This window comes from Amyelois transitella, chromosome 16 (genome assembly GCF_032362555.1).
Source record: "Amyelois transitella isolate CPQ chromosome 16, ilAmyTran1.1, whole genome shotgun sequence".
NCBI classification, from domain to species: Eukaryota; Metazoa; Arthropoda; class Insecta; order Lepidoptera; family Pyralidae; genus Amyelois; species Amyelois transitella.
Genome location: NC_083519.1, coordinates 2,268,116 through 2,340,204, shown reverse-complemented (window position 1 = coordinate 2,340,204; position 72,089 = coordinate 2,268,116). Strand labels below are relative to the sequence as shown.

At 35.2% G+C, this 72,089-nt stretch overlaps 1 protein-coding gene across 4 annotated transcripts; it reads right to left on the bottom strand.

The window, feature by feature from the left end:
* Positions 1–20,434: 20,434 nt before the first annotated feature.
* Positions 20,435–45,654, bottom strand: LOC106143310 (acetylcholine receptor subunit alpha-like 2). Of its 4 annotated transcripts, none has more exons than XM_060948496.1 (8): positions 45,472–45,654; positions 36,686–36,730; positions 34,967–35,076; positions 31,817–31,997; positions 31,124–31,277; positions 22,163–22,736; positions 21,535–21,742; positions 20,435–20,651 (listed from the first exon to the last, which is right to left on the bottom strand). In XM_060948496.1, the coding sequence occupies exons 1-8, from the start codon at positions 45,652–45,654 to the stop codon at positions 20,454–20,456; spliced, it is 1,653 nt and encodes a 550-aa protein (XP_060804479.1). In that variant the 3' UTR covers positions 20,435–20,453. The 4 variants fall into 4 exon arrangements, with proteins under 4 accessions (XP_060804479.1, XP_060804478.1, XP_060804480.1 ...); XM_060948495.1 differs by having other exon boundaries at positions 21,535–21,727; XM_060948497.1 differs by having other exon boundaries at positions 21,535–21,697.
* Between the last annotated feature and the right edge of the window lie 26,435 nt (positions 45,655–72,089).

Sequence of the window (72,089 nt, the reverse complement as noted above, 5' to 3'; positions counted from 1 at the left end):
GTACAAGTAGTTCGGTCTCTTGAGCCCAGTAATCGCTAAGTTTTCTTGTTAGCGTGTCTAAGTGCGGACTTTTAACAGGACCTGATTATGATAGCGGGGCAAAGTTTCCATGAATTTAGTGCGTGTTGCCAAGTACACTCGCCTGAATGTGTAGTAGAGGAAACAAACAAAAACTTTAACGAATAAGATATTTTTTTTATATTGTCAACTAGCTATTGACCTCTTTGAAGAGAGAAATTCTCCTGTATATACTTTTGTGTATGTAAATAAATAGATGATAATATTATACCATGCGGTTCCCGGCACCAATAGAAAAAAGAATATGGTCACTCCATGTCATTCCCAAGGGTGTCGTAAAAGGTGACTAAAGGATAGGCTCATAAACTTGGGATAGTCCTTTAAGCGATGGGCTAGCGACCTGTCACTATTTGAATCTCGATTCTATCATCAAGCCAAACGGCTGAACGTGGTCTATCAATCTTTTTAAGACTATTGGCTCTGTCTACCCCGCAAGGGATATAGACCTGATTATATATATGTATATAGGTATGTAATAAATCGATTAAGATAGAAACTTTCGGTAAGATTAAGCCTCTGCCTACCTCTATGTGTGTATATATGAATACAACTTTCGTAACTTATACAGATTGTATTGTTTCTTAAGATAACAGACCCGCAGGCTTTGCACGGGTAGCATTAATATACATATATAAATCCGCCTATTGAATCTTTTTATCCATTAAAAAGAACTGCATTAAAATCCGTTGTGTAGATCTAAGCATACGTACAGACATGCATGGGTTTGGTATCGATCCAGTAACTCCCCCTGCTATTTATTTTTTCAATATTTTCAATGTACAGAATTGACCCTTCTACAGATTTTTTATATGTATATATAGATAAAGATTAATTAATTAATTAAAATTAAATAAGTACATACAATCTCGAAGAGAGTTAAGAAAATTTGTAAATAGAAGTCAAATGGCTTTAACCTTTTCATTGTTACAAATGTTTCAAACAATTCGACTTCAGTGCTGTTTGTTCTAGAAGTCTCTAGCATTCAAACAAATGCGAGAACAAACTAAACCACTAGTATTTCGCGTAAAGTAAAGGTTCTTCCACACAGTGAGTACCGGTTTTCTCATTTAATATGAAATTGTTCCTTGAACATGTATCAGTATTATATGTATGCTTGCTCAAATTGGTTTTCAATCAAAATCACTTTAAAACCTTGTCCGCTCGATGATTTTTCAAAATTAAAAGATAAAACGGAATTTTCAGTCCATGGCCCTGTAACTAAGTAAGTTGAGCTAGAATCTTTTAATTTCTGCTTGGGCGACAAACTAAACATAGATGTGCCTAAGCAGAAAATATGGAAAAATGGTTCCGCTGTCATAATATAGTGCCGTGTGGTTCCCGGCACCAGTACAAAAAAGAATAGGACTACTCCATCTCTTTCCTATGGATATCGTAATAGGCGACTAAGGGATAGGTGTACAAACTTGGGATTCTTTTTTTAGGCGATGGGCTAGCAACCTGTCACTATTTGAATCTCAATTCTATCATTAAGCCAAATAACTCAGCGTGGCTTATCAGTTTTTTCAAGACTGTTGGCTCAATCTACCCCAAAAGGGATATAGACGTGACTATATGTATGTATGTCATAATATAGCCTTTATATAAAAATCATATTTGTGATTTTATGTATGTATGTATGTATATCAAAATAGCGCCGCGTGTTAACCGTTAATTTAGAATCGGACCACTACATATCTTTTGTCATGGATGTCGTTAAAGGTGACTAAGTGTGATGCTTATAAACTTGAGATTTTTTTGCGATGGGCTAGCGACCGCTCTCTATTTGAATTTCGATTCCATTGTTGAGTATGTCTACGATTATGTACTACGATAGACGTGATTATAGTATGTAAGTGTTTGTATGTATGTTATTTTAAAATAGGAAATGGTGGTTTTAAAAGCAAAATTTCACAACAAAATCGGAGACAGCCTAAAAGACTTTTGCTGTGAGCGAGTGAGTGTTTTAGGAATTTCAATATTTATATGATATTTTTTAACAAAGCTTGTGATTCACCAATAGAAAAAAGAATAGGACCTGCATCTCTTTCTCTGTTGTTTCAAGACTGTTGGCTCTCTGTCTGCCCTGCACGGGATATAGACGTGACTATATGTATATATATGTGTATATATATATATATATATATATATGTATGCTTTGGCTATCAACCCATTCATGGGAAGCTGAAAAGCTATAATGTGGAATCTACGCAAATTAAACGTTGCAAAGTCCGTTGTCACGTATCCGTGTGAATCGACCCTTACTGGACACCCAAAATTGATGACCGGATTTGTCGAAAGGCGCCCGTGACACATTGCAGCTATGTCCGAACCAATGATAGACCGTTACTCATAATAATAGAACTATCTGTTTTTCGGTGTTTAGGATGTATGGATCTGTCATCTTTTGGGATTATGACGGCGAATCGTCTTTATCGGTTATAATGATGTGGTCATAAAAAAAAGCTTTGTAGTTATTTAAATTTTTGGTATAATATACTGAAATAACTGGGCGTAGGCAGCTGATATTTTTTTAATTATTATTATTCTAATGAATTTAATGATGCAATAACATTATTATGTAGTCTACTCACATACCGAATATTACATAAAAGAGGAATTATTGTTTCTTGAGAAGTGATGGAGCATGTACAGAAAGCATTATGAGGGGAATATATCAAAATTCGGAAATGCAAAAGAGTTTATTTAATTATTTATTTACTAATTTATGTACACCGAAAACATCGAGAATGATAAACACAACAAACAGAATTACATTGGTGCTGCTTATTTCAATAGAAATCTCTTTCAGCAGACCCGAGATAGGAGACATGATGGAAAGGGTGACAGGCGTGTACTCTACTCACAGAACTATTTATATTATTTATTTATTATAATGAATAATAATATTTTATAGTAACTTTATCTATAAGAGTAAAATAGTTAAAGAAGGACCACTCCATCTCGCTCCCATGGATGTCGTAAAAGGTGACTGAGGGGTAGGCATAATAAACTTGGGATTCTTCTTTTAGGCTCTCAATTCTATCTTAAACCCAAATACGAGTAGCTGAACGTAGCCTATCAGTCTTTTCGAGTCTGTTGGCTCTGTCTACCCCGCAAGGGATATAGATGTGATTATATGTATGTATGTATGTAGTAAACTGTACAAATAATAAGTTAAAAGTAACCATCGCTCGCTGGTTAGTCCTGGTTGAGTCCTCTCTAGTGAGAACGTCGTTATGCGCCTATAAACATGATTGTGGATTGGTTTTGTCAGGGTTATACACGAAGCATCTGAATTCTGCAACCTTTGCAGGGAAACCTGAGCTGTGGAGACACATTTAGTTATCTAAAAATGCAGGTGTTCTCATATTTTTTTGTATTCCCCCACCGTTAAAGCATCGGTTAGTAGGTACTTCAATTGTATGTACAGTATATAAATCAGTGCCGTGTGGTTCCCGGCACTAATACAAGAAAGAATAGGACCACTCCATCTCTTTCCCATGGATGTCGTAAAAGACGACTAAGAGATAGGCTTTCAAACTTGGGATTCTTTTTAAGGCGATATCATTAAGCCAAATAGCTGAACGTGGCCATTCAGTCTTTTCAAGACTGTTGGCTCTGTCTACCCTGCAAGGGATATAGACGTGACCATATGTATGTATGTATGTATGTATATAAATCAAATTAAGGGACCGAACCCTGTGGCTGACGTAGAATTGAACCTATGACTCCATGCGTATCACTAATTTTAATCTGTCCCTTTAACCGTTCGACCACCTCCGCGATATTGAAAATATCATAAACTAACTGTGCCCGCGACTTAGTCCGCGTGGAATAGTTATTTTGGGCATCATTGAAGCCCTCAAGGACGAATAATTTTCCCCGTTTTTTTTTTCACATATTCCATTATTTATTTGCTCCTTATAGTTGCAACGTGATGTTATATAGCCTAAATAAAGCCTTTCTCGATAAATGGTCTATTCAACGCACAAAGAATTTTTCAATTCGAACCAATAGTTCCTGAGATTAGCGCGTTCAAACAAACAAACAAACTCTTCAGCTTTATAATATTAGTATGGATTATAAAAAGTTGACATAGCTAATTGCTTAATAGGCGCTAGTCCATTTTCACTTCCCACCTAATGATACGGAGTCCAGAACTCAACTAACGCCGCGTAACAAATCTTGATCCTTCTACCAAGATTAATTTCTTAACTTGACAAACCTTGTGTAATAGTAAACTCAATTAAGACGCCCTAATTTTGGGAGTGGTCCTTCAAATAACTGTTAATGACTCGAGTGAGGTTAAGGATGTTTTAATGGTTGGAACACCATTGTTTAAGTTTCTCTATGAAGTAATAAGGATAAGGTATAGAACTGAAGTGAAAATGTTTTGTATTTACATAAGTTTAATTAGTGAATAAATATAATTTTGTTTGTTTAAAAATGATGCATGTTAAAGAGCAGAAGCTTTAAAAATTGTGTACGTATAAAAATAGTGATCATTATGTGTTGTTGTAACCTAAAATGTACTATATACATACGTAACTCTATAAATATACTCCGTAAGTCTGTCATGTATATCGTAAAAGGCGACTAGACTAATGCACAGTAACACTGAAGCTGTTTGGCTCTATAATAGAATTAAGATACAAATAGTGACACAGCCCATCACCTAAAATAAGAATCCCAAAATTATAAGCCTAGCTATCCTTTAGCTGCCTTTAACGACATCCATGGGAACGAAATGGCCACTCCATTTCGTTCCTATGGTTCCTATTCTTTTGTATTGGTACGGGAAACCACACGGATGTGATTTGTGAAAACATGTGATGTAAATTGCATTGAACAAAAAATCTGCCGATAAAAACTCACAGTCAGAGTTAACGCTAGCAAATTTCGTCTAACAAAACATGTGTTTAGTTCCCTTGGGACGCTTGAATGCATCATTTGTCTTCTTATATTGAGTTCATTAGTATCCCCGATAAGGGGTCGCTATTGCGTTAACCCCCACTAGCCTCGAGCGATCTTGCGTTTTTGCTAACTTCATTCATTGAACTAATTTTGGTATAGAGTCGACTGAGAAATGTTTTTTTTCTTATACACTGTGTCATACCAGTAAGAAGGTTATTGGAAGGTGTTTATTGTAGGGAAAGGATTATTGATATCCAAGATAATAGGTCGCTTTTGCGTTAACCCCCACTAGCCTTGAACGTTTTTGCAGTTAGCAAAAGCTAACTGCACCCATTGGACTCATTTTGGAACAGAATCGACCGAAAGATAATTTACTATATTATTATTTACGTAATATTCTTGTTCAACATATTTTACTGTCTTTACAGTGTGCAAATGCACTAGCTTGAATGTCTTGCGCTAGCTGTTAACATTATTTGATACTAGAGGCTGCCCGCGACTGCGTCCGCTTGGAAACCCTATCAATCCCGTGGGAACTCCGGGATAAAAAATAGCCCATATGATATTCTAGGTCTTAATTTCATCGTGATCGGTTCAGTAGTAGTTGCGTGCAAGAGTAACAAATATCCATACTGACATACTCACAAACTTTCGCATTTATAATATTAGTAGGATGGGTTCAGTTAAGGTTGCGGAGTCGGATGGAAGTTGCTTTGTAGTTGTAAAAAACTATAAAAATATGGTCTAAAGGGGTTGCCCCTTCCTGAAGAAAGTAAGCAGAGAAAGCAGTTCATTTCAAAGAAACTCAGATATCAATGAGAGATCGTGTTCATTCTAGAATAGTTTAATTACCCCATCTAACATGTTTTCTCAATCTTATTGTCAGTTTCTTATTTATTCTACAAAAAATTCAATCTGAATGATATATTAACCGGACATAATGTTTAAAAATATCCATATCTTTGCTTAAAATATTACTTGATATCCTACATTTGGGTTTAGCAGGTTATTCATATGTCAGTTCTTGTCGTAATACTTCAAATACTCCAATGGAGGTTTACCTCTATAGTTCATTTTCTCGCTAAGGCAGGAAATAAAATAAGCTGAGAGGAAATAGTTTTCTTTGACGCCCGTTGTTCCAGACTTCAAAAGGATTTTGCGAAATTTGGTGACTGTAAAGTTTAAGCTTTGTTTTGGAGTAATAGCTGGAAACACTTGCTACATAACATTGTTGAGTCGTAAAAAAATAAAATACTTTCAGTCTTTGGATTTTGTTGCAAAGTTTTTGTTGTTGTGTTTGCAGCAATTTAGACAAGGACCACTCTAAATCTAACCCATGGATATCGTAAAAGGCGATTAAAGGAAAGGCTAATAGATTTTTTACATACATACATATTGTCACGTCTATATCCCTTGCGGAGTAGACAGAGCCAACAGTCTTGAAAAGACTGAATGGCCACGTTCAGCTATTTGGCTTTATGATAGAATTGAGATTCAAATAGTAACAGGTTGCTAGTCCATCACCTAAAAAAAGAATCCCAATTTTGTAAGCCTATCCCTTAGTCGCCTTTTACGACATCCATGGGAAAGAGATGGAGTGGTCCTATTCTTTTTTCATTGGTGCCGGGAACCACACGGCACTATAGATTTTTTCTTATTGGATATGGGCTAGCGATGGCAAACTGCTACTATTTAAACCTCAACTCGATATTAAGAAAACAGCTGAACGTGGCCTTTCAGTTTTTTGAAGACTGTTGGCTCTGTCTACCCTCCGAAGCCCAAGGGATATAGACGTGACTATATGTATGTATATATACTTAACTATTATATTTTTGTTCAGAATGATGCAAAATTCACGCCGATTTTCTTCTCGAACAGAAGGGTACATTATATTAAAAAGTATCTCTAGATTACCATTAGTAACAGTCTGTGACGCAATAACACGATGCATAGACATTAATTATTCTGAAATTACTAGACACGATACATTTGATACCGTGATTAAGTTATTGAGAACGTCTGCTAACAATATCAAAAATTACATCAACTTTTAAATAAACTGTTCTTCTTTCTCCTGGCGCTAATTGCAGTTATTATTTACCTCTCTAGAGAGGAGTTCGGGGTGCGCACTTTTGAATTGGATCCTGAATTGGGTAAGTCAAGTTTTGATGACTCCCATCTGACCTTCGCGAAATCTCCAAACAAGTTCTGTCTCACACAGTTTATTCATAATAATTAAATTATTTAACCACCACCTAATTTTGCAAACATATGACTTGAATAATTATTATTATTTTTTAATTAATTCAATTTATAATTTTACATGAACATTTAACGAAACGCTCAAGATAAGACAGGTTTGTTTATCTTAAATTATAAACTTGTTTCAATGAAAGAAATCTTTATTTGCCTTTGAAAAAGATACACATGTAGTCAAAGGTACTTGTGCTAAAATAATCTAATGTAACAAAACTAGCCCCCAATATCGCGCGAAGAACTATCGCTGTCTCGTTTCACAGCATTATAAAAAGCGAAACAGCAATAGTTTTTCGCGCGATATAGTTGTGGTAGGACTAAATATAATTCAATACAATAAGGTTATTTTGCACAAAAAGCCTGTAACAGAGATATTATTATCGCCGTGTCTGTTACAAAATAAAGGTCTTCGTTACGCGAAAAAAACAGTAAACGAACCGAATAATTGTGGGAAAAGGCCGAACATGTAACTGTATGAAGGAAACGCCAAGAGCGTAATTCTCTTTATGAAATCAACAAAGAATTGTGTAATAATAGAAAGAGAAAATAAAGTACAAAGGTACAGTTCCGACGCTACTTATTTTTCCCAGGAGTCAGAAATGTACTTAGTTATATGATTTTTATTGGTTATAATGAATTTGAATTATTTTAATCTACAAATGAAGGACATCATTATTCTCATAGCGCTAATCTCGGTTGAGTCATCACTTATCGGAAGGGGAAGCTCGGGTGTGTCTATGACCATAATTCTGGATTGGGTTGATCAGTAACATGAAATGTCTTCTACCTTTCTAAATGTGAGTACTCACAACTGTAAACAAAATAAAAGTCTTCATTTCAAAATTATTCTCATTCTTCTTTTATTTATATTAAATATACAAATCTAAAAATTAAACAATGCTTCACTCTTGTGTCTGCAAAATAGATCTCATGGATTTAGAAAATGGCCTATTTAATTAAGAAGTGCGACTTGATAAAAGTGTGTATTGTATTTTTTGAGACAATTTAAATATTTCTTCAATACAAATAAGTTTAAAAATATATTTTTTTAATAAAACAAATACATAACCTCGAATAACAAACTGAGTTTTGCACAAATGTTCTTTAATACGCAGTAAAGTAACCGTACCTTAACGAGGAAGAAAATAGAATATAAAAGTTGTTAAATGTTGGTATGAATCGAGAGATAAGGGTATCGTAATTTGATATTGAATGGAATAAAACAGGCTTTAGGCGTGAAAATGGTGGGTGTTAAGTTATCAACATTCGAACAGGCTTTCAATGTTTTACAGCAGTCACATTAAATTATTATCAAATTTCGTGCTGATATACCCTTTATACAAACAGTACTTTGTACAGCTATTATAACTTGCTATGTCCGTGACTTCGTCCGCGTTGAATAGTTTTTTTTGGGGCATCATTGAAGCCCTCAAGGATGAATAATTTTCCCCGTTTTTTTCACATATTCTATTATTTCTTTGCTGCTTATAGTTGCAGCGTGATGTAACATAACCTAATGCCTTCCTCGATAAATGGTCTATTTAACGCAAAAATAATTTTCTTTTCAATTAGAACCAGTAGTGCCTGAGATTAGCGCGTTCAAACAAACAAACTCTTCATCTTTATAATATTAGTACAGATTACAGTAAAACAACCTCCCTTGCTCCCACAGCACATTCAACGTCTGTAATCAATGATCACTATCGCATTTTTGCCGTGTGGTTTAGAATAGAACCAATCCATTTCTTTCCCGTGGATGTCATGATATGCAACTAAGGCTTACAAACTTGGAATTCCTCTTGTAGGTGATGGGCTAGCAACCTGTTACTATCAGAATCACAATTCTATCATAAAGCCATACAGCACAACGTGTATTATCAAGACTGTTGTTGCTCTGTCTGCCCCGCAAGTGATATAGACGTGATTATATGTGTATAAGTAGCACTATCGCACGAATGGCTTTAAGTAAGACAGTTGTATGCAATATTTTTATAGTTATAGAGTGAAGCTGATGGAAATGGAGTTTTTATTGCATTGCTTGTTATAGATACTATATCTTCAAAGAAATAGCTACGCGCTTAAGCCACGCTTATTGCGCTTCGTAACCGCACGGATGATAATAGTCGCTTAAGGAAACTATTCCAAGATAATTTGTTCCAAAATTCAAGGCATGTTGAAAATTCAGTATGCGTTCACATCAAAGACCGGGCTCGGTACAAAGTGCGCAAGTACAGAAAGGACACGTTGTGAATGTGTTTGTAAAATCATTATTTGTTTTGAAAATTAACCTAAATCATCAAACATGGGATTATATTTATTCATATAATCACCTCTATTTCCCTTGCGGGGTAGACAGAGTCAGCAGACTTGGAAGACTGATAGGCCACGTGCAGCTGATAGGCTTAATGGTGGAATTCAGATTCAAATAGCGACAGGTTGCTAGCCCATCGCCAAAGAAAAGAATCCCCTATACGATAGTTTAAACGCCTATACGAAACTTAGTCGTATTTTACGGCATCCATGGGAAAGAGATGGAGTGTCCTAATTTATATGTTTCTTTATATGTTGCATTTTTTTGTATTTTCCAAACTTAAGTTTGAATAGTAAAAATAATGGAGAGACATTTTTTCTTGAACATAAAAATAAATAAGGGTATATTAAAATTTAAATAATTTTATTTAATCCTTGGTGATCTTAGTAAAATGGCTTGTCTTAAAATTATGTCTACCTTAAGTACTTCTTGCTAACCTAAAGTCATGAAATATTGCAAGAGGCAAGATCTTACGCCATATCTTTATGTGTATAAAATCTTAAAACAAGGACATTTCTATTCCAAAAAAAACATGATATTACTCAAAGAATACGCGTACGCGACTTGCATTCTCGGCATTTGACTGTTTTTAAATTTATGTTACAATTTTTGTTATATTACGTTAATATTATATAAAAACTATTTTATCTTGTGTACCGGGGCTGATTTATCGAAAACACATCGAACCTTTGGATTGTATTGTACTTACCCCACGTAAAATAAGTTTCACATCTGTTCCTATCTATATTTTGTGGCCAAGCTGAGCTGCGTCTCCAAATTTATTGTTCCACGGTTCCACCACCGACGCCATTTTTGGTCGGGGTTTTACAAAATGTATTTTCTTTGTAGTTTGCACGTTCTCGCGTACATTCCTTGGTACGAATTCGATGTCCTTTGAAACTTTCAAAGGTTCCATTGTGGCTTTGCTTCAAATTCTCCATTATATTGATGTGTTTATTTTATATTTCGGAAATAAGAGAGCAATGGAATTTTTCACTTATTTTTTGATAAATATCAATTATTTTTTTTACCAAAGTTATAAGACACAAAACGTTTCTTCTTAGTGTAGCGGGAGCGATGATTCGGCTCGACCGCCACCAAAGGGAAGATCTTCCGCCAGGCTAGGTGTTATGCCTGGGGAACCGCGGCTCCGACGATATTGTGTCGGAGGTTGTATATATAGTTCCAATCCGTGAAATTTCTGAAATCGCGTCTTAGATACTTCGCTGCTATTGGTTGAGCGCGTCAATTTCTTCGCGATGATTGACATTAGTTGTTTGATTTGATGTTGTGACGAGTGGCGTAGAGATGTCGCCACATTAGTTTCCGTTACGAAATGGAGTGTTGGCTCTTTTATTAAGTGGGCTTAAAGTCGGTGTAATCCTAATTCGGTAATCTGAATAACTACATTTATTGCTATATGCTATTAACGTATAGCAATTATATGCTGAAAAATTGTGAGTTGCTCTTAATTACAACTAGGTTTAGTTATAAAGAAAATACCATAAATATATGTTAAAAAGAAATAGTGATATGCAAATAACTTCTTCAGTGTAATATCAAAAGTTTAGTATTTACTAATTAACATCTTTCTAATAAATATTAAGCGTATTCTGAGCCAGACTGTAGACTAACAAAAAAACACAGACGTATCAACATGACGAATCTACACTGAACCCAAAAACAAATCAATTCAAATTAAAATGTAGCAGCATCGCAAAATTTCCTTTATGTCCAACGACAACAATGAAAACCGATAACTCTTCTTCGAAAACAGAGTTGTGGCTCAGCATTCGTTTAACCGCTGCATTGTCTTCCCGAATCCAAATCAAATTCATCGCTCCAACTCCGAACGAAATTAAAGTAGGAAACGCATAAATTAAGACTCTAAACTTCCACAAGTTTCATTGAACCGCTCTCTTTTGAACGATTGTCCCTATTCAACATTAGGTATAACCCGGCTAAATTTTAAAGACATCTGAGAAAGTTTAAATGATCTTTATTGATTCGGAGTTAGAGTACGGTGTTAGGCGTAGCGTTAGATTTGGTCGAGTTATATGCTAATATACGACTCCCATTGGTAAGATTGTGGTGGCGAATTGGATGTAGAGTCATAGGAATATTTATTAGGCTAGGGATTTGCAGATTTGGTTCGAGATGACTGGCGAATTTGTAGACACGCAAGACGCATGCTTTTCGAATGAATTGACCTGTTTATTCTCGTATTACATACATACATACATATGGTCACGTCTATATCCCTTGCAAGGAAGACAGAGCCAACAGTCTTGAAAAGGCATTTGGTAATTATGTATATTTCTGATGAAGTATAAAGGAACACAGCAGGAATTTTCCAAACTTTATTTCATTATATTAATATACGGGAAATATACGTAATTTTTAGTTAAACGCGGGTGGAACTAGCGGATAAACGCTAGTTTAATTATAATATCATTAAATAGTCCAGTCACAAATTACTTTTCGAGTAACCAAGTTAGTAGTGCCACTAAACTACCACTGTAAGTTGATCCTTGACTCTCAAACGCCACCCTATTGCTAGTACTGCTTTAAATAAAAACAGGAAACGACGAAGATCTAAACAAATTGGCTTCAATTTGCAAGTCGCAAACGATCTTATTTAAGTTTTCTCTTACTTTGGATTCATAAATAAATATATAAAATTGAGAGGTTTAAAATATAGAGAGAAACATATGAATGCCGTGTGCTCGCGCGGCACGTTAGAATAGGACCACTCCATCTTTTTTCAATGGATGTCGTAAAAGGCAACTCAGGGATAGGCTTCTAAACTAAGGATTATTTTTGTAGGGTCGCTTGCTAGCTGGGATGGGCTAGGAACCTGTAACTATTTGAATATATCTCAATTGCACGATTTAGCCATGCAGCTGAACTTTTTTCTGTCTTTTCAAGATTGTTGGCTTCGTCTACCCCGCGAGGAATTTAGACGTGACTATATGTATGTAGATACATATGATTATGCCTCTATCTTGGAAGGGTAGGTAAAGACTATTTTCATCAGCCACGATACCTACATACTTCTTTTGCTTCATCCACAATCATCAATCTTTTGATCGATCGTCGGTTTAGGATCCTGATCTATCAATAAATTTAAAAATTACTAGATCGATTACGATGAATTTTTAAGATCAGATATAAACTGTGTCAGATTAAATTTATTATACATTAAGGAGTAACATATACCTAAAAATAATTACGGGAGTGAAGCTTCAAGCTATAGCCCAGTATCGGGCACAAATGGAAGTCTACCAGTTATTATCGTGACAGAAGTAGCACTTCGGGATAAAGTTGGATAACTTGGGTAAAGTTTGGTAAAAGTTGTCAACATTGACGGAATAATCTAGAAGTTCTGAGCCCAGATCATGCAGTAGTAAATATAAGCGTTGTTTATCGATAATAAGCGATTCATCTTCCTCCTGGCTTTAGTCCCGGTTGCATCCTCTGGAGAGGAGCCCGGGGCCTTTGACCATGGATCCTAGATTGGGCGAGTCAGGTTTTTACACGAAGCGGCTACCATCTGACCTCCACAACCATTGCAGGTAAACCTAACACGTATTGGATCCATGGTAACACATCCAGTTTCCTAAATATGCAGGTTTCCTCACGATGTTATCCCTCACCGTAAGAGCATCGGATTGTATTTAAACTAATGCACATAACTTGTTAATCGATTAGTGATTAACGCTGAAGAAATACCTATAGGGACAGATTATACAGATTAAGCTACCTCAGTCTTGGCTGGAGCTAAAGCGGAACTAAACCCAGAACCTATTGATTAAGACAACTTACCGCGAAGATACCTGCGACAGATAGAAAAAAAATATCAAACTAAAATATATATGTGTCTTCGCCAATTATTTATTTATTAACATATTTTTTTATAAACGCAACACTGCATACACGCACTCTTTCACGCACGCACTCAATCCTATTCCTGTCCCACTCCCACTTCTTTCCTAAATGTCAAAAATAATTTAAAAAGACCGCCCGTTCAACTCCGCCGCACAACCGCATCGCTCGCTTGTGAAAATTCTCAAAATTGAGTAAATTTACGATAAAGACGCTAAAATTCTATTACATACGCACCCCGGGGTTGGTCTGTGAAGTGCAGTGATTTGTGTTTCTTCAGGAAACTACCCTTTGGATCGTGGAAGTCACCGGCGCTGGACGAGAGCTCGAGTTACGGGCTATAAGGTACCTTGTCCATATTCCTCCGCGAGATCAATATGAAAACTAGCTATCCCGGCAAACGTTGTTTTGCCATATAAATATCTTTTAAGTAATTTCTAGTTGAAAAAACATGTAAAGGGTGGACAATCATTAAGGGGTATGAAGAATAGATGTCGGCTGATTCTCAGACCTACTCAATATGCTCACAAAATTTCATGAGAATCGGTCAAGCTGTTTCGGAGGAGTACGGGAACGAACATTGTGACACGAGAATTTTATATATAAGATACTAGAGGACACTCGGTTTGGGCTGTACGTTAATAAGTCAGTCAGTTATTCACTTTCTCATTTTATAAGCAACCCGAACCAAACCGAACTTTTACTAAAAATACCTACGTTAAGAAATATTTTTTTTTTTAAAACCTCTAACTACTCAAATAAAAAACTAAAACAGCTGAACTTGGCCTTTCAAGACTGCTCTGTCTACCCCTCAAGGGATATAGACGTGATTATATGAATGAATGAAAATATTAAAAAATTGAGGGTTCAGGCTTTAGAGATACAAAACAAATGTCGCTCAGTGTGAACATTTCACTAATCTTCATTAAGAAGACTAACCTTAGACTTCACCTTCTTTACCCTCATGGCTTCAATGGAGTCAAATTTCCAATTAAAAATCATGGTAAATTGCTGGACTGCGCTAGGACTTAGTGCAGAAAATTACCAAAACGATGATAATGATATTTTTTTTTATTAAATAGATTCTCTAGTTACAGTCGCATCACAGTCAAAATTAATCTACAGCAGACACGGAACACCGTAAACCCAGCAGATCTGCAATTCAATTCTAAGTTAAATTGCTTCTAGCATAGTGGCAACACTGAGTTATTTGCCAGCTGTTATAAACTGCCCATAAACTACATAATACGGCAGATTTATGCATAAATAAATCCTGGACTCGATATCAAAACAATTCTGAAGATTTACTGAGTCTTTGTGGATCTTAATAAAAACCTGTTTTTGTTGTTTTAGAAAAGTGTGTCTGTCTGTTCTGTTGTACTGATAAACTAATGTTTATCAAATTTAATGCGTGAATCTTATTAAATCTTAGTTAATCTAATTTTAGGCAGATTATGGGAAGCCTTCATTGGCAAAATTAGTTTTTTTACTTAGTCACAAGTATATTTTTTTTAAATATACTTATACTTGCGAACTTACTTATAAATATATATTTCTATGATCATAATTTAGGTTGGCTTTCCTAAAATTTTATTAAGGATGGGCGTAGGATAAGTTGAATCATCACTATTCACTATCACTACATAGTATAAAGCAAAGACGCTTCCCGCGTTTGCACCTATGTATTGTGTATGTATGTATGCTTGCTTAGATCTTTAAAACTACACGACGGATTTTGCTACAATCTTTGTTATAGTTAGACCGATTCAAGAGGATAGTTTAAGTATAAATGATGACGCGCGAAGACAGGGCTGGTCGTTAGTACCAGATAATTGTAAGTTAATAAAAATACAATAATGGCAGTAATAGAATTATTGAATTTCTAAAACACACACAAGAAGAGAAAAAATAATTGGTCATTAAATTACGTGAACGATCAAGGATAATTAACATATAGTAAAAGATAATAAAACGTAGGAAACGACTAAAGTTCAATAAAACACTACGGAGAAACTATTCTCCGAACAGATTTCAAAACAAACAACGATTCAATTCTTAAAGACCGCAATCCCAATTTATGATTCAGCACACGTCCCGTTCAGAGCATTAATGGACTGTTAAAAATGCGGGCTCTATCACGGAAATATCTCAAAAAGCAGCTAGATTGTGCAGTTGTGCATTTATTAAATATCAGTTACAGTTTGCTCCATAATTTCATTCATTCTATCAAGTTTATTGACTCTTATTTCAATCATAACACCGTGATATTAGAAAGTAAGTTTTTGTTTTCTCTTCAGGCGTCATCTTAGGACTGGACACAAAAACCTGTATTGTTTTTTGTAGGTGGCGCTAAACTCGCGCGTATAGATGGCGTTAAATTCTCACGGGAGAAACTGCGCGTAAAGCTAGTGGCTTAAAAATTAGGCATTGTTTTACGTGCCGTGTGGTTCCCGGCACAAATAAAAAAAGAAAAGGACCACTCCATCTCGTTCCCATGGATGTCGTAAAAGGCCACTAAAGGAAAAATTTTAATACTTGACATTCTTCTTTTAAGCGATGGCTAGCAACATGTCACTATTATAATTTCAATTCTATCATTAAGCCAAACAGCCGAACGTCGCCTATCGTAGTCTATTCAAGATTGTTAGCTGTCTACCTCGCAAGGGATATAGACGTTATTACTTATATGTATTTAAGTCAGTATATGAAAATAAAAATGATGTTTTTGATTTTTACATTTTTAATAATAGTTAATAATGTTATTAGAGATTTTCTTGCCTGTAAACATTAGTATCTCTAGCCAATTCCTCGACGTTTACTTGAACGTCCTATAAAGATAAGCCGAGTGAATGTTTTTAATTCAACTGCCTCAAAGATATTTACCCCTTGAATTATTCATTTTCCGCTGACCGATCGGCGTCCAATGAAATTTGTCGACGTACTGACTTCAAAATAGCCGACTTAGCAATTCAATCAGCTTCAGTTTTAAACAAAAAAAAAAAGACTAAATTACCTTTTTGAAAGTTTAGAGCGGAGCGCAGGAGACTGTTTCAACAAAATCAGGGGATATTTTTCTTTAGTTCAACGTTTACTTTAAAATAAAAAACTTAAGTGCCGTGTGGTTCCCGGCACCAACATAAAAAGAAGAATAGGACCGCTCCATCTCATTTCCCATGGATGTCGTACGAGGCGACTAAGGGATGGGCTTATAAACTAAGGATTCTCGTTTTAGGCGATGGGCTAGCAACTTGTCACTATTTGAATCTCAATTCTATCATAAAGCCAAACAGCTGAACGTGGCCTTCCAGTCTTTTCAAGACTTTTGGCTCTGTCTACCCCGCAAGGGGTATAGACGTGACTATATGAATGAATAAATGAAAAAAAAAACTTAATCTTGGTAGTTTATTTTGCCAATTGCCTAAACATGAGAACTTTCCACATCGATCATTTCTTTATCTTACTTTCTCATTCTCACCACTCTGGAGAGGAGCCCAGGGTATGCCTTTGACCATGGATCCTGGATTGGATGAGCCAGGTTTTTACCGTCCAACTTCCGCCACCTTTGCAGGGGAACCTTATCTGTATTGGATCGATCATGGTTACACATCGTCGTCAACCAATGTTGAGAAACCAAAAGATATGACAATTATTAAGCGCTATAAAGTATCCCATAATAATTAATAAAAATTTTGAATTTTTGAACATCCAGTTGCCTAAATCTGCAGGCGTTTTCCCTCACCGTAACTTATCCATGACAGACACATAATATATCCACTCCCATTTTCTGTACCTAATTTATTCGCGCATTCTAATCATTTTCTCAATTCGCAATCGCGAGCACAGTTATCTTCCCAGATTTAGTGAGACCTAAGGCTACCGGAAAACGGTTAAAAAATCAAAAAACATTTGAATGGCCCGTCGTCTGCAGTGATTAAAAAGCCAGATCGCGCGTTCGGCGGCGGTACACGGGGCTGGCTCGGGGCCAAATCGTCGCGGCAACTGTGCGTTTTTGTCGCCTTCCACACAGATTAAGGAAGTGACAGAAATGACGCTCTACAGCTTGGTAAAGGCCGTAAATATTTACGTGTTTATATTTAGTTATTACCCTTTTTTTTTTCATTTACATACATACATACGGTCACGTCTATATCCCTTGCGGGGTATACAGAGCCAACAGTCTTGAATAGACTGAATGGCCGCGTTCAGCTATGTGGCCTAATGATAGAATTGAGATTCAAATGGTGACAGGTTGCTAGCCCATCGCCTAAAAAAGAATCCCAAGTTTGTAAGCCTATCCCTTAGTCGCCGTTTACGACATCCATGGGAAAGGGATGGAGTGGTTCTATTATTTTTTGTATTGATGCTGGGAACCACACGGCGCTTTTTATTTTTTTAAGTTTGAGTATCTTCAAAACTCTAAAGTTTATTAAGTATCTACCGAAAAACAAAATTGTCAGCTTGATGACAAATAAAATATGTATTTTATGTCGATGTCTCTTCATATTTTTTTATGTACAATACTTTTCATTATATTGTTTTGGCTACTTGTTGATTTTGCCAATGCATGAAATAAAGGGTCAAGACCAGACCATTGTCTCCATAAACTTTAATCAAAGTACTTATTGGATTTAAAATTTTAGAGCGTAACTTTCAGAATTGGAAATTTTTTCTCAAAAAATAAATTGTGCGTTAAGTTATTATGTTATTTTTTGGTAAATTTATTGTTTATTTCGTGTTTTCACAATCTACATTTAAATCTACATTTTTATTGAAATATTAATCATTTTCTACGTTTGTTATACTACAACATAATACAATAACAAATATAGACATAATTTTCTGTAATGTACATATTCTACGCATACGATGTTTTTAAAAGGCCTGTTACATTGCCCGAATTTATTCCACTAGTAGTGGTTTTGGAAATATGTGAACCAAATCGTTTTAGAATTGTCCAATCTTTTGTTCTTTTACCTAGTATTGGTTTGTTTTGAAGTTAAGTCGGAGTGTCTATAATATTTGTTCATTTTATCGAATGCAATGAATGTACATCGACGTCTTACAGACATTTACTTGTCGTAAGCCTCTAACTAATGTTATTTCCTTACGTTTGAAATATTTAACATTGAACAGGCGTTACTTTTAGAGCCAATTAAACCAAAAATGGATTATGTGTGAACCCGCGTCTCCTTTTGAAGCTAGCTAGTTATCATTTTTAAGTACTGCAGGTCTCTTCCTCTCTTTCTTTTTATAAACATCGACCTCATATTGTAGGTTAAACCAGATATATTCTAAGTGGTTACATTTTCGACCTTATTTGATACCTTCTTTTCCCAACGGTATTGCTTTTACTTATATGGAGGTATCAGGGTCAGATATAAGTTGTTCAATTCTCAATCATTGCTTGCATCTCGTATGTTTACATATTTCCCCAAAATGCTTGATGCATATAAATACATCCTATAAAAAAAATAAGAAATAAAACTTTGTATCTGGTTCTATAAATTATAAATGTAGACGCAGGGATTGTTCCATTGTTATAAAAAATCAGACTTTCAATTGAATGTTGTTTTTTTTTATGTGGCACACGATTATGTGAACAAAAGGTTAAAGGATATTCTTCTTAAATTTAAGAGCTGACTCTTGTCGGTGGCGTTACGTGGAGCTTAGGATATTATATAAATTAAAAACAATTTATATGTTGGCAAATTTATTAAAAGTAATTGTAACATTCACAACACTAATAACTACATACTTACTTAACTATGGAACCACTATGACCTATGAATAAAATACTAGCGAAGACATGATTAATTATAATTAAATATTAATTCTAACACAGCCATATTTTATAATACTGAGACTAAGAACAAATTGGCAAAAGCTTCTTACTAGATCCATTAATTACTAATTGTATAATGATAAATTTAAACCATATTGAAAAAAGTATAGGTTAGTTAGAAAAAAAAAACGAGGCAAATGTTTAATTTGTTAAATGTAATGAAATCTTTTTACGGTAGAATCTTTAAACTGTTTATGAAATAACTACTGAATACTCTGAGAAATACGATCATGATAGAAGATATAAAAAAGCTGTTAAACAACTGTTTGTATTTTGGTCCTGAAGTATAAATGAAAAAAATAATCTCTGTTATTTTAAGGTAAAAATCGTAATTGGAAAAAATAGATATTATTATTAATAATAGATATTATACTTAAATATAATATTAAATCATAATGCTAATGTCACAGCCCAATTTGGCTTTTAATTAAGTCTAATTCTTATAGTATTATGATTAAGTATAAATTTTTTATGAAATACCGTATAATATGTTAATAAGTTAACAATTATAATTTAAAGTTGTTCTGGATTGATTTTCAATAATTCTGTGTCACGGATCTAAAATATTACATTTTTCTTAACACACAGTTAATTATTTATTTAAAGATACGTTTGAATTACAGACAGATTCACACACAAGACACTTATTAGTTCAGACAACACGAAGCAAGTAAGATATAATAAATTCATAGTTTTAGTATTTATTATTTAAATTTAAGTTTCGTAAATTGCTCAAATCGATTCTGACCATTCAATGTATAATGATAAATAAGAATACAAAATTTACTAAAACAATAAAGTAATTTATGAAAACGTGATAGGATCATTCAAATAAATATAAATAATCAGACATTGAAAGAGACGTCTAAAAAATTTTTTACTTGCAATATTTGATCACAAATCCCCATATCGTAAAGTTGATCAAAAATAAACAAACCATGTGAAAATTCCTTCAAGAATGGGTCTTTATACCTTTTCTTAGTAGATTCCGGCTGAATATAAATTCATCATAAACATAAATTTATAATAAAGTCTGAGATATAGATTCCAGACTAAAAAATGAGATGGAAGACCAATAAATTGAAGGAGTATCAAACGCTACAGAATCAGAATCTGACTGATCATCTGATGAACATCATACAACACATAACATTATTGCACCAATACTTAAGAATCGCCACTGTCCACAGGCAAAAATTGTTGTTGGGCGACTGAAGACAGAATCATGTCGATAGGTTTAGTATCATCGTACAGAGACGGCGCTTCGCAAAGAATAGCGAATGTACCGACAATGGAGGCGATAGTGAAGATCCAAAGGAACAGACGGTCCAGAACCATAGCGACGAAGCCCCAGTCTTGATCTTCCTGTTGGGTAGAGAAATTATCATAGATACACACTTATGTACATATAATCACGTCTATATCCCTTGCGGGGTAGACAGAACCATAATTATCATTATTCGCTTTTTCTTTTTCGAGTTTATCTCTAGTTTTTGTTTTTTTTAGTATTTTAATTGATTAGGGTTCGAAGCCCGGCCAGGGCATGATGAGAAATGAACGTTTTCTGATTGGTCTGGGTCTTGGATTTTCATCTACGTAAATATTATTATTAAATATGGTATCGTTGGGTTAGTATCTCGTAACGTAAGTCTCGAACTAACTTCGACTTTACTTACAATTTGAGTAATCTGTCCCGTTTATATTTATTTATTTACAGGACATATTACTTTATGTTTATTTGTTTCTCTAAAACATTGATAGGTCTAGCAACCTGATTCATTGATTCTCAATGCTGACATTAAACCAATCAGCTAAGAGTGTCCTTTGAGACTATTGATTTCGTAAGGGATAAAGACGTAGTGTGTCACTTCCATTAACAATAATACTTCATACATACATATAATCACGTCTACATCCATTGCAGGGTAGACAGAGCCAACAGTCTTGAAAAGATTGATAGGATTTAAATAGTGACAGTTTGCTAGCCCATCGCCTAAAACAAGATTCCCAAGTTAATAAGCCTTTCTCATAGTCCCCTTTTACGACATCCATGGGAAAAAATGGCGCGGTCCTGTTCTTTTTTCAATTATAATTTAAAGTAATTCTGGATTGATTTTCAATAATTCTGTATCACGGATCTAAAATATTACAGTTTTCTTAACACACAGTTCATTATTATCAAAAGATACGTGTGCAGATTTTTCTATTGGTTCCGGTAACTACATGGTACACAAAAACTAATACTAACCGCATTAAACTCATCCTGCCTCTGCATATGATGTTGAATGAACATGACGTTATGTATTGCCTTCTCCAGCTCAAATGGATACTTCTTACGAGGAGCCATGTCACTGAGAGAGTCATCTAGACCAGACATAACTGAGGGGAGGCCGTTGTAACCAGCACCTAGGCTGCCAAGAGCACCTACCAGGCCGCTGAATCTGTTATGAGACATTCTACGTTTTATTTTATTAATTAAAAAAAGTTATTTTGTTTTTACGGCTCCATGGATCACCCTTACGACATTGGGTCAGATAAAATGACAGTTGGTATAGAATCACGGAGGCAGTTGGAAAATAAGATTTTTTGTGTAATATTGAGTGAAAACAAAGGTAGTTAAAAAATGCAGATATGAAATAGAAAGAAATAGAAAGATGAAAAAAATAGAAAAAACAGTTTTGACGAAAAAAATACGCCGACAAAAAAACTTGAAAGACTCTTATAGCCGTAACTTTCCAAATAGAAGTTCTCTACACTTTCAGATCACTTATAGCTAAAGATCATTTTATACCAATACCATACTTAAAAAGATAAAAATAGATAACAGTTATAAGATATTTGACTAAAATTTATGCGTATAAAGTTAAAAATATTACCTGTTTGTAGCAGTAGTTGAATGAAGTCCATTACAACCTCCAGGCAAATGGTGTCTCAGGGAATCAGGACTTGACGAATTAGAATTGGTTTGCTCTACAGCCGCCAACGCATCTTTGAATTTATTCTTATTCTTCATACTACGACCGGCAATCTTTTGAGCAGCTAAGTCCCTCAAAAGATCTTTGGGAACTCTCATCAGTAATAATTTAGGTAGCTTCGTTATAAAGAACTTTCTAACCCATGGCGCCATTTTGTGAGTACTTGGTTTACGGTAATGCACGTTCAGTATTATAATAGTTATGACTACAGACAAACCTACAAGCAACATTGTAAATAATAGGTATTTTCCTAATAATGGCAAAGCTAATGATGTTGATGGTATAATTTCTGATATAAGTAAGAAAAACATTGTTTGTGACAGTAAAATGGAGATGCTTAATGCGATCTTCTCTCCAGAGTCAGCGGGTAAGTAGAAAACCAAGACTGAGAGATATGATATCCCAACGCAAGGAACTATCAGGTTGACGGTGTAAAATAAAGTTTTCCGTCGCAGTGTTATGTTGAAGAAGATATCTGGAACAATAGAAAAGTATATTTTAAAACTACACCAACTGTCTTCGACCTAAACCTACGTACATTCTTTGATTACGATTTCTATTAAAATTTCACTAGATCGTCTATTAATTTGAATACTTAATTAGTATTATCCTGCAACCTGTCTGTATCTCTTATTATTCATAATTCTGCTTGGGGTATTCGAGCCTGTCTTCCCCGTAAATAATAAGGACGTGTGTAATTTAAATATTATCTACATAAAAAAGCAGATTGAAAATTCAAATTGTATACAAACAAAACTGTTGATTGCTACGATTATTAATTTGTATGTTTTGTACTGCGTATCCCGGATATTGTAATTACAATTTATTTACATTATAAAATGAGGATTACATCGCAGTTTATTTTGCGTAAAACAGAAATGTGGGAAAGCAAATTTATGTGAAACCCTTTTAGTTTCAGTGGAGCGATAAAATTTTGAATGCTCTCAAAAGATGATTAATCCACACGCTTATATCAAGCCTCTTAACCTAACGGGGCAGACAGACCTCCCAGAAAGAAAAATATTACTTTAATCGAAGGATAACAATAAATTGCTATAATAAAATTTATAATTATAATAGGCTTCCTTAAAGAAAATGAAGTAAAAATTTCACAAGTAATTTTTTTTGTTTCGGCCGATAAGTAGTTACCAAAAATAACTATTTTCTGACAACACAAAATTAAATTAAAAGAAAGGACTTCCTTACAAATAAATCAAACTATCATTTATGAAGTCCGCATCCGTGAAACAAGAACAAAAAGACAAAGAGAGGACTATCTCTGAGTATTTTTCTATTGTGAACGGAGGAAACGAGTTTGTGGTGGCTTAGCGAGAATAATGCCGGCTCTAAGAATGTGGCTTATTTTAGTTGGAGCAATTAGAGTAGGGCCACGACAAATAAATAAATAATATCTATACTAATATTTTTGTTTGTTTGTTTGAACGCGCTAATCTCAGGAACTACTGGTTCGAATTGAAGAATTATTTTTGTGTTGAATAGACCATTTATCGAGGAAGGCTTTATGTTATAAAACATCACGTTGCAACTATCAGGAGCGAAGAAATAATGGAAAATGTGAAAAAAAAAACGGGGAAAATTATCGCGGGCACAGCTAGTGAAGTAAATAAGACGCAAGTGTAATAAGACCCTTTTTTAATTTTTTTGAGAGCCATGGAAATTTTAAAATACTGTATAAAACGAGTAAATTTGTTCTTTTTTATAACTATTTTGTTTTAAATTGACTATACATATGAGTACATAAACCCCGGTATTAATTGGAAAATAGATAACAAGTTAATTTGGGCATCATTGAAGCCCTCGAGGATGAATAATTTTCCCCGATTTTTTTCACATTCTCTAAATTATTTCTTCGCTCCTTATAGTTGCAGCATGATGTTATATAGCCTGAAGCCTTCCTCGATAAAAAGTCTATTAAACCCAAAAATATTTTTTCAATTTGGACCAGTAGTTCCTGGAATTAGCGTTTTCAAACAAACAAACTCTTCAGCTTTATAATATTAGTATAGATGTTAATAATTAAAATCCTCTCTCCAGTTTTTAACGTAACTCAATTATATCAAACATTCTTCTTTCCATCGCGATCCGATAACATTATCACTTCTACCAACAATGAGAAATACACTTACTGCACTCGTATTTCATGGCCACACATTTGGTGTTGTGTTAATCATGATTAAACATGTGTCTTTAGTGGACAAATTGTCGCATGCCGCCGGCATGTTTATAGGGCCATTAGGCTTAGTATTGGTGAGACCTGTGGTTACCTGCGGGCGCGTACAGTTGATGTACGTCACATAATTCCTGATTTGGAAATCATATTTACATACATATAATCACGTCTATATCCCTTCCGGAGTAGACAGAGCCAACAGTCTTGAAAAGGCCACGTTCAGCTATTTGGCTTTAAGATAGAATTGGGATTCAAATAGTGACAGGTTGCTAGCCCATCGCCTAAAAGAAGAATCCCAAGTTTATAAGCCTACCCCTTAGTCGCCTTTTACGACATCCATTGGAGAGAGATGGAGTGGTCCTGTTATTTTTTTTATTGGTGCCGGGAACCACACGGCACTTGGAAATCATATGAACATATCAATTCTGTTGTTGTCAAGAATTGATATGTAATGTATGTAGAAGCACAGAAGAGAAATGTTGGAAGAGAAGTTTCTGGACCAACGTATATTGATCAAAATATATATGTATGTACACACAATAACGTCTTGTAAAAACTACACAATAAAGGCCACATTCAGGTGTATGCCTTTATAATAGAACTTCACTACGTTTAGCTTTTTGGCTTGATGATAGAATTGAGATCCAAATAGTGTCAATATTGTTGTGGTTGTTAGCCCAACGCCTAAAGGAGGAATCCCAAGTTTATAAACCTATCCCTTAGTCGCCTTTTACGACATCTATGGGAACGAGAAGGAGTGTTTCTATTCTTTTTTTTATTGGTGCGGGGAACCACACGGCACTGACTAAAATATCGGTGGAATTAATAAAACAGCGTGAATGCAACCAAACGATCTGAGATAATTTTAATTCCCGACTCTCGCCTCATTTATACCAAGTGTTACGGATAGCCAGGTAAAACTTAGTATTCTAACTTTGTCTTGACCTGAAAGCCAGCTGTGCAATGACCGAAATTACTCGTATAATTGCAGTGGTTTTCGTGCAATTCCATTCGTTCAGACAGCTACGTCGGCTACGTCCCAGGACATTTGACTTTACGACGCCGAGTTTCCATCGCATCGATGAAATTCGACCTCCATTTTTGAAATTCGGTTCGTTCTATAATGTTACTGGCTGGCCACTTTGGTTTATTTGCTTTTTATTGTTGCATTATGAAAATTGTTTTGATGTTACTGGCTACTTATAACCTATTTATTTTCTATTATTGAATTTTAAAAGTTAACAAATTAGGTTATTTTTCCGATTTTAAATTTAAGAATACAATTAAGGCTATTCCAAAGTACAGATATTTTGAGATAAAGTACCTATATAGTTTTAATAAATAATCAAATCAGTAAATAAACTTGGTTTTTATAATACATAGTGCACATATTATTGTCATTTAAAAATAGAATGGTTGTCTACTGCGCAAAACGTGCTTCGTGAAACTACATTTTTCCTTTATCTGTCAACAAATACATTTCATTAAATATTTTTATTTTACTTATTATGTTTCCTACGATTCACACACCTGACGCTGCCACAGTAACTTACTCAGTACTCCATTTCCGTTGTAATGAAACATGAAGTACAACACGAGTACCTACTGGATAAATTCCAACGAATGGGTTAGTGTACTGATGCGGTCGTGATGTATGATTCTGCCATCCATAAATTTTCAACATACCACGGGGATTCAGTTTAAAGTAATTTATAAATACTTTCCAATGTTTAAAAATGCCAGGTATAGTGTAAATTGAGCATTTTGACTAAATAAGAATTTGTATGTAACAAACGAAATTAATGCTGTAGGAGTAGGCAGAGACTACATGTTTTCACTTTTCAATTACTCTCAATGCTGTGTTGCGCTTATACTTAAGAGTTGAACTTTCTAAATTTATAAGCATTATAAAATTCAGTTAATGTTGACAGCTAATAATGCTAGGATTTGTGACAGACCTTTAAAAGCGTGCGCACGCGCCACCTTTGGACTACTTACAGCGTTCACCAAGTTAAGGTATGCAGGGTGATCCCTAAGGTGATCGCATGTCGAAACTTGTTGTCTCTGTCTTCAAAAAGAGGTGCGTTATGAACGTTTAATTTACTTCACATACATACATACATATAATCACGTCTATATCCCTTGCGGGGTAGACAGAGCCAACAGTCTTGAAAAGACTGATTAGGCCACGTTCAGCTGTTTGGCTTTATGATGGAAATGAGATTCAAATAGTGACAGGTTGCTAGCCCATCGCCTAAAAGAAGAATCACAAGTTTATAAGCCTATCCCTTAGTCGCTTTTTACGACATCCATGGGAACGAGATGGAGTGGTCCTATTCTTTTGTTTATTGGTGCCGGGAACCACACGGCACCACACTTTTACTTCACACAGGAACAAAACACGAAATTAATTTACAAACATTAAATTAAATTAAATGTAGGTACGATTTTTCCACACGTCTCCACACCTCTCTAAGACTCTCCTAATCTCGCTCGTAATACATTATACCGCTTATCTATGTTGCCGCTAAATTACTCTCAGTACTACCGAGTACAGGTTAAACGATTGTTGCGTTTACACTCACGAGTTGCGGTTTGCCATGGGAATACTAATCAGCCCGCTAGTGTGTCAAATAGGCTGTGGTAAGGGACTTGGCTGGTTTAATAAGGCATAAAAGAAGGATTTACTTATCTTGCATGAAGACAGTTATGAGTGTGGATGAAGCGAAGGAAGTATGCAGAGATCGTGGCAAGTGGAAAGATGTGGTCTCTGCCTACCCCTACGGGAAAGAGGCGTGATTTTATGTATGTACTAGCGGCCCGCCCCGGCTTCGCACGGGTGGACATATTTTTCTACCTGAAAACTAATTTATTTCAAAACAAATTTATGCCTATGTCACTTTTGAAGGTCTATTCTATATCTGTGTCAAATTTTATCAAAATCGGACCAGTAGTTTTTGAATTTATTCCACACAAACATACAAAAATACAAATCTTTCCTCTTTATTATTAGTGTGGATCTGGATGTGGATGAATTTACTTATCTTATTTCTATTTTCTTAGTAATTACTTAAATTGCGAGTATTAAAGGTGAAAGTGCGTTGTAATTTTTTGTTCTTTTTTGATTGAATTTGCGCTTTTTTAGGCCTCTCGGGGCTGTGAAGACGGGCGCCGGGGAGACCGAAGCACCACAACGTTTTTTATTTAATAATTAACTTCTAACTTGATAATTTGACTATTATTATAAAGAAAAAAATCAGTTACAACACTACCTACAAATGTTTTTAATACAATACACGGCTTGTAAGTTAATAAATAAAGTGTAACGAAAGTATTTTAAACTAAATTAGCAGGGAAAAAAAAGGAGTCGATTTTAAAAAGTCGACCTTAATACACGTAATAACAATAAATAATCGTAACGAATGTGTCATAAGTAATTACTAAATGAAATGTTAGTAAAATTAAAAGGCAAAAATCAAGTTAAACTTGAGGAATAATATTAACATACTAGCTTTCCGCCCGCGGCTTCGCCCACGTGTAATTCGGTTATATATAGCGTTTTTTAATGATCTCGACAGGGCTTTTTCTTCGACAGGCTGAAATCTTGTTACAACTGGAATTAAATATAGCCTGTGTTACTCAGGGATGATGTAGCTTTCTAATGGTGAATGTTTGAAATCGATTCAGTAGTTTCGGAGTTTATCGATTACATGTGTAAACAAACAAACATATAAAAAATAGATTGTTCCTCTTTATAATATTAGTATACATACAAATCTATATAGAAAAAGTAAAGCGAGACAAAATCATCGTCTCAAAAGAAAAAAAAAACAGGATTTATAGGACGAAGAGGCCTTACAGGATTTCCTTGTAAACAATATTTTTAGTTTTTTTTATTATTTACCAGTATGAACAGGTTAGAGGGAGAGCTGACACGCGAGCAAGCAACATACAGTTTTTGTTCGGTAGAGTATACTTTCAAGTTGGTCCCGTTGTTACCTAGTCAGGATCTGATGATGGTATTCCAGGGAAATCAAGGGCAAACCTCAAATTTACAGGCAATTACGTTTTTGACAATTTCATAGATCTGTTTAAGTATTTGCGTCTGATAGTCATCATCCCATGTGAATGAGCTGATGATGGAAGGTACAACTCCTCAATGGTTAGGAGTTGAAAGAAAATTCTTACGAAGTTATACGTACATGTGAGGCTATTAGGTTGACCTGATAATAAAAAGTAAATATCATTAACGTTAAGAATTTAGGTGAAAATGGATGCGGACAAATTTCGTCTCTTCACTTGTTTCCTTTTAGCTGTTTGTATGGGTAGTGTTAACACAAAATAGGGATTTAAAGGCGTGATGTTATTAATGTTATGCATGTATGTACATAATTATGTATGTTATTATGTATGTTAAAGCGACGACTGAAAGTTGTCATACAAAGTCTTTTTTTTTAAGGATGGGAAATCATCAAATGACCTCTCCCGCTCTGGGTGGAACGGAAGGGAGTGTCAGACTTTTACTGACTAAAACCCACCTCGTTCCTTCAGTTGCCCTTTGCGTTCCGGGGCCACGGTATCTCGTTAGAACTTTCCCGCAGCCCCGGCTCAGTTTATCCCGATTCCCCCCCTTGGGGGTTGACATTTCAAAAATCCCTTCTTAGTGCTCACTTATGTTACTAAAGGAACCTCTGTTCAAAATCTCAGACTCCTATACCGAGCGGTTTCGGCTGTGCGTTAATAAATCAGTCACCCAATCGCACCCCCTAAATCACGATTGGAGGGTAGTTTGAAAAAACTTATAATGTCAAACATATTTACTTGCCTATGTACGTGTTCATGCCAAGTTTCAAGTTTATAAACCCAAGGAATAAGATTTTTCATAGAAACGTTTTTACCCCTTTTCCCCCCCTTGGGGGTTGAATTTCCAAAAATCCTTTCTTAGTGCTCCCCTACATATCCCAAGGAACCTACATTCCAAATTTCAGCTGTCTACGACCAGTAGTTTCGACTGTGCGTTGTCTGTCAGTCAGTCACTCAGTAACGGAAGAGTTTTATATATATAGATTAGCACAAAAAAAGACCTACATACGGACCTATTTAGGTCGGATTTTTAAACGCAAATTAACAAACTACAATCGGGACGACCATATCAAAAGTAATAATAAAATGCAATATTAGACATACGTTAATATTATACTACATCCATAAATTACAATGTAAGCAAAATATTTTACACAAAAAAAATCACGTAAAATTTTAAGAAAAAAAAAATATTAACACAAAATTTCCGACCTAAATACTGACCAAATTTTAAATGCGTATTAACAAAAATTAATCGGGACGGCCGTGTCAAAAGTAATAACCATAAATACGGTCAGCGAAAAAGTCGCGCTATCTCGCGAGAGCCGTTGCGCTCAATGAAAGGGCCTCATTATGTGGCGGAGCCCCGGTGTAATCTACACGCGGAACGTATGTCCACGTCCGCGATGCTTGCAAATTCAGTCGCCCGAAAAATTATCAAACATGATAATTTTTGTTTTTCATACAAAATTTATAAATGACTCGAATGTTTGGGTCAGAAAATTGTATGTTTTCACTATATCGCCGGATCAAGTTGCAAGAGACTTTGTATTTAAGTTTTACCCTAATGGAGGAGAGAATATTTTTTTTGCATTCAGGGGAACTCGACAGGACAAATTATCTTTGAACGATTCGCCTAAAAAAAATCGTTGAACTGAACATTATATCGTTGTGTATGAAAACTGGTATGTTAAACAGTTTCAGTCTTCAGATTGCTGGCTAACTATCTACATATATCGAAAGAATTTAATCCAACTCTTGAAAAACATCGAAGACCACTATACCTACCAAGAAAAAAAAACTTGAAAAAGCAATGTAAATCTGCACACACGTGAAATAAATAAACGGCAAATTATTACCCATTTCTAGACGAAATCAGATTAACCGTTAATTTTTCGGAATGTTCTCGAATAAATTGCCCGCGACACTCGACACCGCGACAATTACCACCAGCTTTGCGGGTGATACAAGTAATTGCTGCTAAAGTGTTAGGTAAATATTGCTTATGTTAATCAAACAGGGTGACAGAGAAGTATCTATGTAATTTGGTGCTTTAATACCTATGAGAGGTCGTTTGGTGCAAATTTTACAATTTCTATAAATTGTAAAATTTGCACGTGTGAAGTCTAAATTTTTTTGTTTATGTTTAGAAATTTTACAAATTGATATCCGTAAGTTTATAAAATTATCATGAGAGTCGCAATTTTTTTATTATTCAATGAATTAAGACTAGGATCCTCCCTAGAATTCAGCTATATTTAAGACAAGTTTATATTGGTCACGACCCTCAGTCATGAGGATTCGATGTAGAAGAAACTCAGCGAATACTCGTAGCAGCGAAGAGTTTTAATCGCTATTAAAAAGATTTCACGAATTGGAGCATATATACAACCTCCGACACAACATCGTTGGAGCCGCGGTTCCCCAGGCATCACACCTCATAACAGCCTGGCGGAAGATCTTCTCTTTGATGGCGGTCAACCCGAATCATCGCTCCCGCTGCATACTCATCATTTTGTCCAGCTACTATCTGGCATTTGGAAATAAAAGCGAAAGTTTTATAAATTTTAGTGTTATATAATACAAACCTGGATAAGGTTCCTGGCAGCAGGGGTAATACCTCTCGTGGCGTTCGGCCGGCACCCCCAGGATGTCCCACTCCACCGAGGGATAGTACTCCCGAAGGTCTATCCCGACATCCACCATGTCGCCTTTCTTCTGGTTTATATGTTTCAAATCGATCTACAGAAAAAATAAGAATTAAAACCTTTTTATGACTAACTTGAGTCTAGAAAATTTCCAAAAAAAAAGTATGAATTCATTTTTAATATTTATAAATTACACTACATTTCGCTTTGTTCCTTAAGGAATTTTCCTGAGTTAAATTCCTTACTATGCCCAAAAATGCCTCTTTAGTATGATCAGTGGTTAGTTTATAAGCTCAGAGTCTTCTTAAAATAGCATGTAAGTTATACATATATTAAAAGAATACCTTGACAAGATTCTACCTGCCTGCCTGGGAACTGACGTTTGGATTGTTTGATATATACACTTCTTGATTCCCAATGGGACAGACAGTGCCAGTAGACTCGAATAGACTTAATAGTTCATTGATGACATTTTGATAGATTCGCTAATAACTACGTTCTTTTCGCCTGTTTTGCCTTCTTCGGTGAGAATGTCATCGAGAAGACGCTATGATCAGAGAGAAACCAAATATCACTTATCTCCCTTTTTCTTTCTGAAATAGAGGAAGCGTTTTGAAGTTAATACCAAATTACCTGATCACCATCGTAGCTCCAAGACCCAAACTTCAAGAAGCAAGTCTGCTGATCAAAGGGGAAGTATCTGACGTCGATTTCACATGAAGACTTGAAAATGGCTGGCGGAGTCCACAGGACTTTGCCGGTGTGGTGAAGCACCGCTTTCGTCATGGTGGTGACCACGTATTCTCCGTCGGCACTGGGAAATAGTGATTAACTTGTTACACTGAATTATAACAAATATGTATTTAGACTGCGGTTGAAATGATATGTCCGAATGTTAGAATAATATAACATTTAGAGATAACTTCTAGTAAATCGGACGAATTCTCAAAATCAAATCTTTCTCAAAAGCAATTATTAAAAATTTATGGTTTTACTAAATTTATATGTTATTTCTTAACAATGACAATAAACCACTCGCAAATTTTTCTCCATGTTGGTTAGTTTTGTACATTTTCAATTTTGAATCACATAGCATCATTAGTTTTGGGGTTGATCAACTATTCCATTAGAATAATGAAAGCTAGAATTTCATCGCAACAACGCAACTCTTTAATTGTACTATTATAAATCATAACTGTAGCCCTCCGTGGAATACAGATTAAAAGAAAAACAAGGGATATAATTTATATGTGTGATAACAACCCAACATAGGACTAACATAGAAAAATGAACTTTAACCAGGTCAGATTAGGGTAAATAATCGTGAAAGTGCATAAGGCAATAAACCAAGTGCAACATACGCCAGGATTTATAGCAGGTCGTGTCACTAAACAGTGCAGTTTTCTGAACTTTACGGCCATCAACGTAACTTGTGAGGGACAAAGATGGGCTTTATGACGAAGTGTTGCAAAGCCGGTGACTTAAATTCACCATTTTTAACAAGATACATACATACATACATATGTTCACGTCTATATCCCTTGCAGGGTAGCCAGAGCCAACACTCTTGAAAAGACTGAATGGCCACGTTCAGCTATTAGGCTTAATGATAGAATTGAGATTCAAATAGTGATAGGTTGCTAGCCCATCGCCTTAAAAAGAATCTTGTAAGCCTATCCCTTAGTCGCCTTTTACGACATCAATGGGAAAGAGATGGAGTGATCCTATTCTTTTTTTGTATTGGTGCCGGGAACCACACGGCACAACAACAACTTTAACAAGATAGCTGTGATGTTCGTTAATATTTTGTCAAAAAGATGTTTTGGTGTGTAGATGTTTGAATGACTAATGCTGAAGATATTTGGTATGGTTTGGTATTGTGGAAGAGTAATAATAAATACTAATACCTAATACTCGTGCTAAGAATAGTCAAATAAATCATAGCATCATTTGGGTAATTAAATCGTATATCCACTTAAAGGCAAGACTACGGAAGAAGGAGTCCTGGATGAAGATGAAATTCCTTACAGCTGATTGTAAGTGTTTAGCTATTTTGACAACACGATCATTAGTATTTAATTTTTTAACTTGCACCAAATTGTTATGAAAGGTATAGTACATAGATAATAATCTATTGTCAAAAGAAATAATATCAATAGTACTAAAAAGATAATACAAAAATACTGCAAATACATAAAAATGATGTCATATGCAAACTGACCACCTTAAAATAGTTCAGTACTTAAAATATTCTAAACATAACACTTCACGACTATAGTACCAAATATAAACTGAGCGTGAAGTGTGGTCAGACCACAAGCCCGGCAGATTATGTCCGCCGTTCAGCTAACAGCGCGATCTACCGGTTTATGACAACCACATAAACCTATCAAAAGGCGACTCGAACGGCGACCGACGCGAAATGACCTGTCGTAATTCATAAGCGAAGAGCGTTTTATTGAAAAAAATATGCAATGGAAAATTTTAAGGCAAATACTACAATAACGTCCATATCCCTTGCGGGGTAGACAGAGCCTATAGTCTTGTAAAGACTGATAGGCCACGTTCAGCTATTCGGCTTTAAGATAGGATTCAGATTCAAATATTGACAGGTTGCTAGCCCATCGCCTAAAAGAAGAATCTCAAGTTTGTAAGCCTATCCCTTAGTCGCATTTTACGACATCCGTGGGAAAGAGATGGAGTGGTCCTGTTCTTTTATGTATTGGTGCCGGGAATCACACGGCAAAGCCATACGATAAAAAAAAATCGCTATATTCTCATACCTCACAACCATGCAGTTTCGCACAGCGTAAGATTAGTCACACGTGCGTCACTCTCATTCTCGGATGATTAATAGTATCGCAGGCTGTTTTGACACAACATGATGTATCATTTCACAAGGCTTTCTTGTCGATATCCGACGCAATCAATTAACTTTGGTATACGATACGTCGTTAGGTCAGGTGTTTATTAGAAGCGGGTGACGATGTTTAACGTTGACGCTGTGAGTTATGTGTTGGTGAATCTTAGATTATTTTATATAAGTTATAGGAATAGAGTAAATCTAATAGTGACGATGGCAGCCTCGTGACCAAATAGGATAGAATCCCATCGTGGTCTGGGATTTGTATCAATGGCTCTTTTTTTAGTGTTCTAATCAATATCCGATCGTGAAACGTCGTGATAATTTACGGCTTTGGGAAACTAAATGTGTGTGTTACAAGTTTCAAATCTGGGATTAGGGGAAGTAGGGGCTCGCCTGCTAACGCCTGGTGGTCTAATTCCTGAATTATGAACAAAATTTACTACACAATCGGGATAAAACGCTTGTTTGTTTTTCAGAGTAAAAAAAGCCTTATCTAGCAGCATTGATAGAATGATTTATTTTCAAAATTGGGTACAAGGTATTACTTATTGACGTCACATGACTTAAATCTAATTATATCTACTACCGCTTCCAAAGCGCATTTTTAGAATAAGCGGCGAAACGAACTACACTGCAGCATTTTCACCGGACGTCAATTTACTTATGTTTTTTTTTTAAATCTAAATCATGGACGAATGCACATTTTCTAAATTAAAAGATGTGAATAAGTATGTTTATATTATATTTATTTATTAACTTTATTGCATAAAAAAATTTACATAAGGCGGACTTAATGTCGTTTGGCATTCTCTACCAGTCTACCAGCTGACCAAACAGAAAAACTTCAACTTGGTGGTGCGATAAAGTAAATAATAAATACATACATATGTTGTTAAAGACCAATGAAAATAACTTACTTATTGTAAAGAACGATATCTGGTAACCAAATATGTTCAGACGGCACATAAAGTTCCTTCACCCCACCATATTCCAAAGGGTCCCATTTGAATTTGTGATCTTCCCATTCCTGCGAACAAAATGCCTCATCAATACATTGATGAATCCATCGGTCTATGTAGACTTTTAAATCATTTTCTTTTCTTAGTTAAAAAGATTTTAACTAAGAAAAAACAAATGGTTGCTAGACCATCGCCTAAAAGTAGAATCGTTATATAAATTATACAACAAATTAAATAGAATAATTAACACAATTTTGTAACCAAACACAATATTCCCAGATCATACAAATACACACAGTTAAACAATCATTTGAACTGAAAACTTTCTAGGGCTGACAATCTCTTTTACCTTATAGAACTAAACAGCCCTTTTAAAAATGTTTATAGTACAAGCAGTCCCAATGGTTACCACTATAAGCCTACTATATCACTGTTTGGTGAAAAAATACCTCAGTTATAGAGCCTAATATTACTTGGGTACGTAGAACATACAGATGCAAAATTTAGTAGTATTCAGATTACATAAAGAAGATCGTGAAAATTTAAGCGAACAGCTGACAATTTAATCCGTAATATATACAGAAGAAGTTAATACAGATGCAAAATGTAGTACAATTAACATCTGATGAAGGAGATCGTTAAAATTTAAGCGAACAGCTGAAAATTCAATCCAAAATATGCTTTTATGATAAAAATGGCCTGATGCCCAGTCACATAGCAATATATTTCCATCATCTTGTTCATACATCGTAGCTCATATTCCACTATCGTCCCACCGCTTGAATATGAACCTTACTTAGATATAGATTTCCCAAGCGACCTCTTGGAAACGACTTGCATACTGCATACGATTTCTAGCAATCTTGGTCACGATGACACTAAAATATTAGACTGTTATAATATAAGAATGATTTGTTCCACGTGGTTCCTGCACGTGACGCGTGGTTATGTGAACGTGTGGTGGTACTAAAAGAAAAAAGAATAGGACCACTCCATCTCTTTCCCATGGATGTCGTAAAATAGACTGGGATTCCTCTTTTAGGCGATGGGCTAGCAACCAGTCACTATTTGAATCTCAATTCTATTATTAAGCCAAAAAGCTGAACGTGGCCTTTCAGTCTTTTGATGACTGTTGGCTCTGTCTACTCCGCAAGTGATATAGACATTATTATATGTTTTTTGTTATGTTTAGTTCTTGAACTTATATTAACATCGTAAGGAAGTCTCCTCACATTCAGGCGACTGAATGTGTGACCATGTTCCAATGTGCTAATATCAGTGTGGTTGCCTTCCAAAGGTTGCGGAGATTAGATGGGAGTCAGTTTGGTTAAAACCTGATTCACCCAATCCGAATTCATGGACTTTAAGGGGTTCACCGGTTCCTCTCGGAAAGGTGATGATGTAGCCGAGACTTATAGGACCGCTCCATCTCTCTCACGAGGATGTAAGAGACGACTAAGGGTATAAACACCTAGTGCAAAAACCATGACCCAAGCCCAGATCAATTCATAGGGTCAAAGGACACTGAATTAACTAACCCTTGATCGTTATTTAATAGATTAAGTGTGTTTCTTATGCTTGTATACATCGTTTCTTTTCCAGAAAATTTTCTTACTATTTTTCAGCTTCATTAATTTAGTAAACTAAATAATTGAAACGTATGCAATCAATACTTACATGTTCAAGCCAGACGTTTGTTGTCAGAATTTGATCTTTTAGATTCTGTAACAAAAGATGGTTTCAATGTGTTAAATTGTAATTATTTTAAGCACGTAGATCATCTTAACATTTTTTTTTCAGTTTATATTCTCATTACAAGTCTTTCGTAAACCTCGACACTTTAAATTTTTACAAAATTGTGAATATTTCAATAAATTTGATGCCCTACAAACTTATTTCTATTCTATTGACAGATCCAGTACACATTTTATACAAAATAGTAACTAATTAAATACCTACCTGTAGTATTTAATTAGTTACATAAAGGAATAAATAAATTGAAAAAGGATAATGATGACAGGAATTGTGTACTATCAATATATTTTTTTAACAAAATCGAATTTTTTACATTAGAATATTCAATTACTGTTTACTGAACATGACATGCTGTTTTTAAGAGATTAACGTATTTAAATACATTATAATCATTCTGTAGGAAGCTATTTTCTAGAGCTTTTAGATTAATTAAATAAAAAAATATAATAAAAATATTTATATATATATTTTTTTTGTCTGTACCTAAAAACGCCCAAAAAAATCAACTTAACAAGACAAATTGAATTATCGTCTGGCTATTTTGCTCACCCCATAAATTTAGTTCACATTGGTCAAAATTTTATGATTGTAAAATATAATTGTTATTATAAAATAACAGTATCGTTGAGTTAGTATCTCGTAATACGAGACTTGTCTCGAACTTACTTCGAGACTATCTCTATCTATGAAATCTGTCTTGTATATATTTATTCTAAAAAATACTAACGGAATCTTATGAATGTAAAGAAAATGATACCTTTTACAGAAATTATAGATAATAAAATAAACATAAATTCAGTTTTTGGTTAAAGATATTCTCTTGTTAAAAAATGTCTTGTGGGTTGTTCTAAACATTTAACTTAGTAATACAATAGAAATATAAATAAATAAATATATACGGGTCAAATTACACACAGATTGAGTGTTATCCTTGAAGTAAGTCCGAGACTTGTGTTACGAGATACAAACTCAACGATACTATATTTTATAACATACATATACATATAGTACCGTCTATATCCCTTGCGGGGTAGACAGGGCCAACAGTCCTGAAGAGGCTGACATGCCACGTTCAGCTGTTTGGCTTTATGATAGAATTGAGATTCAAATAGTGACAGGTTGCTAGCCCATTGCCTAAAGTAAATATTTTATATTTTATAATAAATACTTATATAGATAAACATCCAAGACCTAGTCCAATCATAAAAAAGTCTTTTCTCATCATGCCCTGGCCGGGATTCGAACCCGGGACCTCCGGTGTCACAGACAAGCGTACTACCGCTGCGCCACAGAGGCCGTTATGCCTTGTACATGAAACTATACGAATAATGTGATGTTGACTGATAATCTGCCGTCAACATAGGGCGAAATATTTGTTGTTTAATGTCTGTTTGTATTTTTGTATGTTGGTATAGCAATATCTTTCGAACCGTTGCTACGATTTTGTTGAACTTAAAAATGTGTTAAATTATATTCTATTAACAGATTCTTAACTTAGTTACTTAGTTCGTAGGGAGTCAAAATCGGTGAAGTAATTTTTAAAATATTCACAATTGTGTAAAAAAAAAAGGTTCGCGAGGTTTCAGTTCACGGCGAACGACTGGTATTTTATGACAAAAATCTCAAAATCACACAAGTTGTGGCTTCACCACCATTTTCAACGTCTCACTCACAAGTACATATTACTCTTAAAGTTAATAAAAATATTTCTCAATTTAAAGTTCGCAAGTCACTCGTACAATTTCTGATCTCGTGCAGTCTGAACCTTGTCTTGGTATCGGAAAATCGATTGAATCCTGGACTTTTGCCAAGAATTTCCCAAGGCTCATCAAAATGAATATAGGTATTTATGGTGAAAGATGCGGAAGTACGACTATCAGCACACGGATTTCTATTGACTCGGTGCTTTGTGTGTTTTTCTGTTTATTTTGAACTTGAGTATATACATACATATAATTACTTCAATATCCCTTGCGGAGTAGACAGAGCCAACAGTCTTGAAAGACTGCGTTCAGCTACATGGCTCAATGATGGAATCGAGATGTAAATTGTGACAGGTTGCTCAAAAAAAGAATTCTTTGCTTTTAAGCTTTTACCCTTAGTCGCCTTTCACGTCATCCATGGGATGGATGTGGAGTGGTTCTATTTTGCTATACCGGCACCAAAGAGCCCGAAATTATAATTGCTTTGTATAAATTAATAACAAGCGTAGTGATCAAAGATAAGGCTAAAGACTGTTTGTTATTAATTAACATGCGAGTAATATTAATTCTGATCGATTCGATAGTTTACGTAATACCAACAAAATCTATTTCATTTTCTCCTATATTCTAATACAAACTTACAGGGTGATATTTGAATAATTAATGTTGCTTTGGATTTAAGCCTAGTTTGAAAGACAGAGCTAATAGTCACAAGGCTGGAAGGTTACATTTAGCTGAATGGTTTAATAACTAAGGGTTACTAAGGGATAGTAGATATTGTAAACCTTCGAAAAGGCTAAGCGTCTGTCGACAACCTATTTGCCACGGACTCCTCTCCAGAGAAGTGAGGGTGCCATCGAGTCTAAAGCTAGGAGGAAGAAGAAGTCTTCGGAAGAGAAGAGAGAAGATATTTTGTTTTTCAAGACCAAAATAAGATAGACGCTAAAATTCTTGACAATTTCGCAACAAAGTCTCCAGCACCATCTGGCGCGACCTAGGTAACTAAGTTTAATACGTATTCCCATCAATAAGTCAACTGGATTGGCTGACATTACAGGTGCCGTCTCAGGCGTACGATTTTATAGTTGTGGTTTACGTCCCGTTTGTTTAAAACGTGTCTTGTTTCTGAAATCGGGCTATTTTGCATCCCGTCTCCCGTGAATTTGTAAGGAGATTACTCATACAAAATGTATTTGACGGTTTCGTTTATGGTACGAACGGCAATTATCTTTGTTATGTTTGTCCTGGTTGGGTTCTCTCTAGGGAGGTTAGGATCCGCCTTTGACATCATGGTCATGGGGATAGGAAAGCGGACCTTAGGCCCTGAAACTTCGAGCAAAAGGTGCAACTGGGATCACGCCAAGACGAAAGAAAGTTGGATAGTTTGGTAACAAAGCGACCTCCTTGACTCTGTTGATGTTAAAAGAGATATATTGTTGGTTTGGTTGCATAGAAAAATATACTTCTCTTCCAAATTTTAATTCTGACTGGCAATAAAGTCAGTCAGAATTGTGAAAATGAAATAGATTTTGAGTGAGTTGAACTATATTATCACTCTCGGTCATACCTTATGTCGAATTTACAAAAAGTGGACAGAATACGAATTTACCGAAGCATTAAAGTGGAGTGTGCAACTGAAAACACGCTGAGCCGGAAAGAGTTAACGTTATAACTTTAGCGTTAACAATAACGTTGTTCCTAATATGGAGTGTGAATGAGACTGTTGGAGAGAAAAGGCCTAACCGAACGTTCCTTGATTTCTCCGATTTGCAGACATTCTAGCAAAAGGTCAGGTCAACAGTATCCGCAACCGACGAGCTTGCTTGAAGAGTGTCTTCTCCTTATGTGGTCTCTGCCTACCTCTCCGGGAAAGAGCTGTGATTTATATATGTATCTTCATAGACTGAAAACATGATGCTGCAAAACTTTGTTTAACTGGAGATCTGATATCTTGTTAAAGTATGGTTTTAAACTAATATGGTGCAACCCAGACTAAATAAATTCTCATACTCAAGGGTTGCGCTAACACCATTTAAATAACACTAAAACAACTCAGGTGGATGTATGTTCGTGACAGTGAGGGTGAAATGTCAACTATTCTACAAAGGGTCTGAGGTGGAGTTCTGGTAAGAGGGTATACAATTAAACAAGCCATTTCTGATAACAAACAATAATTACAATTATAAAATGAAAAGAATAGGACCCTTCTAAGGTGACTAAGGGATAGGCTTAGTTATGATTAGTATTTACGGCGATGGGCTAGTAATCTGTCACTATTTGAATCTTAATTCTATCATTAAGCCGAACAGCTGAACGTGGCCTATGAGTCTTTTCAAAGATTGTTAACTCTGTTTAACCCGCAAGGGATATAGACGCGATTGTTTATATGTATGTATAATTTTTTTTGTAAAGCAAAGTGTGTAACATGCATTACATATAATTATGCATGCATGCATGCATAATGAAGTTTCAAAGCAATGAAACTATTATTTTGTCATAACGAAAAAAATTCAAATTTGGTAATTTTGTACAATAAAAAACCAAAACATAGATCAAAATAGAAAAAGACTGTTCAAATCTATCACACACTAAGTTTCGCGTCGGGGGTAAAAATTTATCAAAGGTACATTGTTGGCAGTAGAAATAACATTAAAACCAACAAATACAAGACAGTCATCCTTTGAATTCTCTCTTAAGAGGCAACACGTTGGCTTTCGAGTTTAGGTATAGTTAAAGTTTAGTGTAAATGACAATTTGAAGTTTCTCTTTTTGTCGATACGTTGGAAACCTGTCACTATCACTGTACCTTGATTTTATCATTATCGGCATAAGTTCGATTGTTATTTAATTATTTTTATTTATTTATACAAAAATAAATATTCGGCGGAGTAGAAGCATTTAACACATAAATTGTAGTAGTACAGTCTTTCTGATATTGGGACCTGCTACCTCGTAAATGATAAAGCCATATTATGATATATGTGTGTGTGTGTGTATTTAGGAAAACTCAATGGCGTTTTCACGGCGTTCGCAATTCTAGCAGACCTGAAATCGAATATTATTGTGCAAGTTTAAAAAATATATATATGTTCCCGGGGCTGTTATCATTCATTTTTATACATTTGACCTATGACCCAGACGGTGAACATTTCAGCCATTAACAGTTGTCTTTAATTTGTAAAGATTAATATGGAATAAGAGAGACAATACCACGAGCTATGTTTAGCGAACGATGTTTGAGTAACTACCTGTACATACATCATAGATAATTCCAAAAATGCACCCGCCTGTATTTCCTCTTAAATTCGAACGACCGGAAAGTTTGTAAAGATTAATAATATGGAATAAGAGAGACAATACCACGAGCTACGTTTAGCAAATGATTTTTTTGAATTACTACCTACACATACATCACAGATAATTCCAAAAATGCACCCGCCTGTATTTCCTCTTAAATTCGAACGACCGGAAAGTTTGTCGCCGGACCGCCGAGCTGTAAAAACGACATAAAGCGAAGTGAACGCAGCTCAGAAATACTTGGGGATGGCCAGCAATAGCTTGGAATAGCTTACGTGGCGAACTGCATAGCAATTAAGAGACCGTGCCTGCGTTGTAAACGTCAATTTCATTTCAATTAAGACCCTTTTACTGGGGAGTCGTTAGTGACTAGGTTATTCAGTCTCTATGGTTTTTCATTTTATTTGCATGTTACGTCTTATTTTTATTGAGTTATTTTTGTCCGCTGAAAAACGGATTTTTGTTTTTGGTCAAAAATTAATTCTTTGTCATATGACTAATAAATATTAGTCTTACTTTCGTGTCGATAGTGTTTTAGGCGATCTAAATAATACATAAATGACGTCATATCCCTAGTCTGATATATCTCTACCTATCCTCCACCTTATTCCCTACCGGATAGACAGAGCCGATAGTTCTGAAATGATTTAAAAACATATTAAGCTGGTTCTACAGCTGGTCTTAAATAAAGAATTCTAAGTATAGTCTTTTTGATGGCCTTTGTGGCGCAACGAAAGTGCGTTTGTTTGTGACACCGGAGGTCCCGGGTTTGAATCCCGGCCAGGGTATGATTTGAAACGAACTTACCCTGATTTGCCAGGGTCTTGGATGTTTATTTATAAAAGTATTCATTTTAAAAATAATATCATTAAGTTAGTATTTCATAATACAAGTCTCGAACTTAATTCGAGGCTAACTCAATCTGTGTAATCTGCCCGATATTTATTTATCAATTCTTGAACGACTTTATAAATCTGCGGAAGATGAGAAGAAAATAATAAATAAAGCAACATTAAATCCTTAAATAAGGCTGAGGAAGAACAGAAATACGATTGAAACTACCCCAAAAACGAAACAAATTGTAAAGCGAAATAAAGGCTTGCGCGCTGCCAAATTTCGAATAAGCCCTAAGACTAAATACAGCTCTGCCGTAGTTTAATCAAATCTCGGCATAGGATAGTCTGTACAAGGGCTGAAATAACAAAGATAACTCAATTAACTGCAGCAGAAATTCAGCTGAATATGTAAGCTGGTAACCGACCTCCGAAATATGTTATGCTTGAAGCTTTTTGCATGTAATTTTTAATGTAATAACTGGACAATGTATATTGTTAAATTATGTACAGGCCTTTTTCCAAAATGTAAAAGAGGAATAATTCTTTAACGCTGCCATGCTGGCACTAGATACTTTTTTTGCTTCATCCACTTTTATCAATCTTTTCATACAGGTCGTACTAGATAAGATTCGTTAGTTTTGTCAAGTTAAACTTAAGAGAAGTAAGAAGTGTTTTTGGAGTTGGGTGGTTTTGGAAAATTGTGTTTAATAGTTTATGTAGAAATAAGTTGAATCATTAAATCATCAATAAATCATCATTACAAAAATAATTCACGCACATAATTTCTTCCAATTTATCATTGATCCAAATTTTGATAAGCACCAAAATTAAACACACCCCAATTTGTTTTCAAAACAAATGACATACATATCATCACGTCTTGAAAAGACCGAAAGGCCACGTTCAACTGTTAGGCTTAATGATAGAATTTAGATTCAAATAGTGTCAGGTTGCTTGCCTATCGCCTAAAAGAAGAATCCCAAGTTTATAAACTAATCACTTAGTCGCCTTTTACGACATCCGTGGGGAAGAGACGGAGTAGTTCTATTCTTTTTTCTATTGGTGCCGGGAACCACACGGCTCAAAACAAATGATTATAAGTAATTACCTTTAACATGCATTGGCTCCAATATTTGCCAATATTCATGAGACCAACATGTTGGCGTGTATGTAACTGAGCATCGTCGCTTCGTTAGCAGGCAAAATACAAATAAACCAAGTCTAATTAGTATACCGAGTTACCTAACAATATTCGGAATAGGACGCCCTCTGGGCAAACTTTGTTTATCTTTTAAATTTATGCGTATACTTTCGACATTGACATGTAAGCTAATTAGTTGCGGAGCACATCCCTTTTTTCAGCAATGGTTGCTTGTTATATAAGCTTTGCATGATTTTTAAATATATTTTTTTATATAGGTGACTAAGGGATGGCTTATAAACTTGGGATTCTCCTTTTAGGCGATGGGCTAGCTACCTGTCACTATTCGAATCTCAATTCTATCATTAAGCCTAACAGCTGAACGTGGCCTGTCAATCCACCATGATGGTCCATCATTGATAATAAATAGAACCTGCGCAATTTGTCTGGAGCCCCAGGTCAATGATCTTTCGTAGGATAGGTAGGACGCGACTACGAGACTTTAGCAGCGGTGCATCGGGCGAATAATTTTCATATGTGTAAATTATGGCGAAAAATAAATCGGAATTATTTCATTTAAAAAAAAATAATTAGAATAAGATTTGAAAAGCGTTCGCGTGGACAGCGTAGCTATTACTTATTGCCGTATCTTTACAGTTCAGTTTTGATACTCAATTCCATTAAAAAGCCTGTATAACCAATCCATTATACAGCTAAACGTGGCCTTTCGGTCTTTTCAAAACTGTTGGTTCTGTCTACGCCGCAAGGGATATAAACGTGGTAACATTAATGTATATAGCACTATTATTGTTAATTCTGCCAAAAAGTCAAAAAGCCTCAATGTTTCGAAAAAATTTCGGTCATTTTTTATACATTTTTAAACAAGTTAACCGATTTCTATTTTGGTGTTGGCAACACTGCGCGTTGTGTTTGTGTACGATATGAAGCGTCAATGGATTACATAGATGCCAAAGCGATGAAAAGCTCCGCTTGATACTCCGCCCACCGCAGCGGTGCGCGGTGCGGTGTGGTAATCGCCTTAGTAATGGGAATAACACGAAAAAAACTTGCTTTCTTGATATCAAAATAATTCATCTCTGTAATTTTTTTATTATTCTTCAATGGGTAGGCAGTGACTTGTCATATAAATTGACTTATCTATCTGCTAAACTAGGTAAATCTTATTAAGTACTATGGAGTTCAGGGTTTCAATTTAAAATTACTGTAAAAAGACTCTTAAACTAAGAGACAGGCTTATAAACTTAAGAATAGGACCACTCCATCTCTTTCCCACGGATGTCGTAAAAGGCGACTAAGAGATAGGCTTACAAACTTAGGATTCTTCTTATAGGCGATGGGCTAGCAACATGTCATTATTTGAATTTCAATTCTATAATTAAGCCTAATAAGCTGTACGTAGCCTGTCAGTCTTTCAAGAATACTGGCTCTGTGTATCTCGCAATGGATAAAAACGTGATTATATAAATGAATGAAGGGATCTCTTTCCCGAAAGGGTAAATAGACGCTTCATTCTACAACATGTCATATCACAAACTTCATTTACTTTGTTTACATTAATTTCACTGTCTTCATGCAAGCTCGTCTGTTGTGACTATCTAGAAGTAAATAATAAAGGAGGCTTCACACTAGGCTCCGTGGTTTCTACTAAATATTTTTGTATGAACATGTAAAAAAAAAAAAAAAAACATATATGCATTATGAAATACTCACCAAATCAATCAATTGTGATAATCGCAGGCCGAGTTTGACTAACACTGTGTTATTGTTTTTGTCCACGGGTCGAATCAACCTGTTGTAATTACTCAACAAATCGTCGTACAGCCTTTTTGCGTCGGGATTTGCATGGCATACACAAAAAACAATAAAAAGTACAAGAAATACAGTCCGATACATTTCCAATTGCAAAAACATTTGGCACCACGAAAGAGGTTATGTTCTCAGTTCGAAAACCTCATTATTATTAAGAATTGTTATATTCTAAATTTGAAAAACATGTTGCCAGTAATTTGTTTCAATATTGCGTGAATACGAAATAAGAAATTATTATCTTAACATGGAATTTTGACAGCTACGCCCGCGAGACTGCATCGACGGTGGCGCCTCTAGCGATACTAGCGGGAAAACCGCGTAAACAGTCCGCCATTGCGCAGACTCTGTGAGGACGAACTTTCGACGGACAAAATAACACTATTATTGTAAATTTTATTTAATTCCTTGTTTTTTTGAAAATAGTTAAGACTGAATTTAAATTAAATATGTAAAAAAACGAGATGTAATCTTACCAAAAGAGAACAAAAATCATAACCATTTAATTTTTTTTTTAAATGTATAAGGTTCTTTCGATAATTGTGATTAAACCACAAAAACTTTTGTAATGCTTTTGCCTATTTTTACTAAATTTTTTTTTACCATAGAATAAATTATTTACCTACGTTGGGATATTTTGGATCGATGCTTAGTACGCATGCGTGTTGCTCCATTCATATGCCGCCAATGCGTGTAACGCTGAAAACAGTGGAATAGATGGCGGCACGTGCTATTATAAGTATGCTACTTTGGAATGTAATTATGGAAAGATCTTGGTCCTATTGTAATCTAAAGTGCGGTATGGTCTGGATGTCGTTAAAGGCGACTAAAGACTTTTAAAGTTTTTGTACTAGAAACCTGTCAGTATTTAAATCCCAATTTCATCATTATGCTATACAGCCGAGCTGAACCTGGCCTTTCAGTCTTTTGATAGAGTATAAATCAGATATAGACATGATTATATGTATGTATGTAAATGTATTATGTATATTGGATTTTTTACGGAAAACGGTTACCCTAATCCTGAGCCGCTGAAAGGGGGTTTAGAATAACCCTGCTGACTGTGCAAAATTTTGATGGGGGTATTTTTATTTTGCAAAAAAATATAGGTATACCCATATAAATTTGCGAGTCTTGGTGATTTGATCAGTTGTATTTAATGTTGCCTGCATTAAATATGAGATAAAAAAATTGCGCATTTATCAAGAAGTCAGTGAACGAAGTTTTCTCGATGATACTAAGAAAAATTTACGCGACTTCTTCGAACTTATAAAAAAGAAGTACTAAAATCAAAGTTACTTTTTCAAGAAAAAAAATATAATGTGTCTCAGGAGAGCGAGTGGAAACCGATTTCGTTATCTGACAATAACAAGACGGGCAAACCGCCCTCAAAATTAGAAATTTTATAGTACGAATAAAACGCAGTTGAGACAATTTCGGGATCGCTAAAAACACAATTCATACAGAGACAAGCTCTGTAATATGTGAAGCTTTGTACATCTTTACCGCGGATGTCGTAAAAGGCGACTAAGTGAATGGCTTATATAAACCTTGTCAACAGAGAAACCTAGCTCAGCTTAGATCAGGGTTTTTATATCGTCATCGAAAAACCGAGTGCCGTGTGGTTCCCGGCACCAATAAAAAAAAGAATAGGACCACTCCATCTCGTTCCCATGGACGTCGTAAAAGGCGACTAAGGGATAGGCTTATAAACTTGGGATTCTTCTTTTAGGCGACGGGCTAGCAACCCGTCACTATTTGAATCTCAATTATATCATTAAACCAAACAGCTGAACGTGGCCTATCAGTCTTTTCAAGGCTGATGGCTCTGTCTACCCTGTAAGGGATAAAGACGTGATCATATGTATCGAGAAAAAGATTAGCTATCCTATAATTGAAAGAATTGAACAAAAAAAATACTTGACTCACATATTCCAGGATTATGGTAAAAAGTGCACTTCGGGCTCCTCCCCACAGATGTGAGCATATAACTGAGCGTATAACTAAAACCTAAAACCTGAAGAATGACGATGCGGTATTTAATAAAGTATTTTTACTGGAAGTATGTAGGTATATATCGTATCTTCGTATGTATAATTAAAACACACGCATTATTTCTATGGTCTCGATGTTTTGCGCTAAGACCCCTGTGATCTATATAGGTTATCCTCGGACGCGTCCCTTAATTTTATAGTGCAGTGTGTCACATTTTTCTGTAAGTTATATAGAATTATGGCCTTAAAAGTTTGTAGTAGGTTTTTTCGCGCTCATTTTAAATTTTCACTCGCAATTTCTTGTTGTGTTTTATATGTTCTTTTTAAGTTTTTTCCTTACGGTGTAGACAGCGGTTATAGAGTTTAGCCAACACGCGAATAGTGACAATATTAGTGCCGTGTGGATTCCGGCACTTTCTAATAGAACTGCTACACATCTTTCACATAGATGTAGTAAAAGACTACTAAGGGATGGGCTTATTAACTTGGGATTTCTGTTATAAGCGATGAGCAAGCGACCTGTCACTATTTGAATCTCAATTCCATCATTAGCTAAAAAGCTGCACGTGGCCTATCAGTCTTTTTAAAACTATTGGCCCTGTCAACTCCGCAAGGGATATAGACGTGACTATATGTATGTATGCATGTATTGATAACATTAACTGTATCTATTTTTTGTATTATCCGTTAAGCATTTTCGTTAGTGCATTTATAGATAGATGAGTCAACCGCTTTTTCTCTTTTATATAAATATTTCATTTCCCAAGTTTAGTTATTTTTAAGTCTCTACATCAATCTCCGGGGCAAATACATTTGTTGGTAATGCCAGCATAAAATCAGAAGCGGTCTTAACTTAAACGAAAAAGTTTTGACATTTTTCAAATCTGTATTTGTCGTTACGCTCAGATTGGTATTGAAGCGTTGATGGACTAGGGTTATTAATGTTTTGGCGGAATTGGGAAAATTTTTAACTGCCCCCCCATGAGATTACTTCGTTATGTTTATAGATTCTGAGCGTGAAAAAACAAAATACCTAACTGAATCCGTGATTACAAGGTTGTTGCTTTGTCAATGTGACGAATACGGTACAAACATACATATGGTCACGTCTATATCCCTTGCGGGGTAGACAGAACAGTGTTGAAGGAATGATAGGCCACGTTCAGTGACAGGTTGCTAGCCCATCCTACAAAAGACGCAAATACGCAAGTTTATAAGCCTGTCCACTAGTTGCCTTTTAAGACATCCATGGGAAAGAGATGGAGTGGTATTATTTCAGAACAAAATATCAGTGTTTCTGTAGGAAGTATAGTGGAAAGTTCAGGAATAGACACTAAAGAAGACAGAAGAAGAACAGAGGAGAGAAATAATCAAATTAAAAACACAATATTTTTGAAAATAAAATAAAAATATTTAACAATAAAAATCTGATATTTTTTTCTCACCGAACAAGTCATAGCAATTGTTGCTATAGCATACATATGCATATGTATGCCAGCTGGTTTTGCCCGTTAATATTTATATACAATAAATAATTAAATGCAAATAAAGAGGTTGCCTACAGTTTCAATAATAATTTGTTCTACATTCATTCATTCGTTTTTTAATGTAGACAATGTGCATTCGTCCACGATTTAGATTTAAGAGATCTATATTTGTAAATTGACGTCCGATGAAAATGCTGCAGTGTAGTTTGTTCCGCCGCTTCTTCTACACATGCGCTTTAGAAGCGGTAGTAATTATAATTAGATTTAAGTTATGTGACGTCAATAAGTGATACCTTGTATCCGATTTTGAAAATAAATCTATTCTATTCTATTCTATTCTATTCTAATGAAAGTTATTCATTCACATAGCCCTTCGTGGTCGTAGACCTTCGATATAGGAAACAAGATGAACAAACAGTGCGGCACAATATCTACAATGTCAGTAATTTGCCCGGCTTGGTCCCATTTATATCCATGTCCGGACCTGTTAATATTAATTATTTGACATTGAAGCGAAAAATAGACAAGAATAGGCGCCCTGGATCCTACTGAATATTAAAAATGCTACCTGAATTTTGTAAGAATGTGTATTATTGTTAATTTTTTTCGATGAAATTTGATACACTTTCATAGCGAAATTTCCACGGGAGCGAAGTCCCGGGGCGCAGTTGATACTACATATAGTTGCTTAAGTTTCAATGCATTACTAGCAAAAACATCGGTACCGTATAGCATGTGGTTCCCGGCACCAATATAAAAAGTAATGGGATCACTACATCTCTTTCCCATGGACATCGTAAAGAGTGACTAAGGGATAGGATTATACACTTGGTATTCCTCTTTTAGGCGATAGGCTAGCAACCTGTCCCTATTTGAATATCAACTCTATTATCAAGCCAAACAACTGTTTCTTGATTCAGTGTTTTGATGGCTGTTAGCTCTGTCTACCCCGCCAAAGATATAACCGTAATCACAAGTTATGTTATTAATAAAAATGATTATTTCAAGAGGTGACACGAGTAACGCCCAAACAGACTAAAACCATACAATTGCAGTTAACCTAATGGTCTTAAATGTAATTCAAACTTAATCTAAATAAAGCAACTTTCCAGACTATTTATACCCGAAACTGTACTATTAATACTTCCTTCGGGAACCTCCAGGAGACCTGCCAACGACTGCAGTGCGACAATCGCACGCTTTGAATAATGTATTACAAACTCCTGTTTGTGGGGTTAGGCGCGCTTTTTTTTGATGCCATAATTTAAAGTGTTAAGCGAAATTGAAAATATTTTTTTTTTTTATTTTGATTTTATTTTTCGGGATACATCCTCTTTAGTGTCCGCTAAAGGAAAGTTATGGGCATTTAAAAATAAAATTTTAACTAAGAGAAGATTTCTCCAATTTTTAAGGATTTTTCTTTTTCATTCACACGATTACAGGTGCAGGCTAAGTCTAGTACCTACACACTGGATGTCTGAAAGATATAAAACATCTATGTATTTCCTTTTTTGTATGCAAGAGTTCATTCCTTCATCTATACTAATATTATAAAGCTGAAATAGTTTGTTTGTTTGTTAGAACGCGCTAATCTCGGGAACTACTGGTTCTATTTGAAAAATTCTTTTTGCGTTGAACAGACCATTTATCAAGGAAGGCTTTAGGCTATATAACATCACGCGGCAACTATAAGCAGCAAAGAAATAATGGAAAATGTGAAAAAAAAAACGGGGAAAATTATTCATCCTTGAGGGCTTCAATAACGCCCAAAGTAACTATTCCACGCTGACGAAGTTCAGGGGCATAGCTAGTTATATATCCAGCATAAACATATTTAAAAGGGTAAAGGGTCAGGTCAAAAGTACCCGATACCGCCAAGCTTGCATGAAGAGAGTTATGAATGTGGATGAAGCGAAGGAAGTATGCAGAGATCGTGGCAAGTGGGAAGAGGTAGTCTCTGCCTACCCCTCCGGGAAAGAGGCGTGATTTTATTTATGTACGTATAAACATATTTTATCCGATATACTTTCCTAGCGAAAATGAAATACCCGTGAAATTTACAGCGTGGGTGCTTGCCTTGCAAGATTGATGGCGGCGCATGCGATGTGAATGAAGTGTCAAAGTCGAGCTAAAGTGCCGTTTAATTTCACGTGATCGGACGTGGAAGAAATAAAATGAGTTAAAAAGGTTACTGACAGTATCAATCATATCACTACCTATTAGTTTTTGCGAGGACTTCGTTCTCGTCGGAAATTGGACCGTATGCGCTAATAGCATAGAATATTATATAATAGATTTTTTTTTGCTTTTGATAAGGGTTAACAAAAGTGAGGATGCAACTGCGGTCTAAAGCCACGAGGAAAAAGGGTTTTCAAAAGGTGTAGCAGAAAATCTTGAGGAACTCAAAACCGCAGACAAGTCAGGAGGTAGAAGAGGAGATTATGTAAAAGAAGAAAATGACTGACTGATGTTTTGTTGGCAAATTTGAAAATTGGCGTGTAGGGCTAGGTCGTCTAGAGTCATCGCAGTAAATAAAGATTTCCCAAAATTCGCAAAGGAAGGGATATTAATGAGCTTTTTCCTTTTATATCGTCGTCTGAAAACTACTTATAAAATTAAACCATTAAATATCGAGAAGTATGTTCAGAAACACATCCTCAAAATTATGACACTACAGATGTTAACTTCCAAAAAAAGTTCAACCCAGCAACAGTTCAATTGAAATTCTACTTACACCGTGACCTTAATACTAACTCACAGATAACACGACTTGAATGTGAATATGTGCCACTGGAAAAACCCTTCCATGAGGGTAAAGAAAAATACTGAAAGTACAGAAAATAACTCGGTTGAATTATAATACTATAGTTTGTATCCGCGCAGGGAAGTGTCTTTGAAAGTAGATGTTACGTTACTTTTTTCATTCGTGGATGCTAAACTTTGAATTCTTTGACCGAGACTTTATTATTCACAACAATTTTCATGTCGTGTGGCTAACGGCACCATTAAAAAAAGAATAGAATCACTCCATCTCGTTGCCATGGATGTCGCAATAGGCGACTTAGGAGTAGGCTTATCAACTTACAAAATTGAATTGAACTTGCGAAAAACTTAGGGATAGGCTTATAGAGGCGATGGGCTATCAACCTGACCCTATTTGAATCGCAATTCAATCATTGAGCTTAACAGCTGAACGTGGCTAGGCCTCAAAGACCAATAAGTCTTTCAAGATTGCTGGCTCTGTCTACCTCGCAAGGGATAAAGACGTGATTATATGAATGAATGAATGAACAACCTATAAATGATCTACGCCTGCAAAATTTCCATCAAGCTGTACATAATTTATAGAAATCAAATTTTAAAATTATATCAGAACGCGTGGGGAAATCTTAACCCGTCCTGAATAAAAATAGCAACGAAATTCACGGGCCCTTTTTGATAACGGGATAGCAGATGACCCTTCATCACATCTTATCTCAAGCTTTGAGATAGCGCCCTTATTTTAATCCCAGGGCACACGGTCCCTTTCATTTTTTATCATTTTATCAATTTATCAGTGGGTGTTCATTTTGTTAAAATGTTATCTGTAATTAAGACAGGACTTGATGATTAGCTTAATCAGTACGATGTTATTTTTTTGTATCAACGGTTAGAAAGTTCAGCTGTTTGACTTAATGATAGAATTGAGTTTTTAATAATGACAGGTTGCTAGCCTATCACCTAAAAGAAGAATCCCAAGTTAATACTCCTATCCCTCGTCGCTTTTTACGACATGCATGGGAAAGAGATGAGATAAGAATGATATTAGAAATAACTTAAATTTAAATGTAAAATGAAGTGAGAAAGTGCCTGCGAAGGTCTCTTTTCTGAATGAAATAATTGATGTGGACGCTTTTATACTGTCAAATCCAAAACTTTACACACGCGTTACCCCAATAATCTGCTTTGTTCCAATAGCACTATTTATACCACAATATGAAACTATGTTCTCGATTCATCCACCCACGTAGGAGGGAACTTTGCGAATTTCAAAACACACCCTTTCCGAGGAAAGTTGTATGAAAACAAGAATAGTTCATAACTTTTCGAATATATTTCCGCATCAGCAAGACCGAATGTCAGCGGCTTATTTATGTCTTCCTTGTATTTTTTTTGTGTCACCGCCATTATTCAAATCGATAATGATATTTCGTTGATTCTGACGTAAACTGTAGATTGCTAAAGTTTCAACATAATTTTGAGGAGTAACAGGAACATAGAAACATACATACATATAATCACGTCCCTTGCGGGTTATACAGAGCTAGTAATCTGGAAAAGACTGATAGGCCACGTTCAACTGTTTGGCTTAATGATAGAATTGAGATTCAAATAGTGACAGGTTGGTAACAGGAGTAATAGGAACACAATGGATTTCTTTCGGAGAGTAGAAAAATGTACTATAACTTTAATTTAGACTTTACTTCCAATCCCTACAGAATACATAGCCCTTCATAGGGATAGGCTTATAAACTTGGGATTCCTTTTATATGTAATGGGCTAGCAACCTGTCACTGTTTGAATCTGAATTCCATACTAACAGCTGAGCGTTTCAGTCTTTTCAAGATTATTGGCTCTATCGTGCAAGGGATATATATATACGTGTGTATGTTTGTACTTATAAAAAAAAAAATAAGTTACAGGTTAGATCTTAACTTATTTGTATAAGGGTCTTTTTATTTTTATATATAATTAGTCATATATCACCAATAAAAAAAAATAGATGAAAAATTTAGTTTTCTGCATAAACATTTGAAACTTTTCATTGATATTATATATAAAAGCTGTAACGTATATTTGCTAATTATCACTCCTGTCACGCGTTTTCTAACGTATTGCATTTATTTTAACACAAATCTTGAACCTTAATTCTTTGTAAATACGGCGCTTAACCAGTACATATTTTTAGACATCACACAAACTATTCAAAGGACTGCATCTTCAAAGCAATTCAATTTTGAACCTTAACACTGTTGATGGCGATACTTATTTTACTTTGAGAACATTAAGACTCAATTCCTATCAGACAAAGTCACGGGCAACGGTTAGTGAACAACATGTTTTTAAACTAGATCAACGATCTTATCCCAAAACAGTAAGGTTCAAATTTGCGAACATTTTCGTATAGTTTTCTAGTTCACGTACCACTGACAAGGGTGGACTATTTATCATAATCTCGACTGCCGTCAAGGTGCCGGGTAACTCTTATTAGTTTTTGGTACCCTAGTACCTCTGTTTTATGCATGAACGAGTTGGGTAATAAACGGCCGTATCGATGTTTTCAGATTAATATCTAATGTGGGAAGGGTTTGTAAGGCGTTTGGAAGTCGTCGAAGTAAGGAAGTAAGTTTGATAAGCCCTCTTATTCCATTTGATGGGAAGAAATCATAAAATCGACCGTATTAACGGCCTCTGCGATGCAGCTAGTAGGTAGTACGTACGCTTGTCTGTGACACCGGAGGTCCCGGGTTCGAATCCCGGCCAGACCATGATGATAAAATAATTTTTTCTGATGGTTATTTATATGAGTAGTTATTATAAAATATATAATAGTATCTTTCAGTAAGAATCTCGTAACACAAGTACTTACTTCGAGGCTAACTCAATCTGTGTAATTTATTTATTTATGCTTAAATGAGTTCAAAAAATCGGCGCGAGATTAGAAGCAGCTAATTAATAAAGCATCATAAATCCCTAAATAAGGCTTAGGAAGAAAAGAAAATGATTTAAACTAACCAAAAATTAACGAAAAAAATTGTAAAGCGAAATAAAGGCTTGTGCGCTGCCAAATTTCGAATAAGCCCTAAGACTAAATACAGCTCTGCCGTAGTTTAATCAAATCTCGGCATAGGATAGTCTGTACAAGGGCTGAAATAACAAAGATAACTCAATTAACTGCAGCTGAAATTCAGCTAAATATGAAATTTATCCCGTACATATTTATTTTATTATTTATTTTTAAATCTCTATGTAGGTATAATTAGGTTCGATTGGTATAAAGTTGCTGAAAATGAAAAAAAGGAGGATTAAACTGACCATAAAACGTCCATAGACATAGTATTATAGATACACTGATTGTTTTTTTTAATTGATTATACATATATTTAATCACGCCAAGTATGCTGATTCTGTCTGTCCCGTAAGGGATAAAGATGTTTCTATTTGTTTTATGTATATTTGTTGTCTCTTAAAATGTCGTCTATTGAAACAATCTTCTTGAAATTTTGCGTATATAATGAGTCTGGAAAAACACAAGGGTACTTTTTATCCCAGTAAAACTATATTACCCGTGGAATTTGCGAAAAATCCGTATTCTTTTGTAGGCAGCGCTAAATTCACGCCAGCGAAGCTGCGGGTAAAAACTTGTTTGCAATATGAAATCAGAAATTTTCTTCCTTATACGTTAGTTAGGAATTCCAAATTACTCGCATGGTACTTATTTGTTAGGAAAACAAGATTTACGGTCGTTAACACAATATTACGCCTGATTCCCATGGGAGTAGGCAGTTACTAGCCACTTGCTTCGTTCATTACAGATCACTTATCTTCGATTACTCATAAATTCTCCACGGAGTGCTCTTTATATTGTTTTATGGAGAACAAAAAAAAAAAATTTGTGCTTCGTCAATCTTCTTAAAATTTCGCGTATTACGAGTAATAATTTACAAGAGTGATAGACCACGTTCACCTGTTTAGCTTAATGATAGAATTCAGATTCAAATAGTGACAGGTTGCAATACCATCGCCTAAAAGAAGAATACCAAGTTTAATACTTTAGACGCCTTTTACAACATCCACGGGAACGAGATGGAGTGGTCCTATTCTTTTGTTTATTGGTGCCGGGATCCATATACATTATATATGTATATATACCGGTAACTTTGCTAAAAACCTGTTTTCTTTTGTACGTGGCGCCTAGTTCGCGCCGCCTAAGCTGCAGGTCAAAGTTAATACATAATAAAATCAAAAATCCATAAAATAACAACAGGTGTACACGAAATTATACCGAATAGCCAAAAACTCAGGGTCATAGAAAACACCTGTTCTCACAAGTTTTGTTTAAAAGACCCGACTAATTGCGCAAGACTTCGATCTTTAGCCAAATCGAGTTTGTACGAAATTTCGGTCGGTAATTGAAGCAACTTTCTTACTCTCTAGTTGGTATGTTACGTGTTGTGTTCCAATGAATTACGAATATTGTGAGAAAGTATCGAAAAAATACGCTTTTATATAACACTAGCTGTGTCTGCGACTTCGTCCGCGTGGAATAGTTATTTTGGGCATCATCGAAGCCCTCAAGGATGAATAATTTATAGATGAGGATGGATAGTTATATAGCTTAAAGCCTTCCTCGATAAATGGTTTATTTAACGCAAAAAGAATATTTTAATACGAATCCTGAGATTAGCGCGTTTAAACAAACAAACAAACTCTTCAGCTTTACAATATTAGTATAGATATACACTAAGGGGTAGGCTTATAAACTTGGAATTCATTTTTTAGGTGGTGGGCTAGCAACTTGTCGCTATTTGAATCTCAATTCTATCGTTAGAACATCACCTATCAGTCTTTTCAATACTGTTGGCTCTGTCTACGCCGCAAGGGATAAAGACGTGGTTGTATGTAACTGGATAGTATTGAGAATATTAATTGATCTCTCATGATGACATCGAGTCATTTTTGTTTCACTTTACGTACGTACATGCATCTAAAAATTGAGTGTACTCATATTCATGTAAGTTAATATATGTTTTATTTATGCATTTTTAGCATTATTATTAAGATAAATTTTTAAATGAAAAAAAGTTTTGTTGCAAAATTTACGCCATTACGATTCAAAATCCACGCGAACAAAAAACCAATTTCAATACAATAAAGTCAAAAACCAAGGTGCATTTACGGACCGAAGCCAATTGCACGCTGCACCTGCGGGCCAGCTGGTACGGATGCAGACATTAGACGGTACGGTGGAGAGGTCGCTTTCATGTTTGTACCTAGTATTTATACCTAGTTCTCAGAATGTACCTAAAAGAGGCATGTAAAAATACGTGCTTCTTAATATTTTAAAGTCATCTAAATATATCCATCCATCTCATTCCCATGGATGTCTTTCAGTCTATGCGAGACTGTTGTCTCTGTCTACTCCGAAAGAAATATAGACGTGACAATATGTATGTATGTTTGTAATACAATATAATTACTAATTATTAGCGTATACTCGTATATTCGTGTAACATTGTTCTTATTTCGATCATTATATTCGAAGTTACTAAAAATATGAAATGTATTCTAAAGTCAGAATAATTCTTGTCCGGGCTATAAATCAGACCGACAGAAAATATGGAGAATACAGGAGAATAACATGACAATAAAATGCTGTACGTGGCCGAATGTTGTATTTTAGTCTTTTCGTGACTTTTGACTCGTAAGGAATAAATATGAGATATATATAATTGTGTACGGTCGGAGGTGGTCAGTTTTATCTGATTACTATGTAAAAGGAAAAAAATTCGTTTATTTTCATAACCGGCAATTTCAGGCAATCATTTCTTTGTGTAGACCTCATAAGAAACTTAGACTCAAAAAAAGCCTTTGAATATTTGGTCAGTATTATAAAGTCGTATACAGTTCCCCATAAATGATTTACTGACTTGCTGAGCCATTGATACGGCATGACTTACTTATGTTTATTACGTAAATTTCTATCAGTTATCGCACTAACTTTTTGGAAAGAAGTGATATTTTCCTAGCATACATTATAAGATCAAAAATGTACTGGGCCGATACTGTAGGTATATTTATTTCCTTAAAGAGTTGCCTTAACGAGTCTCTTGGATCTAAACCGTGAATTGCGCGCATTGCGCTGCGCACATCCTTTCCTGAATTATAAAAGTAGTTTGTATATCAGCCGCTATACGTGGCTTTTCAACCTTATTAAGACTGATGGCTCTGTCTCCCCCACAAGGGATGTAGACGTGACATATATGTTTGTTATATCTAATATAAAAATTAAATACTAAATAACAATGGAATATGAGTACTTCAAATAAGTTCTTTTATTAAGTTACAATTCTGTATATTATTTGTTTTGTGTAGTAACCTCACAACGCGTTTTAAGTACAACGGCGCTCCGCAATGCGGCTTCAGGCTTAAATTGCATACACAGCGTGTCAGTGTAACCGCCAAATATATATTATCATCAAGAAAATGCAACTAATTTCAAAGACATGCACCTCTGTAGCTCATAAAATGGTTGCGTTCTGCGGTCGTAATTAATACATACATACATACATATGATCACGTCTATATCCCTAGCGGGTTAGACAGAGTCACCAGTGTTGAAAAGACTGATAGGCCACGCTCAGCTGTTTGGCTTAGTGATAGAATTGAGATTCAAATAGTGACAGGTTGCTAGCCTATCGCCTAAAAGAGGAATCCCAAGTTTATTAGCATATCCCTTAGTCGCCTTTTACGACATCCGTAGGAAAGAGATGGAGTGTGCCGTGTGGTTCCCGGCACCATTACAAAAAAGAATAGGTCGTAATTAATGGCGGGAGAAACCCGGTTATGTCAATGTAACCAACTTAAGATATACCGCCTGGTCTGATATTAATAAATAATAGTTTAAAAAAAACTAAAAAACTACGCTTTATTGCTAATCAAACTAAAAAATAGAAAATAAAAATTAATGACAAAGGAATTATAAAACAGTAGTAGCAAGTCGAACAATCAGTTATAGTCAATTACCTCTGATTAAAATTATAACAAAATTAAATTTATAAACAAAACAATTTAAATCTGAGTAAAAAGCGTGGGGTGCCTGATGTAGTAAATATTAAAATCATTCTATTAGCATATATTTATGACAAGAGAGTTATGAAAATGAAGTAAAATGCACCCCACGCTTTTTACTCTGATTTAAATTGTTTTGTTTATAAATTTAATTTTGTTATAATTTTAATCAGAGGTAATTGACTATAACTGATTGTTCGACTTGCTACTACTGTTTTATAATTCCTTTGTCATTAATTTTTATTTTCTATTTTTTAGTTTGATTAGCAATAAAGCGTAGTTTTTTAGTTTTTTTTAAACTATTATTTATTTTCTATTTTTTAGTTTGATTAGCAATAAAACGCGTAGTTGTTTAGTTTTTTTATACAATTATTTTTTGGAAGTTAACACTTCTAGTATAACTATCTTACTAGAAAAGACTTTCGCAACCATGCGCCCATCGTCGGAAGTTTTCAGATCTAACTTTCTTAAAGTTATATGTGGCCTGATTGGATTAAATCTCATAATATTCTCATCATCATGATTCTTTTTAAGGCGATGGGCTAGCAACCTGTCACTATTTGAATCTCAATTCTATCTTAAAGCCCAATAGCTGAAGGTGGCCTATCAGTCTTTACAAGACTGTTGGCTCTGTCTACCCCGCAAGGGATATAGACGTGATTATATGTATGCATGTATGTATGATGATTGTTAAACCCAGTTGAAAAGAATTTTATAGTGATAAATCACTGTTAATAATATTTTTGACTATCCAGCAAACATAACAATTTTCGATTGTGGCCTTGCCAGGAATCAAACCACAAGATTAAGAGGCAGATTGATACAGGAACAAAAATATTTCAAACATACCTCCACTGCCTTTACAACCAGGAACGCAACAAAGTTTATCTGAAGACATCGTGGCACTTTTGTTGTAAAATCTGTCTTTCACAAAAACAAACACAAACTTGGGACTCCTATCTCAAATAATAAGGTAGTTTTTACAGGAGTCCTATCTCAAAATATCTGCACAACACAGTAAACACAGTCAGAGTCCAATCTCAGATGATAAAATCACACGAATATCCGGAAGAACAAAGCTCGACTCAACGGAAGATTCCAAACTCCAAATAACGACAAGTTATCAGCACAAAACAAAGTGCAAATAGGTAAATACACAGGCACCGGTAAAAAACAACAGAAAGAAAGTTTACAGGTGTTCGAATCGAATTCAATCAAAACTTACTGCAAAACGTATTTGACATAAAAAACTGTCACTCATTTTCCAAACGAGTATTACAGTGTTGCTATTATAAATAGGCAAAAGATACCTAATGTTAATTCAAGAATTGCATTAATATGTTAAATACGTATTAAATATCGCAAAGTTCTGTAGGTAGTAACTTTATTCTTGTATTTTTGTAAATTTAGTTGTTCAATTTTCATTTATTACTTTTATTTTATTACTTATATATTTTTTATTGTTTTAAAATATTCTACTAATTCTACTATGGTTTCTAATGGTAATTCTAAATGGAGCAATGCGATGAAATAAAGAAGCCTCAGGTTAATAGTAACATTATATGGAAATATATTACATCTCTTTTTGACTCATTATACGTCAGAACTTCTTGGTTTCTTGTATGGAGATTACTGGCACTGGTGCTATCTCTGTCTCTCTTACTCTCATACGAAGGATCTAAAAATGAATTTATTAATCCTGGCAGTTTTAATAAGGATAATGAGAAACTCTTATCAAAATATTGCATTGTCATCGGTCTTTGATACGTGTGCAAAGTTCCAAGTTGATCAGACGTTTAGAAATCAGTGAAAATTAAGCTCAAAGATTCCGTTACATACATACATACATACATACCTACATACATACATACATACAACCCAAGCTAATAAAAGCGTAGTAAAAATAGAATAGATTTGTGTTTTTGTTAGTAACGAATAAACATGAAAATTGCTGTATCGATTGTGATGAAATTTGGTTGAGAGGTAGCATAGATCATTCTGAAAATTCCCACAGGAGCGAAGCCCCAGGCATAAGCTAGTAAAATAGTTCGGTGTTTCATTTATCATAGCAGGCTGTGCACGCTGAAGGCTCTAGTTACCAAGACCAAAAATTACATAAAGAGACTGAAATATTACATACATACATTTGATCACGTCTATATCCCTAGCGGGGTAGACAGAGCCACCAGTCTTGAAAAGACTGATAGGCCACGCTCAGCTGTTTGGCTTAGTGATAGAATTGAGATTCAAATAGTAACAGGTTGCTAGCCCATCGCCTAAAAGAGGAATCCCAAGTTTATGAACCTATCCCTGAGTCGCCTTTTACGACATCCATGGGAAAGAGATGGAGTGGTCCTATTCTTTTTTGTAATGGTGCCGGGAACCACACGGCACTGAAATATAAATTGTGTTAAACTATAAATTTGTTTCCTTTTAAAAGATAACATGAACATATTATTTCTTGTTATGTATTAAACAAAAGTTTAAGCAACATTATTGTATACACTTACCGAAACAAAATGAAAACTCTCCTGTTGTATGTAATAAAAATATAATACAAAACATATAAATTTTCATCTCTCAGTGTGTCTCGTATACTTTAAAAATTACGTTTGAAAATTAATCACCAGGACCAGGACTCGCCTTTTTAATTCTATTACCTAGCGACAAATTTCAACCTCCAATGAAATAACCTAAGTTGGTTCATGTTGATGACAAAACTACGTGAGTAATTTCACTGATAGGAACGTCTAACTGCAGATTTTTCAAATGTGAATGAACTAACAAGTCGGTTGTTATTTATTTTGTTAAATTTGGCACAATTTACGGAGCTTTGAAGCGGTTTTTTTGCTTAAATATATATGTATATCTACTAAAAACTAGAACTACTTTGTTTTTGTTTAAATATGTAGTATGTCTACTAAAGACTTAACTTCTTGTGAGAAAATGTAGGTAAATAGTCTTTAGTGAATACTAATAAATTGTGCCCTCACCGCTTTTTCTTGGCGTGTCAATATCTTTCAATTGATCTTTAGATTTTATTTGCCGTGTGGTTTCCGGCACCAATACAAAAAAGAATAGGGCCACTGCATCTCTTTCCCATGGATGTAGTTAAAGGCGACTAAGAGATACGCTTACAAACTTAGGATTCTTTTTTAGGCGATGGGCTCACTATTTGAATCACAATTCTATCATTAAGCCAAATAGCTGAACGTAGCCATTTAGCCTTTTCAAGACTGTTGGCTCTATCGACCCCGCAAGGGATATAGACGTGACCATATGTATATATGTATGTATGTATGATCTTTAGAGCATCGATAAAAAAGCGTTATGCATTGGCTTTGATCCAATATGGCCCTGTACCAATGGCTCTGAGGATTACTTTCAAACCGGTGCTCTCACGGTGAGGGACATCATGAGGAAACCTAGGACATCGTGAGGAAACCTACTTGTAATTCAGACAACTGGATATGAAACCTTAATCCCATATGGGTAACGTTCCTTGAAAAGTTTGGAAGGTCGGACTGGAGTCGCTTTTTTTAAAAATCCCGTCTCATGCAAACCAGGATTTTGTGGTCAAGGGTGTGCGCCGGGCTCCTCACCAGGGTGACGAGAATACACCATTTGTAACCTGAACTCACAAATTTACTTCAAAATTAATTAAGTACTCCCTGACATACAGATAAGTTTGTTTTGTCATAACTTCACATACATTCATGCATATATGTATATATGTATATATGTATATAATCACGTCTATATTGCGGGGTAGACAGAGCCACCAGTCTTGATAAGACTGCTAGGCCACGTGCAGCTGTAGTTTGGCTTAATGATAGAATTGAGAGTCAAGTGACAGGTTGCCAGCTCATTGCCTTAAAGTAGAATCCCAAGCCTATCCTTTAGTCGCCTTTTACGACATGCATGGGAAAGAGATCATCACATAATGTCTATATCACGTAAACGCCCAAAAGTATATCTTAACACCCTTCCATAATACATAAAACATGCCGAGAGGCGTGAACCCAATAATACTCGGTATTGTTCGACGGTATTTGTATTGCTCCAAATTATGATAAAAAGGACCCATGGCAAGTACAGTCAGTGGCAGAGAATTTGACCCTTATATAGTATGTATGAACGATGTTTCTCTGCAGGAGATTATTCTAATATTATAAATGGGAAAGTAAGTTGTTTGTTTGTTGTCTCTTCACGAGTTATCTGCTAAACCGATCATTTTAAAATATTGCGCATTATGTAATCGTGATCTTGGTAAATGACATGAGGCTCAGGCATCTTCCCAGTTACTACGACCTTATCATACTTTTTTGAATCATTCACATTCATCAATCTCTTCTTGTAAGCTCGTCGCTTTTGTATCAAAACATATCGATTTGTTCAAGCTGAATAATTCGTCAAAACCACCTCTTTCCGAAGGTTTTAATTTACACTCGTCTAGTAAAGTATTAATCCCTACTAACTTTATGAATGCGAAAGAAGGTTTGTGTAAATCAATAAGTTTAGTGCGAGAATTACTCGATTAGACGAGTTTAGCAAGTAAATGCTAATTTGTAAATGATTCAATCAGCGCCATCTAGTAGTGACGCGATGGAACAAATAAACCAAATCCACACAAATTTGCTCGAATAAAATTCGCACAGTTTAACAGGTTCATCTGCTTCCGACTGTACGTCCACAACGAAATTATACGACGATTATACGGGGACGTCGAAGGTTTACATTTTCAGGATTTCTTCTAAAGGATTCAATGATGAATTTCGTCAGCTGATGGTGCAGTTGTTATGTGGCTGTCTCTAAATTAAATTTTAGGTTCGAGCACCGGTCAGGAACAATACAGATTTATTTGACAACAGCAAGGAAATTTGACCTCTTTAGGGTTTTAATTTGTATGAAAAGTTCGGTCAGGTTTCTTTGACTTTACTGTCATATAGTATCGGTATGGTGTTGTGTAGTTCCCTGTACAAATAGAAAAAACTAATAGGTCTACTACATCTCGTTTGCATGGATGTCGTAAAAGGCGACTAAGGGATAGGGTTATAAACATGGGATTCTTATTAGTAAAGGTCTTAGATCTGAAGACGCTGTAGACCGGAAGAAGTGGAAAGGGGACCCCAGGCGCCGAAGCTTAATGGCAGAAGGTGCAACTAGAAACACGCCAAAATGAGTGAGTATCTGTAACATATCAAATGCGCAGTAAAAATAACATCGTCTATTATATCAAACTAAAACACGAAATTTTACCTGAAGTGCAAAGCAACACAAGAAAAATACGTATCCATCTTTGCGAAAATGGAGCGAAAATATCACTTTTCATTGGAATAAAATGTAAAACAGTAACATTAAAAATTAGGTGGACGGCCGTCAACCATATTTCGTGCTTAAAACGCAGGGGAACTTAGTTTTTAATGTGATATTTTCATAATTTTCGTAGAAAAACTCGGAATGCTATGGGTAAAAAGTATAAAGTCTCTCGGCTCGAATACTGTTACAATGCGGTGCAAGTGAAAGGATTATATTTTATTAAAATATATTGATATTTATATTCATACATCCATAAAGCCACGTCTACATCCCCTGCGGGGTAGACAGAGCCAACAGTCGCGAAAAGATTGATAGGCAACGTTCAGCTTTTTGGCTTGATGTTAGAATTAAGATTCAAATAGTGACAGGTTGCCAGCCCATCGCCCAAAAGAAGAGTCCCAAGTTTATAAGAATATTCCTTAGTCGCCTTTAACGACATCTATGGGAACGCGATGGAGTGGTCCATTTCTTTTTTTAATAATCAATATAAAGTACTGTACTTTTACGATTATTGTCCACGTAGAATGGCACGCGCTATGACGTTTTCATCTCGCGAAAAGCTATCGCTGTTTCGCATTTTATTAGGACGTGAAACGAGATAGCGATAGTTTTGCACGCGATAAAAACGCCATCGCGCGTGTACAATCAACGAGACAAAATTACAGAGTAGCCATTGTCTTGAAGTCACAATAAACATGGCTGTGACGGGCCCCCAACTGCGAATTGTCAGCCAACAAACTGATGAAGTTTTAATAAATGCCTCTTACAACTTACAACGCGTCGCGTACAAAGTTTGCGGTGTATTCATACCAGTACACTAGCAACTTTTAACTGGCCAGATGCGACCGTCTCTTGGGCACAAATCTGATTTGCTTTTAAATTAATATGGGGTAGGAAACTTTTTAGGGTTTCGAAACATTATAAGAGAAACATGTTATCAATGTTTGTAAGCTTCGGATATGTCGTGTCGCTTTCGACACTTCAGAATAGAACCACTCCGTGTATTTCCCATGGATGTCGTAAAAGGTGACTAAAGGCTTATTAACTTGGGATTCTTCTTGTAGGCGATGGGCTAACAACCTGTCACTATTTAAATTTCAATTCGTCATTTAGCTCAGATGATCGTTGGATTTCAGACTTTTCATGAATGATGGTTCTGTCTACCCCACAAGGGATCAAGACGTGACTATATATATAGTTTGTACGTTTCTAACTTAAAAGATTACATGTCCGAAGATACGTTAACGATTATTCTTATTATTAACTTTTATAAAGAACTGACGTTTTCAAATTTATAAAATAAATTAATTAGTATACCGGACAAATTACACAGATTGAGTTAGCCTCGGAGTAAGTTTGAAACTTGTGTTACGAAATACTAACTCAACGATAATATATTTTATAATAAATACTTATATAGATAAACATCGAAGACCCAGGCCAATCAGAGAAAGTTCGTTTTCCATCATGCCCTGGCCGGGATTCGAACTCGGAAGCTCCAGTGACACAGACAAGCTTACTACCGCTGCGCCACAGAGGCCGTAATGCCAATAAATAGGTAAATAGAGAACCCTTAATCTGCTGGTAATATTCAGACTTGTCCATATTTTGTCTTTATTTCATAACGGATGAGTTTGGAGGGTCCAAGCGCTCGTGTAACTTCGATGTATTGAGTGGTCATTCTCTGGGGAATTTAAGTTTTGGGATATTCATTTGTTTTAGAGGTCAGTCTTGATGAAAATGGTAGGAACATATAGCTACGGCGTATGTGATGTATTTTTTGTGTCATGCAAACCTATATTACGCCTCTTTAATCGTGGGACAGGCAAAGACTACATCTTTCATGTATTTACATTTATGTACGTAATGTTAACACGGGCACCGCCGGATGATCAGTGCTGGTTATTTGTTGTTTATAAATGTACCTACTTATATTTTAGGGATAGGCTTACTAACTTGAGATTCTTTTTTTTAGGCGATAGGCTAGCAACTTGTCACTATTCGAATCTCAATTCTATCTTAAAGCCAAATAGCTGAACGTGGCCTATCAGTCCGCTCAGGACTGTTGGCTCTGTCTACCCCGCAAGGGATATAGACGTGATTATATGTATGTATGTATGTACTTATATTTTAATGTTTGTTTGTTTGTTCTTTCGTTGGTTAGTTTTGCGGTCATTCGTTCAAACAATAACCTCGTCAAATTGCCTACCAATCTACCAGATGGCTAAACAGACTACTGAATACTTCATCATATCCAAGTCTTCAAGATCAAGTTTTTCTTGTTATTATTTTTTTTTTACCTGAGATTATTCCTATGATTTGTCGCGTCCAAAGATTATTAAAGATTCTTAAAACTTCCTTTTTTGCCATTGTAAAACTGAAAGGAATGTAAGTTATAATAACGTTCAAAGAACACAAGAAGGCTTCATTAAAATTACATGACTGCTTGGAACCCGTCAAAGAATATTGGCTAATTAAATTCGACACGCAGAAATTCCCAGTAAAACTTAACGCACCGAGCAATTCACGTATAAGTAGGGCTGTTATGAGAGAGAAAATGTAAATACATTAAACTAGCTTTTACCCGCGGTCTCACCCACGCGAATTTGACGCGCTCTACAGGCGCGAATTTAATGCCACCTACAAAAGAATACAGGTTTTTTCACAAATCCCACGAAACCATTATATTTTACCGAGATCAATAGTACTTTATGTCCTACTCTCTCTCTTAATTATACATACGCAAAATTTGATTGGTTGAATATGATAACGTGTGAAGAGAAAACAAACAAACAAACTTACTTTCGCATTTATAATTAGTTGGGGTTTGTGTATAGGCATCGCAGTCAGATTTCACGCACCGCGGTATTGTTACGAAATACCCAAAGTTTATAGACGTGTGACAGCCCTAACCATACTTAAACTTCCCAACTCGAGACACCGATGCGTAGCTACGAGTATTTAGATTTTATGCAAATCAGGTAAATAATATCATCCTAAATACATATTCATAATGAGATTCTAGCTAAACTTGTAGTTATAGTTATAATTAACTGAGCTTAAGTAGCAAACTCAGTTTGTACTCTAAAGTCAATATAAGTTTGTCTAATTAATTCCAAAGGTGAGGCGGTAAACTTGTGATTAGATGTGATTGTCGTTATAACAATTAAAACTTTAATAGATTTTTATAAAAAAAGGTATTAGGATTAGAAAAATAGATCAGAATAGAACCACTCTATATCTTTACCATGGATGTCGTAAAAGACGAGGCATAGGCTTATAAACTTGGTATTCCTCGTGAAGGCGATGGGTTAGCAACCTGTCACTATTTGTTTCTTAGTACTGAACGTAGCCTTTCAATTTTTTCGAGACTGATGGCTTTGTCTATTGCTATTGGTTGAGAACTATTGTGTTGACTTTTTATATCCAGTGAAACTTGACCTTCGATTCTTGGGACTAATGGCTCTGTTTGTCCTGTAAGGATGAATAAATTGCTGGCTGAAGGGCATATAATAGGTTGCCGGAGTCTGTTCTTGATATGCCCAACCGAAAATTCAAAGAGTATGTAAAGAAAGTAAAGAAAGTACTTTGTGAGAAGGCTTATTATAGGACTGATGATTACCTTAATGATAAAAACATCTGGCTCGAGCTTGGCACAGGAACCTCGTAATTAATTGTAGTTTAATTTGAACTTAAATCAAAATTTCAGTACATAAATCTTTTTAAAATTGGCAATCCATAAAATATATATATATATATATATATATTTCTTTTTTCAATATTAAATCTCATAAATATATAAATCTCCCGTGAACAATGTATTCTCCCGTCCACATTCTATTCTAAGTATAATTTAATATTGTGAAGTTGACGTTGTTGAAGAAAATGCTGCAGTGCAGTTTGTTACCGCTTCTTCTGCACTGACGCCTTGGAAGCGGCAGTAAACTTAGTTTTTAAGTAATTTATTTGACGTCAAACAAGTTGTTAAACCATACGACAATTATTAAGCGATATAATAATATCCTATAATAATGAATAAAAAAATTTTGAATTTTGAATTTTTTTTATGAGACATCATTTTTGGACCGCCTTAAACAGATTCTAAGCCTACGACTGAAAATGCTACCGGATATGTTGAAAAACACAAAGTTTTTAATAAAAAGATGCTTCGCCTAAATCAACTGACCTTTTTAACTTTTCAAAACATCAACAACATTGGAGAATTGAATAAATAAATAAATTCGCAACGATATAAAAGTAAATATTATTTTATATTTCATCCCGTGATACACGTAGAAAGTTTAAGTGAAAACATGAAATGAATACACAGACTGAATATACAAAACGTTTTCTCAACTAAAAGTTTCGCCGGGAAATTCACAATCGAATACATTATTCCACAATTCAACAATAAATTTGTACAAGTCAGTGCAATAAAAGTGATAAAAAACTTGCCAAGTGTGAGTTGGAACTCGCGTATGAAGGGTTCTCTACTCTACTATCCAATTCTCACTTACAAATGAAAAATTACATATCAATTCCAAAAATAAACAAAAAATTAAGTAAATTTTGATATTATTATTTATGTTGAAGCTTTTATATAAATACATATCCTGTAAATATTTCAAGCGTATACCTGTAGCCATTAGAACTTTGTTGAAATAACATTTTGTATTTGTTATTGTATTATCAACATACACCATCTGTTAAAATTTTATGTTTGGGGTTTTATGTTTATTATTATAAGACATTACCGGGTTCATGTTGTAACCAGTTTTAAAACCAGTGAGTATTGTAGAACTTAGAACTGAAATGTACAAAATGATATGCAACGATTAAATTAAATATAAAATTCAAATTGAAGTTTCAGTGTCCCGTTTTCATCGTTTGCGTGCGGGATCCTAAAAACTACGCGAAATTCCCGACGCGCGGGGCGGAGACATATCGCGCTGCGTACATTTCGAAGGCGAATTCGCAACCGAGATTAGCGAATGGATCGCGTGAAAAACTTCCAGCAATAAATTTACGTGAAGTCACAAAACTCCTGAACGACACGTTAAATTTTATTACTGCCTCAAGCCGGAGCGTTGCGTAGCTATTAAACTTGGGATATTATTGAAATGATCCCAGACAAAGGTTGTTATTGTACGAAAATATATGCGAGAGTTCCGAGTGAGAAGTTTAAGTGCCCGATTGGAGTTCTGCCGATAATGCGTTGAAAAAGTTAGCGGAATGGTCCGTTATTAGCTGATGCCTACGAGTTCGTTCGCGTAGCTGAACGAAGTATAGTGCTGCATTAGGTGTTCCAGATATTCGATTTTTATGCTTCATCAGAAAATTATCATTAATCATGGTTGTCTATCTAGTGTTACAGTTTTTAAAATCTTTTATAGCTCCTAATGACACCTAGTCTTAAAGTACATAGCTATATAAAAAACGAATCTGTCCAGTAGTTCCGGAGATTAGCGTGTACAAACAAACAGACCGACAGACAGTGATGTTTCCAAATTCATTTCCGCTACTGTTTATTCATCGCTTAGTTTTACTTCTGATTTAAAAATAGTCAATGCACGGAAACTTCTCTTTACTGTTTTATTATATGTATGGATTACTTTTCTTTGGCCTGCAGTGTATTGGATCGCGTCTGTACTCGAGTTTAAATTGTACTCTTATTAAAGTTTTCAGAGTTAAACGGCCCCAAGTTTCTTCTAGGGACATAAAATCACTTAAATGATTGCTTACTTTTTTACTTATTTTTTTTTTGTTATATCCGCGTCTTTATTTTATTTTTTGAGTTAGTTATAATTTGTTCCTTTTGCATAGGCATCTGAAGCAGTTTCCGTTTAGATCTGTGGTCGTTCTTAGTTATTCACGAAGAACTTTTTCAAGGTGTATCAAAGAGTAACAAACATTCATACTCACAAACTTTCGCAAGATTGTTGTCTCATCTACATATACTAATATTATAAAGCTGAAGAGTTGGTTTGTTTGAAAGCGCTAATCTCAGGAACTACTGGTTCGAATTGAAAAATTATTATTGTGTTGAATAAACCATTTATCGAGGAAAGCTTTAGACTATATAACATCACGCTGCAACTATTAGAAGCGAAGAAATAATGGAAAATAAGAAAAAAAAACGGTGTAAATTATTCATCCTTGAGGGCTTCAATGATGCCCAAAATAACTATTCCAAGCCGACGAAGTCGCGGACACAGCTAGTTTACAATATTAGATTAGTAACTAACTAGTATATGAATTGCAAACAGAAAAAGAGAAATGAATATATTCCGTTTTATGCGACAATTTAGTGAAACACAAAATGGCGTTATAAAAATATCGGTGACTGGGGTGAAATACTGCGCACCTCGATTATATTTCAGTAATGTTACATTGTAAAATTTATTTCTAAGAAAGTTCAATGCTAAAGGGAGTTCTCAAGTTTATTACGGCAAGTAAAAAGCAAAAACGCCATCATTTCATTAGCTAGTCTTCTTTTGCATGTGGATTTAACGGCCTCTGTGGCGCAGCGGTAGTGCGGTTGTCTGTGAAACCAGAGGTCTCGGGTTCGAATCCCGGCCAGAGCATGAGGAGAAATGAACTTTCTCTGATTTGCCTGGGTCTTTGATGTTCATCTATAAAATAATTTATTATAAAGTATCATTGAGTTAGATTACTATCGCGTAACACAAATTTCGAACGTACCTCGAGGTTTACTCAATCTGGGTAATCTGTCCCGTTTATATTATTTATTTATTTATTAGATTAAACATACATACATAAAATCACGCCTCTTTCCCGGAGGGGTAGGCAGAAACTACATCTTTCCACTTGCCACGATCTCTTCAAACTTCCTTCGCTTCATCCATATTCATAACTCTCTTCATGTAAGTTCGGCGGTTTCGGGTACTCTTGACCTGACCCTTAAATAAACGTTACAATTTAATACAAAATTATATATTAATTCATTTCTTTTTAAGATTTTTTAGTATTTCATATATTTTGTGTCTAATATGACTCACTAATTTGACGGCCTCTGTGGCGCAGCGGTAGTACGCTTTTCTGTGACATCGGAGGTCCCGGGTTCGAATCCCGGTCAGGGCATGATGAGAAAAGAACTTTTTCTGATTGGCCTGGGTCTTGGATGTTTATCTATATAATTATTTATTATAAAATATAGTATCGTTAAGTTAGTATCTCGTAACACAAGTCTCGAACTTACTTCGAGGCTAACTCAATTTGTGTAATCTGTCCCGTATATATTTATTTATTTATTTATTTTATGACTAAAATAAAACGGCCTTCTCACGGTCCGCGTCACGTCACTGGTGATATCTCGCGCCGTGAAATATCTCCAGTCGCAACCGTCTTGAGCCCAAAGTCTCAGCCACATAGAACTCAGTCTCTTATTTTTTTGTAACAATACACGATTCGAGAATATAAATTTTAAAGCACTTCATGTACCTGCTATTATGAGCGCTTTCTGAGTAAACCTCATTTGAATAATTATGAGCTTCAATGTGAAATTATTCCCGAATCGTAATGAATGTGCGAGTTCTTACGAGTATGACCTACTAATTAAGAATAAGTTAGCTCTGGAGTTAAGTGTGTTGTCTCAACGAAGTTACTTTAAGTTAGACTTAACATTGCGTGAATGTATAAATAAACACCATTTAGTATAGATATATGTTGTACATTTGTAATTAATCAGTGTTCCTTTTTTTATTTAATTTTAATATTAAAATGTAACCAAAGATCGAACCCAGGACTTGGTAATTCGAAGGCAAGGATACCGCCACGTCGCCACGGTACAACAAAGCAAAAAGAACCACGCAAATATCATTCAAAAAGATTTTTCAAAATTCCCGGGATTTTAAATCTTGAAATTTTAATA

What these genes read in the sequence shown, in the direction of transcription:
- LOC106143310 (XM_060948496.1), bottom strand. Translation starts at nt 45,654, where the DNA reads ATGTATCGGACTGTATTTCTTGTACTTTTTATTGTTTTTTGTGTATGC. An exon ending in GATATCGTTCTTTACAATAA is followed by an intron (nt 31,998 to 34,966) that starts GTAAGTTATTTT and finishes ACTATTTCCCAG; the next exon opens with TGCCGACGGAGAATACGTGG. An exon ending in GGCAGGATGAGTTTAATGCG is followed by an intron (nt 20,652 to 21,534) that starts GTTAGTATTAGT and finishes TCTACCCAACAG; the next exon opens with GAAGATCAAGACTGGGGCTT.